The 72,089-nt window shown below is 34.6% G+C and overlaps 4 protein-coding genes across 4 annotated transcripts; 1 reads left to right on the top strand and 3 right to left on the bottom strand.

Moving 5' to 3' along the window:
* Nucleotides 1–3,612: 3,612 nt before the first annotated feature.
* Nucleotides 3,613–10,492, bottom strand: LOC117340085 (homeobox protein zampogna-like). The gene is made up of 2 exons (XM_033901874.1): nt 9,791–10,492; nt 3,613–4,028 (listed from the first exon to the last, which is right to left on the bottom strand). Exons 1-2 carry the CDS (start codon nt 10,191–10,193, stop codon nt 3,631–3,633), a joined length of 801 nt encoding a protein of 266 aa, XP_033757765.1. The 5' UTR covers nt 10,194–10,492; the 3' UTR covers nt 3,613–3,630.
* Nucleotides 10,493–25,165: 14,673 nt separating this feature from the next.
* Nucleotides 25,166–47,568, top strand: LOC117339711 (NHL repeat-containing protein 2-like). The gene is made up of 11 exons (XM_033901429.1): nt 25,166–25,237; nt 27,578–27,723; nt 28,320–28,915; nt 29,544–29,678; nt 31,046–31,178; nt 31,517–31,610; nt 31,926–32,157; nt 34,501–34,626; nt 39,305–39,508; nt 44,437–44,647; nt 45,744–47,568. Exons 2-11 carry the CDS (start codon nt 27,681–27,683, stop codon nt 46,007–46,009), a joined length of 2,040 nt encoding a protein of 679 aa, XP_033757320.1. The 5' UTR covers nt 25,166–25,237; nt 27,578–27,680; the 3' UTR covers nt 46,010–47,568.
* Nucleotides 47,569–59,951: 12,383 nt separating this feature from the next.
* On the bottom strand, nt 59,952–65,008 carry LOC117339875. The gene is made up of 5 exons (XM_033901587.1): nt 64,775–65,008; nt 64,104–64,378; nt 63,111–63,615; nt 61,954–62,133; nt 59,952–61,454 (listed from the first exon to the last, which is right to left on the bottom strand). The coding sequence occupies exons 1-5, from the start codon at nt 64,887–64,889 to the stop codon at nt 61,255–61,257; spliced, it is 1,275 nt and encodes a 424-aa protein (XP_033757478.1). The 5' UTR covers nt 64,890–65,008; the 3' UTR covers nt 59,952–61,254.
* Nucleotides 65,009–67,111: 2,103 nt separating this feature from the next.
* Nucleotides 67,112–71,739, bottom strand: LOC117339874. The gene is made up of 4 exons (XM_033901586.1): nt 71,356–71,739; nt 70,630–71,092; nt 68,828–69,007; nt 67,112–68,423 (listed from the first exon to the last, which is right to left on the bottom strand). Exons 1-4 carry the CDS (start codon nt 71,737–71,739, stop codon nt 68,224–68,226), a joined length of 1,227 nt encoding a protein of 408 aa, XP_033757477.1. The 3' UTR covers nt 67,112–68,223.
* Nucleotides 71,740–72,089: the final 350 nt, after the last annotated feature.

The following is a 72,089-nucleotide window of genomic DNA, read 5'->3' as shown; positions in this document are numbered from 1 at the left end:
ATTATCTAAATGAATCATACACGTCTTTATATTAAGAAGATTACAGGGGCAAGGTCCGGGAAAAAAATCGCTTTTGTTTTTACAATCTGTCATTTTATTCATCGTAGTCTCTCTAAAGCTTAGTCAATAGCTTTTGAGCAATGCTATGTTCTGTTTTAACAATATCCGTACATCTGAAACGAAAAGAAGATAGCAAAGTGCAATGGACAAAGTGATACAAAAACCGTACTGGCGAGATTTGTATCGCGTGTCGGCTAAATGTTTCGTGACCTATAGAAATGGCAACGTTGTATAGAAATATTGACATCCATTGATATCCCTAATCTCATTAAGAAGTCCACAAATGACTCGGACAATTGTTCACCTGGCGAAGAAACATACAGGTAGAGTAAATCGGAAATTCTACGACAATGGTGGGCTTGTGGCGCCATCTGCCACGTGCCGGAACAAAAGTGCGCGACAATAAAAGCGCGTGAAGGCAATGGAAAATAGGCGGAGGGATATGTTGATTTCGAAGTGGAGAACTATTATATTCTAGACGGATACGTGCCTCATATCCGGACCCATACAATGGAGCACTTGGGAAATTGCTTCCTTTCGGAGATAATTTTAAGTACCTATAAATTCATCGCAATTGATCCGCGCCTACCTATACACGTACATGAAACAAATGCAGGGTTCGAAGATAAACGTGCGTAGATGTTACAATCGACGGCTCTATTTTTCTGTTATTTTTTCACTATTTAATGCATAGTCCAATGTTTGACAATAATAAACTTTTTTTTTATTTTAAAACAATTGCGAAACAAGTTGCATCAACTTATATTAATTATACTTGTTGACCCGGATGGAAGCGTGCGAGGGGTCTTACTGTGGGGGGATACCTGAGTACGGCCTGGAGAAAACACGTGGTCAGGCAGGTGACCATATATCTTTTCACATCCGATCGGGGAATCGAACCGCAGGCCGCCTAGGTGAAAGGCAAATGCGTTACCACTGTGCCATCCGGCCACCCTATATCAAATTTGAAAGTTGATCAGGGCTTTTACATTTGAAACAAACAAACAAATAGATAAAGTCAATTGATATTGTATGCACTACAAACACGGTGGATTGTGTCTACTTTTAAATTAAATAGATCTTATTTGTGGAGCTATTTACCGAGTTACAATGTGCATGTATATTAATTTACTGACAAACCATCTCCCCAATTATGTGGAGAGTGGTAACAGCATACAGTTTAGTTTAAACTGTATTTCATTTGACAGTTTCCATGAAACGATATATATATACAATATATAATTATACAAAAAGGAATCAGAAACAAGTGTTAAGACACTTATATAAATCTGACACCTATATACATGTATATAGGTTAACGTTACATAACGACATAGACATGATAAAACACAACATCATATCATAATGACAATACAGTCTAATGTGAAAACATCTGTTGGAATTTATCAAATAATTGAATACATTGTAGTTAATAAAAAGGGAGAGAAACGTGAATATGGAATTTGCTGCTTCCATCTGGCTGTAGGTATATATTTAGATAAGAAATACGGTTTGATATATACATGAAAAAGAAACAAAGAAACGGACGAAAAGGGACCCGGAATGACGAATAAGTAAATAAGGTGTATATAGAAATTATCCGATAATTCACACATACCGCCTGTACACTCCTGTCTTCAACTATCAAATATTCATAAAACAAACATTTCTCTACTGGACTACCTAGCTCCTCTTAGAACAGGCGTCTTTATCATTGTTCATATACGCCTTAATTGTGTTTAATGCAAATACATAAGATATATATTTATTGAGAATTCAAAGCTTATTTACATAATCATACAATACAAATCTGTTCCGCCATCAAAGATTCTGACCTAAATTTCATCAATATCCCTTGTAAAATAAATACAATTTTCTATATGGAAGATTTACAGAATACAAGGTATATTCCTTAGCTAATGTTTACCCTTATATCAAATAAACTGGGTTTTTTTTCTATGGAAAATGTATGCTAAAGGATTTCTTTAAGTTAGGAACGTTGATGGAGCCGGGGTCAGGGTTGAACGATACATGTAAAGTGTATACCAGACATAATCTGTTCTGTGATGTACCCTACATGTATATATATACATCATGTATATATATGTTTGTAAGTAACTTGGCCATTATTGAAATGTACCTAGAGTGACACCTACCGATATAACCTCAAAATTATAACTACATGTGTACCTTGTAAATGATTAGTCACGTGACCTGTATCTTTGGTTTGGTTTATTTTGTTTAACGTCATTATGTAGTTTCCTGTTGGGAAACCAACGCCATGTTTGATATTCGATTTCCATTTCCGGTACGTCACTATATAAAACCATGTTTATTTTTCACATGTTGCTCTTTACGTTATGATGCATTCCTAAGTAGGACACGTGTTGATTTATATATTCTCGAATAACCACGAAATCCCTGTTACGTTGATAATTTACATTGACACCCTCAGTCACATCAGTCCTAGATACCGTCAGATCCCCTCTCCTGTCTCGACACCTGAAGATACAGAGGCCCTTATCAACATATCCCGCGACACTAAATCTCGACAAATCGCTATCAAATCGGCTGGATATTTGTTTAGGTTGTTACCACAAAGGACAATTTACTCGTAAGTGCACCACTTAATAACCTGCTAGGAGAATTGATCCTGGCAGCTGTGGAGTTCCGAAGGGATTCCGGCATGGCTGTCCAGGTGCAAACTCACCAGGTATCATACAAAGCTGAGTGCGGCTCATTTTTTAAGACTATATCACGTAAGCGCTATTGTATCAGTGCAATAAGTTATGACATATAATTGTAGCCGTTCAAATTGTTTTCATACATATTTAATGAAATCAACTGTTGACATGTTTCATGCCACGTTTTTATTTGAGTTTTGTCTTGTTTCACGACTCATGGAAAATTGAAGTCAATTTTAGGACCAAGATTAGACAACTGGATGTTATGATTCGTTATTGTACGTAATTAAACCTTATTCTTTTTGTGTATCAATACATGTAGCTACTGTACGTCTTTTCAGACCAAATTCATTGCCGAATAAAAACCTTTATAAATCCATTTAGTTGATGGGGTTCGTACAAATCTTGGTCTTATAAAAGGGTGCAACGATTTTCAAACATTTTCCAGGATACATCGTAGCACAAAATATATACATTTCAATATTTTTTTTCAACATGTATGTTTTCAAAAGAATAACAGAAATCATATCGGTTTTTTTCCCGTCTAAAAGGTGAAAATGTCTTATGGGAAGATAATTACTCATCATTCGGAAAGATTCTAGGATTTCCGCAACAATAATCGAATTCAACATGGCGCTATGATTGGTCTTCTAATTATATAGCGGTATAGCGAAATAATCCGAGCTATTTCCGATTGGAAACAAGTTGTAAGCTATGAATTGATAACAAATACTTAGAATAAGGAAATGGAAACAGTCGAAGGTTGATAGAGAAACTTTTAATTGTGTTTAACATTTCCCATCAGTACGATATGGGTGTATAAAATATATGTTAACTATTAAACATATAACAACGAGATAAATACACATAAATTAATAAATATTTATTAGAAATAACAGTACTGATAAAAACCAGATATTGGGACGGATGGTATGAGTATGGGCCGAGTAATCTCCCCTGGATTATAGATTCTTTTTCCGTCCTTGACTAGTAATGTCACTGCGGCTTTCTTTGCCGAACCGGCAAGACTCTGCTCCTGTTGTATTTGGCGACGTTTTGTCTTGTATCGTCTGTTCTGAAACCATATTTTTATTTGTGTTTCAGTCAGCTTTAGCGCATGCGCTAAATCAGCCCTTTCCGGTCCGGATAAATAGCGCTGGTGTTGGAATCGTCGCTCCAGTTCGAATACCTGTGCATGCGAAAAAGCAGCTCGGGAGCGTTTCTTCCTCGGTTTTTGTCCCTGGAGAATTCTGTCTGGTTTCTTCTCCATAAAAGGACACACTCCTGGATATAAATGTAAAGTTTGAAAATAAGACGTATCGATATATATATATGTATATGTAGCTACACATTTGCTTCGTCATGCTATGGAGGCATTATTTTCTCTCGTTATGCAATAAAAAAATAAGTACGTGTAGCAATTGAAATTGGCCAAACTTTTTAAAAACTCAAGTCATTGGCCAAAATATGTAGCCAGCCGGCAGTGCCGATATGTAAATTATACGCCCGAATCATATCAGTGTCAAAATGAAATGTTTTATGTGCTGAAGTAGAAAAGTCCTATTCTCTTAGAAGGATCTGTTTAAACATGTTTATTCAATATCTGTGTACAAGTTTCTGTTGACAAGAATAATTCCTCGAAAGGAAAAGATAAATAAGGGTTAAAAACACGTTTTTTACCTGAATAAAAAACCTGTCGTGAATTGACATCGTGACAGTATAACATCGTTATGAACAAAATAAATAAAAACAGAGACGTAGCTACCACAACAGGTGGGCGTTATTTAACTGCCAAGGCTTCAATTAACTATTACAAACAAACTGTAAATGCCTTTTGATTGGCGGACACGGTGAGCTTAGACCGAAACTACTTTTCCTCACGTGATTTATGGCGTTTTGATTGGCTCACACGTATACGTAAAGACCGCTCCACACGACCACGGTGATGAAAGTAGATTGCACTTGTTTTTATATTGATACAGTGTAGTGTTTTCAAAAAGTATATAGCAATTTAAAGCTTGTTAATTTCTTGTCATGGTTTGTTATTGATTACCAATATGTCTACACTGAAATTGTTATCTTAATTTGCATATCAATTAGCGGCGTTTCATTACAGGTAATATACTTGCACACAAAATGATATCATTAGCAAGACAAATGGGGTTTAATTCATCGTCGTAATAGCATTTTTGTTATGATAAAACATGTCACTCAAACACGGGGTTGTTGGCTTTGACATTTCTTTGGTTTTCTTTAGTTACTTATTTAAAAAAGAATACAAAAACACTCGTTAAAGCTCGTGTTTGTGTAACTTTTGAAAAGTAACTAAATCGAGCAAAGAAACGCCATTTACAACAACCACTCGCTGTGTAATCTCTATGTACATGTATATATGTTAATCATTTGACGGTAGACCTGTTTATTTAAAAGTGTTGACCAATATTATTTATATACCGTAGCGATCCCATCAAAATCGTTAGCTCAATACTATTTTCCATATAAAATACCTTTAAGATTAGGTCTCATTAATATTATCTATATACAGTAACTTTAAGATTAGGTCTCATTAATATCATCTATATACGGTAACTTTAAGGTTAGGTCTCATTAATATTATCTATATACAGTAACGTTAAGGTTACAGTTCACTTATATCATCTATACATTGCAACTTTAAGAGTAGGGTTCATTTATATTTCTATATATAATAACGTAAAAATTAGGACTCACTAATATCATCAATACACAGTAACGTTAAGATTAGGGCTCACTAATATTATCCACGTACAGTAACGTTAAGATTATCCATGTACAGTAACGTTAAGATTTGGGCTCACTAAGATTATCCATGTACAATAACGTTAAGATTAGGACTCACTAATATTATCCACGTACAGTAACGTTAAGATTATCCATGTACAGTAACGTTAAGATTTGGGCTCACTAAGATTATCCATGTACAATAACGTTAAGGTTAGGACTCACTAATATTATCCATGTACATTAACGTTAAGATTAGGACTCACTAATATTATCCACGTACAGTAACGTTAAGATTATCCATGTACATTAACGTTAAGATTAGGGTTCACTAATGTTATCCGTGTACAATAACGTTAAGGTTAGGACTCACTAATATTATCCATGTACATTAACGTTAAGATTAGGACTCACTAATATTATCCACGTACAGTAACGTTAAGATTATCCATGCACATTAACGTTAAGATTAGGGTTCACTAATGTTATCCATGTACAATAACGTTAAGATTTGGGCTCACTAATATTATCCATGTACAATAACGTTAAGATTAGGGCTCACTAATATTATCCATGTACAATAACGTTAAGATTAGGACTCACTAATATTATCCACGTACAGTAACGTTAAGATTATCCATGTACATTAACGTTAAGATTAGGGTTCACTAATATTATCCATGTACAATAACGTTAAGATTTGGGCTCACTAATATTATCCATGTACAGTAACGTTAAGATTATCCATGTACAATAACGTTAAGATTTGGGCTCACTAATATTATCCATGTACAGTAACGTTAAGATTAGGGCTCACTAATATTATCCATGTACAATAACGTTAAGATTTGGGCTCACTAATATTATCCATGTACAGTAACGTTAAGATTAGGGCTCACTAATATTATCCACATGCAGTAGTTTTAATATCAATTATCTATATATACTACCTTTAATATTACAGTTCACTAATACTATCTATACACAGTAACTTTAAGATTAGAGCTCACTTAAATCATCTATAAACAGTAATCATGTAATCATATGTTTGATATATGTACAGCTGACTGAAACACGCCATTTATATGCAGCTGTTTTGAAGTGAAACATACTCATGTACTAAGCTCATTATCTCAACCTTTTACCTGAATTGACGACAACTTAACCTTTTACATATAGTAATGTGTCCTTATCAAAGTCCTCGTTTGGACTACAGGTCTCAGTTCGTGACGAATAATGACACACGATAAAAGAAAAGCTTGTCACATTTGTGTGAGAATTATGTTTCGGCAAAGTGAAGTACATTTACAAGTATACAATTTAATTAATGGAATGGTCTGAATCAATCTATCGTCGTTTGCTCATCTTGCTGAAGAAGCACGTGTTTAGAAAAATGTAATTTTTATAGTGATATTAGATACAAATATTTGAAACCATATTACAGAAGGAACCCGAGTATGTTCAAGTTTGTTCAGTTATTAGCTACAGAAAATGTAAAAGAATTGTGTAAGTTAGGGAAATATATCAGTCTAGCCCTTGAAAGAAGAAAGTCAAATTTGATTTAAGACCAGATGTATTTTTTGTACTCTCACTCTATCTCATATGTGTATATTGGGTTTGTATGTGGCTGGGGAGGGGTAGGGGATACATGTGAGATTGTATGAATGGTGAGTATGGGCATAATCTGATTGAAGTTATGTGTAATTAAGTTTCCATCAAACACACAAATTACATCTAATTTCAAATAGATTGAATGGGCGAGAGGCGTATGGTGAAAGTTGTGTGCCAGGTAGATACTTGTGCTGTTATGTTTGCCTTTGTATATAATGTATCATGTCTTGTGTTATTGTGATAAGTTGTAAAACTTAAGCAAATAAAGAATCTGAATCTGAGAAATAGAGCATACACTTTATTAAAACTGTATATGTGTTTATATTGAATTATTAATTAGCAATGGGCAATTCATTGATTTTCATCGATGCCTGGGCAATTAACAATGTAACTATGTAAAGGTCGTTTGTTTCAGTTTTCATCCTAATCCAGTAAATGATGTTTTATTAAGCTGGCAAGCCCACTGCACTTTCACCTAACCCCTCCTCCCTGCACACCTTCCCCTTCTAGTTTAAAATATTAAGGATAATATATGATCATATCTTCTTTCTTTTTTCTCTTTTTCTCTCTCTTTCTCAGATTTCGTTTATTGCTGTCCATCTCAATAATGTAAATTCCAATTGAAGGAAGTGGACTAGTATAAGCTTTCAAGCCTGTTTCCATATCCTGTTTCTGTTTGTTGTTGTTATTTAATGCTGTAATATACTTTACCAAAAGAAACGAAATAAAGTTTACATCAAATTATGTTTTATTCACTTATTATATTCAGAAATCAATTCAATTCAATTCATTTTATTACTTTTGGCTTGACAGCCAATCAGTGGTGTACAAAACATATTACATAATATTACATATTGTACAGAATACAAAGGATAACATATGAAGATGAACATTAACATTATGATATACATATTACATAAGGTACATTATAATATTTACGATTAATCTATATATATATTTATCAATACATTTGCAACATAATTAAACACATATTACATCATTCTCTGTTTATTTGCGTGTATAATGAATTTACCTAATCTGTGTAGTTCCTTTATTTTATTTGAGTTCAGTAAATTTAAAACTTTAAAGACAGAAGGTTTATACCAGTAATATTTTTTGATAAATTTCTTCCTTATCTCTGAATATTTAGGACATATAAGTAAAAAGTGAAACTCATCCTCAACCTCGTTTTGAGTACAGTTTATACAAAGTCTATTTTTCCTGTCAATATTTCTACTTCTACCAACTTCTATAGCAAGATTTTGTGCAGACAAGCGTAACTTAGTTATTGCAATTCTATGTTGTTTATGTAATGACTTGGTTTAATAATATTTTAAAGTGACATTGTCTACAAGATACTTGTATAAGTCACACTTACGCTGTTTAATCAAAGGTAATAATCTGATGTCGGAAGGAGTATGCCTCACCCATATAAAACCCAACCCAAGTTCAAAAAGTTTCTGTTTTACAAATACTAACCAATTAGATTTTGGATCAACTTTTTCAGTTTCTAGTAAATCGATATATTAAAATGACGTCACATATTTTTAGATGATTTACTGACAATTGAGACAATGGATACATCGCCAAGATTATTTCAAGAGCGACACGAAAAAGTGGCACGGTTTTCTGTAGAATTTGGGGAATAAATTTTGATAATGTGATAAAAAAATCTTAGATTTGTTTCCGTTTGACAATAAATTGAAACCTGGTAACGAATTCATTTCGTGAATCAGATATGACATTTATTTATCAATAGGGATATCCTTTCATTTATCAACATACATATTTATTTTGAAGGGTTCGAATTATCCGCCTGTAGTTCTTTTCGCTGCTCTATATAGGGTTAATCAGACTCAGAAAGTGATCATTGCTTTTGGCAGGGATGTTAAAAAAATCAACAGTTTTATCAAATATATTTCATTTAATTAAATCTTTGTTACGTTGTCGACAGACTAGAAGTTTGAGATCATAATCACTAAATACTACTGTCTATTTCAGAATGTATTTCCCCATTTTCGACTCATAGCAACGACAAAGAGTAAGTGTCACTTATTCGTATATTCGAATACTGAACAGTGTAATTGTTTCTCGTACACAATGTACGCTTACTACAATGTTTTATTGTCTATAGATGCTTCGTTAAAAACGAAGATTCTTATTTTTGTAATTAAAGTGATTCTCAATAAAATGTAAGATGAGGGATGGGGTTGGGATGGTTGGGATGGTTGTGTGGGTGGGGATGGGGGAAGAGGGATTGGGATGGTTGTGTGGGTGGGGATGGGGGATGGGATGGTTGTGTCAGTAGGGATGGGGGATGGGATGGTTGTGTCAGTAGGGATGGGGGATGGGATGGTTGTGTCAGTAGGGATGGGGGATGGGATGGTTGTGTGGGTAGGGATGGGGGTGGAGGATTGGGGTTGGGATTGTTGTGTGGGTAGGGATGCGGGTTGGGATGGTTGGGATGGTTGTGTGAGTGGGGATGGGGGATGAGGGGTTGGGATGGTTGGGATGGTTGTGTGAGTGGGGATGGGGGATGAGGGGTTGGGATGGTTGGGATGGTTGTGTGAGTGGGGATGGGGGATGAGGGGTTGGGATGGTTGTGCGGATGGGGATGGGGGGTACTTTGACATGTACCGATGCTGATTAAAATTAATTGGTATTAATCACTGTACCTTTTGGGTTTCCTAATGTGTCCGTAAGATGCCCGTTGTCTGACATGAAGTTTTCTATTTTGTACGATGTATCCATCTTGTTCCCCCGAATCGATAAATTTAATATTTCCGCTGTCGGTGACGAAGAAATTGAACCACGTGACGTCACAGATTCCGAATCGGATCCTTCAATATCAATTTCATCTTCAGAACGTTCATCACAAAATTCGGACTCCTTTTCATTCCCCTTGGAAAACGTACCACCACGTGAACGGAAACTTGATAATTCTTGTCCATATTTATGACATAAATTTCCGGTTAATTCGTTGCCCTTTTCTTTATGAAGAATATTTTCAATAGAGAACGCCGGAGCAGTCTGTTTTCGTTCCATGTTTGGTAAAATTTTCAAACGCCTTTCATTCATTCAGTATCTCAGATGACAAAATGTTTCAAATTGCTTTTTCGAAATACGCAGAATCTCCACATATCAGTACCATTGTAAGTATACTTTAAGAAAAACTACAATGTATCTGGATTTCTAACTGAGATGCCAATAAAAAGTAAATTGACCACTTCAACAACACATTGTCTTTGATAGATTAATTAATCCACCAAACGTCTTGCTCCAAGACAAATGTCCATTTCATCTTTCTTATTATTTCACCGTTCGACCTAAATAAATTGCTGGACGAATGGTCCAGGATATTTTAAAATGATTGCGCACTTTCTGTCTTAGGATTCATATGCAGACTTATCAGTAAACGGTATGCAACACGTGCGAGTTGACCGCTATTAAGCCCCGCCCACTCTCCACGGGGATTGGTCTGAGAAGATTCCAACTAAGCACTCGAGTCGAGAAATTAGCGGAAACCGGGTTTCGTGTATCGGCGAGTAAGAGAAAAGTCGTTACCCAGTATGAAAATCGATTGACTTAGCTATCATTTATGAATGTTATATATTGTGCTACCTGTGTGCATTACATTTGTAGGTTTAACTGCCGTTGTTTCAACTTAAGACATTGTTATTTCTAGAGCAGTATACACTTACCTTTATCCTGGAGCGTACAGCTTTCTGTGTGCTCGGAAAATGACTTACTTTAGGATTTTTATTATGTTTTTACTGCACATGTTACCGATTTTTATTGTAAAGTCTTAAATCCCTACATGCTTTAGATGTGTTGTTAAGTGTGATTTCATACATTTGTTTGTCGTAATAATAGCTCTATTGGGCTAATGGTTGGTGATTATGCAATTATACAACACTAAATAAAGTTTCTTAAGTCTAACTCCTGAACCTTGAAGGTTCCTAAGGTATTAAACCAGCTTCTAATCGGAAGATGGTCCCATGTCTGTACTTATTTTATACATATATGAAGCTAAAGAAGCAAATTAATTAAAACAGTGCCTTCTTGATTCATTTACTGTAGAATACCTCACCACAGGGAATTGACACATATCTCCAACACACGGTCCATTTATATGTATTAAATTACAATACATCATATATATATGTGGACCGTGGGTTGAAAAATTATGCCAGTTCCCTGAGTACCCCACATAGTGCTGAATTAAGCATGTTAACCTGTCCAACATTTTGAATGCAATGTGGTGTCGGATTAGACAGGCAAACCTTTCTTATAATTCTACAAAAAGTATTTCGGATTAGACAGGTAAATCTTATATATAATTGTACACAAAAGTATTTCGGATTAGGCAGGTAAACCTTATATAAGTTGTACACAAAAGTATTTCGGGTTAGGCAGGTAAACCTTATATAATTGTACACAAAAGTATTTCGGATTAGGCAGGTAAACCTTATATATAATTGTACACAAAAGAATTTCGGATTAGACAGGTAAACCGTATATATAATTGTACACAAAAGTATTTCGGATTAGGCAGGTAACCTTTAATATGATTATACACAAAACCATTTCGGATAAGGCAGGTAAACCTTATATATAATTGTATTATTGTACACAATAACATTTCCGATTAGGCAGGTAAACCTTATATATAATTGTACACAAAAGTATTTCCGGTTAGGCAGGTAAACCTTATATAATTGTACACAAAAGTATTTCGAATTAGGCAGGTAAACCTTATATATAATTGTACACAAAAGTATTTCGGGTTAGGCAGGTAAACATTATATAATTGTACACAAAAGTATTTCGGATTAGGCAGGTAAACCTTATATAATTGTACACAAAAGCATTTCGAATAAGGCAGGTAACCCTTATATATAATTGTACGAAATAACATTTCCGATTAGGCAGGTAAACCTTATATAAAGTTGTACACAAAAGTATTTCGGATTAGGCAGGTAAAAGTGACTTATAATTGTACACAAACTTGTCGCATTATGCTGACCAATTTGTTGTGTCAAGCTCAGCCTGGACAAGTTAACTATTTTTCGACGTTTAACTCCAGTTCTAATATACAATTATCAAAAATAGATAATGAAAACTTTCGAATCTAAGATTATTAGATTTGATAGTCAAATCAGCGTCAAGATAAGTCCCATTATACAGAGTTTGTTCACTCTTTACCTATTTGCACTGTCTCGTCTGTGGTACGTAACGTGTGACACTGATATGACTGTGGGGACCGTGTCACCTGTATACTCCACAGGCGCTTGCATAGAAAATGATAATTAAAAAAAATATGATATCAGTGGTATGCTTACTGTGTAAAATTAAAGGCCGGAAACTCCGTCAATACGAATTGTTACATCCAAAACACAATAATCCGTGAAAACATCGCCGAATTCCTCCAGCAAAACACCATTTCTCAAACTGCTCCCTCAGCCTGTCCAGATTCTTCATTTACATACGGGGTTGAAAGGTCATGCGTTTATATAATCGACTGTCACCAGGTGCATTTTTTGGGGTCATCTCGGCATATTTTATTTTACAGGTGCATGTACAGGACGTCGTTTGCGATATCACGGACTAATAAGATAAAATGTTTTAATGCCATGCAGTGATGAGATGGTCCTTTCCTTTTCTTCAACTGCATCATTTCGGTAGTTGTTGAAACTGAAAGGTACGTATACCATGAACTAACATTATCGGTTGAAATTTTTCGAAGTTGTTAAAATTTGGATTGGGTAATAGCTGATAGTTGTTTGATATTTTGTTTTCAAAATGAACTTACCATCTATTTAGGGTTATGCATATCTTCAATTTAAAAAAAATGGACCACTACATGACTAGTTAACAAATATATAGACCACGCACAATACAGGGGAAAACTGATATAAAGGCAGAGGGACAAGCCGCAAATTCTTTACCCACGGTCTTATGTTTATATTATACATGATATATATCTAAGGGTCGTGGTTTGGAAGTGTGTGTCACGTCCCTGTGAAAGGTAGAGAAAGATAATTATAATACTTTTACACAATTTCTTGTAAACTTAAATACTTCAAGATCCCTCACCATTGGAATATTTTCTTCGATCTAAGGTTTGACACACTACAATTTATCAAACAGCTCGTTCGGTTTATAACTGCAAATTCTATCTCATATGTGATGTGAAAACTTTTACATGTTAGTATCTAAATGTCCATTTCGCGATCTCTACTTAATCGTGGCGATATTTGAAATACAATGACGCCAAGGTATCAACCTGTTCTACCGGAAGTGTCGGGATGCTGGTTCTGCCTGAAGAATCACTGCGCCCGTTCTATAGAGGAATGTTCGTTTTACCGCATTTATAGAGGTGTGTGTTTGCGCGTGCTTTACCGGAAGTATCGGAGCGCTCGTTTTACAGGGCGCCACGGGGTGCTTGTTCTCCAGGGTAGTTTCAGTATTCTACTGGAGCGACGTAGATTTCTTTATGAAGACATTATTTGCAAGAACTCCAGTTCACGGTAAGCGACGGAGTGCTCGTTCTACGGGAAGTTTCTGGATGTTTGTTCTAAGTAACTGTCGGAATACCCATTCCAGTAAACTACCGGAATTCTCCTTCTATGCGAAGTTTTGGGATGTGTCGGAATGCTAGTTCCACAGGAACGGAAACTGTCGGAAAGCTAGTTGCACAGGAACGGAAACTGTTGGAAAGCTAGTTCCACAGGAACGGAAACTGTCGGAAAGCTAGTTCCACAGGAACGGAAACTGTTGGAAAGCTACTCCCACGAGACGGGAAAACATGTATTTGGAAAACCAGTTCCACTGGAACGGAAAACGTTGGAATACTAGTTTCATGGGAACGAAAAGTTTCAGAATGCTAGTTCTACGGGAACTAGAAGTGTCGGAATGCTAGTTCAACGGGAACGAGAAATATCAGAATGCAAGTTCCACGAAAACGAGAAGTGACGAAATGCTAGAAATGTCGGAATGCTAATTCCACTGGAACTAGAAGTGTCGGAATGCTAGTTCCACGGGAACGAAAAGTGTCGGAACGCTTTATATATGGGACAAAGAAGTAATTCTAACAGTGTGGACATGAAAAATGTCAAATTTTATAGGCAACCCGCCCTTTATCAAGACATAACGAATACATAATACAATCACATAATACATAAACTGTTTATATATTATGTGATTGTATTTCTATTATTTTCCACATTTTTTGTTACTAAATTTGAATTGGTAACCACTTTATATAACATATAACAGATGCTGTAAGTAATTCCGTGTTATGTAAGTAATACTGACGAAAATGATATTAATCCGTTTTGTGAGACGTTAACCTGCCATCACAGCTTACTTCCATCATCATACAATGCTTACAGGAAAACATTAGCGTTTTTTTTACGATTATCGTCATTTAGTAATTTATTGATCATTTCTAAGGGCTTAATCAAGGTAATCTGATTCAATGGATGACGTCACAAATTTAGCCGAAGTGGTCACTCAAATATATGAGAGGATATCAAAGTGTGACCGACAATGTTAGGGGGCGTAAAATAGGAAGAACACCTGTACAATTCTCACCTTTATAGATATGGCTTGTAGAAGAACTCTTGATAGCGTTAACGATATAGAATAAAGTTTTTGTTTTAAACATTCTGCTGGCGATTAAATTCAGGAGAAACCCGTCATCTTACACCAGTGTAACACTCTCATTTAACGCTGACGACTTTCTATACTTATCTTTCTAACTGATATTTATTTTATTTTATTTCACACACAAAATAGACATTTAATGACACGCTTTACTCGCAGACGGTAAAATAATCAATAGTGTTGCCCGACCACCGGTGACCGTCGCAAAATAAACAGCAGCTATATACTCGTTCTCCGTCGATATTCTAAATCCTCTCAACATTTCAGGAGAAAATTATCAATGTTTTGTATTACAGTATCCTTACACCTTCAAGTTACATGTACATTATATATACGCATTTTAATATTGCTTTTGTCGACTTCGTTGGGTGATGAAGAGTCTTGGGAGGGGGGTTAATGATGTGGAAAATAAGTCATGTTGAATTAAGTTTAAACTTTATTTTATTATTAATTATTAATTTATTGAAATTGTACATACATATTTACAACATGGAGGATTCATAAACAAGTACTTGGTACTTATGTAAATCCGTCTCCGTGTGTTTATAGATAGCTAATGAAACAGGGCTGACAATTTCATATGTGCAGGGGAAAGAAGGAGAAGGGGTGAAAGGGTTTCGAAAGGGATGATGCTTGGAGAATTTCAATTCAGGAACTAACGCTGATTACATGATACCATACGATGTATGACTATAGAACCATCATGGCTGCAACATTGGCTGTTGTGGACAGTAGATAAAATTCTAAATTGATATCACAGATCATAGATAAAGGGTATTAGATGTTAAAAGCGCTTAGATTGGCTGATAAAGTTTTGGACACAATAAAAAACAATTCCATTGTACTGTACTGGCATGTCTAGACTACCATATAGTAAGGTATTAGCATTATAATTAGGAGGAAGGCTCCTAAAACATTCAATTCTTAGCTGTTGGTAGTTGGGACAGTAGAGGAGGAAATGCTCGGTAGTTTCAGCAGACTGATAACGAGAACACATAGGACTATCGACTAAGTTACGTGGGTACAAGTGACTATTTAAGGAGCTGCAATTAATCCTAAGTCGTGCATGATGGATCTGTCGTGTCTACTTCTGCAGTAATTATAGTGTGAGGGAACAATATTAGCGTCGGTATTCAGGGTTAGTAATTGAAAGTTTGTATTTTATGTCATCTGGAAGTGCGTTCCATAAATCAACTGAAGAGGGCAAGACAGAATCTTTATAGAGATTGATTCGACAGTTTACTTGACAAAAATCATTAGCTCTTCTGGTATTATGGGAATGTATAGTGTGGCGAGCAGGTAGAACATTGGCTAGGTAAGAAGGACACTGACAATGGACGATCTTATGAAATTGAATAGTTTTATTTTTTTCCTACGTATAAAAAGGGGTACTAACAGGTTTCTTCATATAGTCTATCGTAACTTGTGAGTCAGGTAGTACCGGTCACGATTCTAGCTGCTTCGAGTTGTATATTTTCAAGCATCTGACATTGACATAAAGTTATGTTGTCCCATGCAATATGCCATACTCTAGCAAAGGTCTGATAAAAGTAAAATACATGTACATTGTTTGAAGACACTTCCTGTCAATACCAAATTAAGATTCCTAAGCAGACCAAGTTTTTTAGAGGCTTTACTAATAATGTATTGTATATGGTGAGTCCAACTTCCATTAGCTCAGATAGAAAAACCGAGGTGTTTGTGGCACATGACTTCTGTTTATGAAATGTTGTTCATAAATAAAGAGGGGTGAGTCAACTTTTCAAGTTTCTTGCTTACTGTCATTGTTACAGTTTTGTTAGGGTTAAAATTTACAAGCCATGTTTTAGACCACTCGTGATTTTTTGTTAGATTATCATTCAGAAGGTTGGCCGTCAGATTCGGCGATTCCACCTCCACATATAGAGATGTATCGTCAGCGAATAGTCTTATTGTGCAATTGATGTCTTGTACAATGTCGTTAATGAATATTAAAAAAAGTAATGGACCTAAGATTGATCCCTGGGGAACTCCTGCTGTAATGTATACTAAGTAGGATTGCTTGCCATTTATAACAACACGCTGACAGCGATTGTGTAAGTAGTCTGTAAACCAAGCGAAAATATGTCCTGTGATACCGAACGGACTTATTTTAGAAAGAAGGCCTCGATGTAAAACACGGTCAGACGCCTTGCTGGTATCACAGAAGACCATTATGACTTTTTACCTTTATCTAGAGCAGACAGAACGTCATTAGATATGATGTTGAATTTGTCTGACAATGATAAGGACGATACATTGTACAAATGTATAAGTGTTTTTTATTAAGGATGATACGTTGTATATGTGTTTATAATCAAGAACGATACATTGTATAAGTGTTAATATTAAGGACGATACATTGTATATGTGTTTATGATTAAGGACGATGCATTGTATATGTGTTTATAATTAAGAACGTTACATTGTATATGTGTTTATAATCAAGAACGATACATTGTATAAGTGTTTATTATTAAGGACGATACATTGTATATGTGTTTATGATTAAGGATGATACATTGTATATGTGTTTATGATTAAGGATGATACATTGTATATGTGTTTATGATTAAGGACGATACATTGTATATGTGTTTATGATTAAGGACGATACATTGTATATGTGTTTATGATTAAGGACGATACATTGTATATGTGTTTATGATTAAGGACGATACGTTGTATATGTGTTTATGATTAAGGACGATACATTGTATATGTGTTTATGATTAAGGACGATACATTGTATATGTGTTTATGATTAAGGACGATACATTGTAAATGTGTTTATGATTAAGGACGATACATTGTATATGTGTTTATGATTAAGGATGATACGTTGTATATGTGTTTATGATTAAGGACGATACATTGTATATGTGTTTATGATTAAGGACGATACATTGTAAATGTGTTATAGGAATGTAATTTATGATTAAGGATGATACGTTGTATATGTGTTTATGATTAAGGATGATATTATACAAATTCAGCATTTAGATGTGGTCGATACATGATTATATCATTCAAAAAATATTAACCGAACATGTAATGTATGCGAGTTTCAGTCACTGTATACCGATGTTGTTCTTTGTGAGTTTGATAATTATTTGTAAGATTATGTATATGTACCTGTACGTGCCATTAGACAAAGGATCTGTGAGGTGAGGGACCAGTTAATAAGTTATATATACATTTATATATATATATATAAGCTGTACATATACTCGTTTCTCTATGGCAGTATTTATTTAATCCGTATATGTAATGTTTGTTAGCGAATATTAATGTTTTCGTATAATGCAAAATAGCGAAAATAACTTTTTTTCTTAAGGTGTATATCACAAAAGTGTATACACATGTACACGTATTTCATTGAAGTCATCCATAACTTTAAAATCTTGATCCAGTTTCCCAATGAAGCGTCCCCGGTCTGGTCCGCTAAGAGTCTATGAACACTAATCGTATATAGCTACCTTACCAGAAGGGCGAATATCGGATACGTGCCTTCAAACACTTATCTAGTATATCATGTTTATAGAATTTAAGAGTGCCCCAACCCATAAAACAATGTCCAATATCAATTAAGAAACGCTCGTTTTATCTCCGGAGCACAAACCGACAACATCATTCTCAGACATGCTGACCGTTGTAATTTTTCGTGACCATCCGCTTGCCAACCCGCCATGTGTTTAGAAAGAATGGCTCCGAGGCGCGAACACAAACTCAAGACACCCCAATATTTATCAACGGCATAAACTCATGTGCAACATACTCTTGTTCCGCTAATGAAAAACATGGCTCCCGTTGATTGCTATACATTCAATGTTTATAACCCTGAGGAGATAACCTTAGTTTTTTGTTAACAATTCGATATAGGATTGTCGGAGAGCATTAAATGATACCAGATCATTAGGGCGTATTTCATCCGTATATTGTTAAGACGGGGACGCCTCCATTGTCGAAATTATGTATTAAACACTGTTTTCGTGTTCGTCTGGCCTGGTCTAGTCTTATTAAGTGGGTGTCTTTCAACAGTGTCAGACCAGTCTATGAAACCATTAATTGTCTTATGGCAGGGGACGGAGGCCTGTTGGTGTAGATGTATCAACTTATGATTAGATTAATAGTAAAAGTAGAAAATATTGTTTTCTATACCGGTTTAAGAAAAAAAATTGTCAATATGAATCATTAGGGAATGGAAAGAAAAAGTTACGTACCTCGTCCGCTACAGATCTCGGGCCGTTTTTCTTTATCCCAAAACCCGTTTTGTTTACATTACCTTTCAGTTGTGTTTGCGTCTTAAAACGAGTTCAAGATACAGATAATATACTTCTCACTATAAACTATAGATTATATTATAACACAAAAATACATTGATTTGCTTGCATTTTTATCGCATTTCATTTAAAATCACTAAATTAAGATCGATAGATACACATGAAGAATTTTCTTTTTATAAGAAGTTGGCCACTCTTAATTTTGATCATATAAATGCTATCAGATTAACTTACATCAAATAATATTCAAACCAGTAGAGATACATTTACAGTTTAAAATCACATGTACATCTGAATTAAATACTTACATATTCCAGGTATTTAGATAATATGTGTAACCTAATCCTGCTTGAAATATATAACATAATAATAACGTCATTATAACTACTAATACTAATACTAATTGCGAAGGAATTTCTCGAAAAAAAAGAGAGAAGACATTTAACATTTGTATTAGATTTATCAATCACTGAAGCTCAACTGGTGTGGATTGAGTAATTTATATAGCATACGTGTATGTGCTCAAAACTGACAAAAAATACGTCTTGCGTCACAATTTAATCTTGGTAAGTATGGCTCAATAATAAATATTTCTTTCAAACAAACTTTGTTATTAATAGTTATGTTTTGATATCTCAATACATTACTGAATCCATATACCCCCCCCCCCCCCCCCCACCCACACCCACCCACACACACACACACACACACACACACACACAATCTGCCCTAAAAATAGATGAAGAATTTTGTTACATCTTGTATATCAAGTTACCTTCAAAATAATTTTATGCTAGAATGTATACAAACAAAGAAGAGGAAGTGCGTTCGGATTGAATAGATTAACACGATTTAATCCTTGATTAACTGTGTTGGAGATATATTTTGTTTTATTCATTTTAGAATTCTGTATTTCTATGAAAGCTTACCCCAATATACAAATGTCAAATTGAATAAGTCTTATTGCGTTGATTGGCAATGAATAACGTTTCTATAGTTTAATTTCATTGAAATGCCACAACAGGCGGTGCATTATTTATCGTATCATAACTGGAACTCGTTTGCTTGTTAAGGGCGAATCAGTGTCAAACAATTGTTATATCACACACTATGATGTTGATACTGGGAGTACGTAATCACTATGATGAGCGCGATCAAAATAAATGAGATAAACCTTTTTTTTTAAACTTAGCAACATTATTATTTTTAATTATTATTTTGATCATGAAAACGGACAGGATTTTTTTATTGTAAGTATCTGTTAACCGAAGAATGAATCAAAAGAAAAAAGAGGATGTAGAACTTGGGTCAACTTCTCCCCTCCTCTTGAGCACAGGGACCTGAGAATTTGTTAAGAGTCTGCGTGTAATTGAACCTTCATACACTAGGGAAGGCCCGAGCATAGACTTAACAAATTTTCAGATCTCTGTGTTCTTGAGCAATCAGCTGCTTGGGATTCACTTCAGGATCTAGGCATGGAGTACACTGCTCAAGACAACGTCAGCATTCGAAATGGTGATAATACACATGACGTGCACTCTCATGGCGTACAGGTGGTATTCCGTCAAATAGTTTATGCAACGTCCGTGATAGCTTGATAAGCTGCCTTATCTGCTTACAAAAATATCCATATGTTAAAAAGTTTAATCTTGTTTGAAGTATCGACAAAAGTCACACTGTCATATTTTAGACATCAGTCATCATGATTTTCTCAAGTCGATTTCCAGTCAGGCTACAAAACAAATCTGGAAAACAAAGAGCTCTCGCACATAAAATGACGTTTACTATGTATAAATTGACTAAGTAATCCACATGGATTTACTATGATAGGCAAATATACCTCCCTATAGCGAAACTTGTGGCTGAAATTCATCAAAACGTTTGACCTTTATGCAGATCTTTGTCTTTTTTTGACGTTCGACTTCGATTTCAAGCGTCAAATGACCTGGATGGCGGGTGATATAATATTCTTCTTAACCCCTGACTCTAGTGAATAACTGTCGGCTAAAATTGAGCCATCATTGCCAATATGGGGTTTAAGTCAGACTTTTCGATATGAATGACTCACAAACAGGAATGTAAAGGCGAAAAGTTATGTCATATATTGTATAATATCATGAAAACTTAAACACTGAGAAAACAAAATGAAGAAGAAAATCAATATGTTCAATTTAACTTTTTTAGTATTTGGTGAATGGGCTGCGCATTATGGAATTATTTCCTGATTGGTAAGGAGAATGCTTTATGCATCGTATATCGCAGTATAAATTATTGAGAAGACATGTTTGGTTTCTGATAATGTATTAATAATTTCATGTATGATTTTATATAATTATGAATGGTTTCATGTATAGCTACAGAGAATCATTAAAAGTTCCTTGTATGATTTTATATAATGTATGAAATGGTTTCACTTATGGTTTCATAATTTAGATAAGTGGTTTCATGCATGGTTATTAATAAAACCACAATATTTTCACAAGATTGTTCAATTAAAAAGACTATATTTAGAATTTATATAACATATATATCAATTATGGACCATTGATGAGGTCAGTATGGTGTTGTGTCAACCTGGTGGGAAAACATAACCCTCGGTTAATATTTTCCCACCAGGTTGATACAAACCAAATTCACCTCAACAAAAGTTCATAACTGATAGCTGTGTAGTGTTTAAAAAGTATAAAAATATTGATCCCCGGTTAATATGTTTCCATCCGGTTAATATAAACCATATTCATTTCACTAAAGGTCCATGATTGATAAATGTATTAATTCTGTATAAGTATATTACTGTCTCAGCATAATGGTCTTGACAAGGTTCAGCTGAACAGGTTCTTACTAGCAATGACTGAGGTATGAGGGCCTGGAGGAAAAAGTGTAATTTCGTCAATTTTGAAATATGAACATGCGAGAGTAGGAGTATGTTACTCCGGTTGGAAACAATGAGTACATCGCTTAATACATGTAGTTAAGAAGACACAAGTATGAACAATATCAAGAACGAATTGTGAAAGGAAACGCCATAATCATACATGCACACGAGAGACAGCACATTGTGAAACATACGTGTTACTGTGTAAGTCACCCCGTCCCCATCCCTCCGAACGATTAATGACATGCTGCAGACGATTTTGATTTAATCCAAATTGATATATGACTTGACAGTATGGAGGGAAACATTCCGGATTTTTACACCACATGTGGGCTTTTTGAGATTTTACAAGTCTTATACATGTTACATTTTAAATCCTTGTCTTTCATAAGGCATTTGTTAAAGCCCTATTAACTTATTCACGATATGATAGTGCACAACGTACAAATTATCTTATTCCCAAAGGCGTAGAAAATTACCTACAGGTACACGATGCTAAATATTAATTAAAACTGAATAAATGTTAGTGAACCATTTTTTTCTGTTGCAGACTCCGACAAATTAAGATGATTTTCAAAATCGCCATTACAATTGCACTATGCTAACAGAGCTTTTATCCGTTTTTCTCGGCGGATTTACAAGTGCCATTTCACAGGTGATCACCGCCTTACGAGAAGTGTCAGGCTTACTTCGATTGGCTTATGATATAAATATTTATCTACCCTATAACGGGTCCCAGTGAACTACATGACGTTGCCACCATGGTGCCACAGCTACATTTATATGTCACTACCGAAATATATGATTTATCAACCAACGCCACCAGGACACGGGGTGGTTGGGTGGGGGGTTGGGGGTGGGTTGAGGGGTGGGGGTTGAGGGTGGCATGATTGCAACCCTTAATTGCTGTATTTGCGGTTGTCTTCTCTATTTTCTGCTGTGAGGGACAATATCCTATACGTCTTTCTTATCACTCTCTATTTCTCTTTTCCTTCATTCTAATTTTGCCGTCGGCTCGCTTACATGTAGTTTCGTTGATGTCATGAAATGGGAGGCTACAACTGTATGCCGTTTTTTTGTTGTACAGAGTTATTTGTATTGTAACATGTCCGCTATGTTCGTTTGTTCCTTACATATTATAATGCTAGTATACGATTTACACACATATCTATAGAATAAATATAACACGAATTTCGTCGGTTTTAGATGTTTTCTTATTTATCCTTGTCATCATTTTAATCTATAAATGTCCCGATTCAATTTGAAATTGTACAAAACTTGTACGCTGAACTTAAGCTTTCATAAGCCCGATATAAATGCCACATATCGAGATTGTGTAGCGATTCTCCTATTTTAATTGCGTTGGTTATGGAATTGATATCATGCTTGTACAGGTACAGTTGTACCATCGGTACGTGTAATAATCCATATATTATATACATGTATATAAAAATTACACTCCACTAGTATATAAATATCTATATAGTAGTAGAGTGTAATTTATATACAATGTATCATATACACTATGTGTTGGTGATCCGAAGATATAGATTTGAATTTCCTGTCGTCTACTAGTTGTACCGAGAGAAATATATATAATATATGTACAATTCGTATCCGTGTATGTAAATACATTGCGATCCAGGTATTCATATCATCTTATAGACGACTTCCACAATGATCATGTCAGGGTATCGGGCCGACCATCACTGCTATGGCAAGGCGTTTTAACATTTAATCCCATTTCCTCTTAAGGGGATATTTTTTCACTTAAGTGAAAAAAGAATTTCACTTAAGTGAAAAAAACATAATGCAAATTATTTATTCACCTTAAGGTGAAAAGAATTTCACTTAAGTGAAATTATTTTTCACTTAAGTGAAATAAAACATAATGCAAATAAATGTTAATATCCCTTAAGACAAAAAGAATTTCACTTAAGTGAAAAAAAAATATGTGCAGACATAATGCAAAATACTTGTCCCTTAAGTGAAATTCTTTTCATCTTAAGGTAAATAAAACTGACCATATGTTCATAAGGCCACTCTGTCCTCCTATCCATCCCATGGTATAATGGAATGAACCCTCCCCTTGGACCTGTCTCCAAACCGGTTTTATACCACATTTGTATATCCACAACCATAACTTGAAGATACTTTTTTTTATCATCATGAAAGTAAAGTGAAACAGATATCAATATAGGTTATGTTTCATTTCCATTAAGTTTTATTTTCTCCAAGGTCAAAAAAAATTATTTCCATTATGTTTTATTTCACTTATAGTTTATTTCCATTATGTTCTATTTTCATTATGTTTTATTTCACTTATGATTTATACCTTCAGTGTAAACCTTTCGCTTATACATACTAATAACTATGAACAGATTTTTTTCCTAAAATACTGAAATATTGGAATTGAAACGTTCTCTATAAGCTGCGGTCATTTATGGCTAGGCGATTGGGTGCCGTAGATCGTGAGTTCGAGGCCCGGTCAGGGCACGGGTCAAAAAGTTGTCTTCCTTCGTCATTTGTGTTGCTAAATTATATATTATATTTATATATTATATAACTTATAGGTATAGTTAGAAATCAGGCAAGTATAATTAGAAATCAGGCACTATATATATAAATGTATAAGTAGAGTGGAATTTATATATATATTATATAACTTATAAGTATGATTAGAAATCAGGCACTATTTTTATAGCAGACTATATATAGCTAATAGAGTGGAATTTATATATATATAACTGATCTATTTTGAAAATAAAATCATTCTGAAGAGTCGCCATGACGCGACGAAAGCGCTAACGGAGAGTTTTTTTTTTTTTATTTTACTTTTATAATTCGTCCGTAAGGATAAAAACAATTTATTATCTAATATATATATATATATATTATATATAATATCAGGATTATTAAAATTCGGGCAACTGTGCTAACATCTCTGTCTGCTATGGGGAAAAGAGGTAACACTTAGTCAATTACTGTACTGTAGGTAATACAAAAATTATATCTCGTTCTAGTTGTCTTTCCTAATGACTCAACATAATCCTGTCCGATAGTAATTATACATTATACATTATACATTATACATTAAACATTAGTACAGTCTTATCCGGATAAAAGATATGCTCCGACTCGAAATTTGCATTTAGTAAAATCGTAGTCGTTCCTATGCTTGTAGCTGAAGTCTACTGTTGTGCTAAAATTTGAAGCTGGATATTAACATTGAAAGGCGGACGATTCAATCGTGATTCATTTCCTGAAGCAGGGAAGAGGTAAGTTTTGTAACTTCTAACACACTCGACACTATTGATATGTATATGCCGAGACTGCTGCAACACAGCGCGTTTGCCTGTGATGTTGATTTTCACATGACACGACTGATACTTACTCCAGCAATGTTAGATGATTACACAGCGAGAATACTGGCCCGTTTATCAGAGACTTTACCTAGCTGAAGTCTGGAAGTAGACTGATACAATGTGTGTATGATGACTGAGGTTAACAGTTTGACTCACCTAGATCTGACGTCTTTAAAGCGCAGGGGCATGTCTAGACTATAGAATTATATTAAAAAAATAGCTGTATGTATAGGTATTTTCTGGCTGTTTCTTATATTAAGACTAACGTTAGACATTTGCCCCTGAGGTAAAGGTAACAACCCCGGATCCATGCAGATTACCAAGTTACAAATGGGGTGACCGATTAGAGAGGGTACACGTATACACACCTGTGTTTGGCATTTGATTGTACCCCGTCTCCCATCTCTCACATGCAGCCCTTCCAAATTTCAAGATCAGTCTTTGAATCAAATCGTCAATCACATTTGATAATGTATGAACGTCTTCAACTTGTTATATACATATACAGTGTTCATATGTACAAGTTGAAAACATTACAAATAACGTTGTTGACTGTTGGATTCCATGACCAATCCATGTTGCGCCCATTTAAATGTCAAAGTTACTGAGCGGAACCAGACCCTATAACGGGCAGCACGAATTACCCCAAAAAACCCCAAAAGACCCAAAAAAGCAAAGAATAGAACTTTAAACAATGAATTAATAATATGAAATAATAAAGATATATAAATCATTTTACACTGTTCATTATTTTACACATCGAGAATGATTTGTTTTTATAAGCGTTATACCTCCCCTGATTTCCGTGTGTGGAATAAATAATACTGACTAGGCGTATTGTGAGAAATGTAATCAATTTATTTTCTTTCATATATTAATTCATATGTACATTCCTTAATAGTTAATATGCATATCGATAAATCACAATATATATTATCAATTAAGATGTATAACCTCTGATATATATACATATATATGCATTATAATTTATAATATTCAATACGTACGCCAGTAACATATATAGCGAAATACACATGATACAATGTACAATATACATGTATGATCATTTAGAATTGATAACATACATAATATACATATTTCTATACCATTGTCCTTTTACAAACAAGGATTTGAAATGTTTGTTTTTAAAGGAAACCTCTTAATGAAGATACGAACTTCATATTATAAAGGCATATTACTCTCTCAAAAGAAAGTTAAAAAATCACAAATTTAATATTCAAACACAGATTTAATTTTTTGACACATTTGTTAATAGTATTTTAAGTTACAGTGTTGAAGTATGGGGATTCCGCAAAGCTTTAGTTATCTCACAATATACAATTGCAAGATTATTACAAGTTCTTTTGTTTACACCCAGTAATCATTTGCAAAAAATTAAATGTACCTTTTCTATATCTCAAGCTTTGTGAAATCCCCATATTTCGGATGAAAACGTAATCGAGTACATATACGTAATGGTGTGCACAAGAAGATCTAAGGGGAATAACTCTCGGAAAAGATCAGAAAATGATATAACACAAAACTCTTTTTCGTATTCGTAAGTGAATGTCAGCTATTATGACTAAAATTAAATGTTTTTCGGTGTCTGGCGGCCTCTTTCGGTCTTAATAACCTTTTGGAAGTTTTTTGGTGGTCTTTTTTTTTTTTTTTTTTTTTATATATACAAAAATGAATTTTGGCACAAGTTTTCAAACTTATACTAAGCCCATTCTGTATTAATTTTGTCGTGTGTGTGAATTTATATATTGTCACTTCAGTGATGTGTCTTGAGTGTTATTCAGACTTAACCAGTGACATATGGACTTTGTAGGATCTACCATAGACATTACCCATCATTCCCTTCAATCTGTATTCCCCCTTAACCCTCTCTGATATCCCCCACCAGTCACTCCACACTGTCAACAGTTTAGATGTAGCATACAGAGTTTAAAAAAATCACTGAACATACATTCATGTTGAATAAAAACATGAATGTATATGCTGATTTAAGATTGTTACATATCATGCATAATAACAATTGCGAAAACCTTTTATATAATATTTGACTATATATACTTTATGCTCCTGATCATGAGTGCTTTATAAATATCTTACCTGAGTGCTCTGACAATTGTACATCTTTTGTTGTTGATGGCGATGAAATATTCCAATGTAATGATTTTTAGTCTGGATAGAGAATTCTTTATAGATGTATCAGTATAAACAAACTCAACTTATCATGTATATTTGAAGCCATGGACGAGGTGCAGGCAGCCGAGTTTGAACTACTGGAGGAATTACTGGAAGATGAAACAACAGAAAAGAAACAGGAAATTTGAAGAAATATATTGACAAAATGGAAACAGAGATAAAGTTTTCAATTCCTGACTTTGAAAAGGGTTTGTACATGTACTGTGTAGTCACTGATCATTCATAAGCTAGCTACTCCGAATCTACCACTCATTACCTGAAATCTGAATAAGTTAATAATCTAAGATTTAAAGAAAACTCACTGGAAACCTATTCTAGTGTTTTGTCATAAAATGGTCATAAAATTTACCCAAGAAAAAGTATTAAATCATCATTTAATTTTCTATCCTAAACCATGATATATGATCTACTGTTAATACAGGGTCCATGCCTATTATTGTGACGAACATACATTATATTACTGTGACTTAAAATGTTCCGGGATATTGAAAAATCAGTATTGATTAATATGTGACCAGAAGCTTTTATGTGAACGAAAACTTTCCACGGCGCAGAACACTATCACTGAAAAAGATGCCATAAAAACGCTCGCCAAATTCTCACGATAATAGGCATGGAGCCTGTATGTGTAATATTGAAATAAAGTTAACTATATTTATTAATTGAAGGTTAAAATCACAAATTTGGAGCATTGAAAAGCTTATACTTTCTTTACTGGTCTAGTGAAAATATTAATGTTATGAATTTAATTAGAATTTGTTTTCTGTTTTCTTTGTCCATTCAGATCTACAATGGTTGAATACAGCCTCACCACTTTCTCTAACAAAGGAACTAGAGGGGAAATTGATAGTGATGGATTTTTTCACATATTGTTGTGTAAATTGTCTCCATATTCTCCCAGACTTAGAAAAACTGGAGGATCTGTATAAAATTCAGGATGGAGTTGTGGTTCTTGGTGTACACTCCGCAAAGTTTGCCAATGAGAAAGTACTTTCTAATATTCTGAGTGCAATACTACGATACAATATCAACCATCCTGTAGTGAATGATAGTGAAGCGACACTGTGGAACAAACTTCGTATAGCATGTTGGCCTACACTGCTAGTTGTTTCACCTACAGGAAAATATCTACGGACTTTCGTCGGAGAAGGACATAAGGAGAGTTTGGAAGAGTTTCTTAAACTTGCTTTAGAATACTATAACGACAAAGGTATGATAAAGTCACACTCATTGGCAATTTCACTTGAGAAGGAAAAGCTAACAGAAACTCCATTAAAATTTCCAGGAAAGATTGCTGTCAACCGGAAGGGGAATTTGATAGCAATAGCAGACAGTGGACACCATCGTGTCATTATTTGTGGCAAAGACGGCATTGTTCAGGTGAGTGTAACTATACTGTACTACACATGTAGCCTCTGTAAACAATAAAATGGATTGATGATTTTAATGATTTTCTGTCACTACTCGGGATAATCCGGGTGATTGATTCCATGTTGTTCCCAGCAGTGACTATTAATTATGACACATATTGTTATGTAACCTGTCTAGTTTGACATTTTCTGGAAGTTATAAAGTAATTTACTATTAATCCTAAAGATTGAACTTATGCAACCTCAATGTCAATGTAATGTTGCTCAGTGAGGTAGCAATAAACTACACTGTAAATGGAGACCCTGCCTAAAATGACCATGGCTAGTTTGCTTGGTTGTATTTATTCTATAATAGTCATATTACATTAACATTGCATGATATAATATATAGTCATTTAGGCTTCATTCTTCATAATTTAACTTCAGTTTTGTTTCAAATATGGTTGGGAATTTCCATATTGCAGTTAAAGGACAATGGAAAACTTATCTGATATTTCCATGATAGCTATATTTGTTACAATCATTTTATGAGCTGACCTAATTCTTAAGTGTATAGTTAAAGTTTATTATGTGTAACTACACTGTATGAATTCCCCCAACATTACTGATATGTTTACATTATAATAATGGCTTTACAGTCTGTTGTGGGAGAAGGGAAGAAAGGACTACAAGATGGCTGTTTCAAGGACGCACAGTTCAACTCCCCTCAGGGAATGGTGTTTGTAGGAGAGGACCTGTATGTGGCTGACACTGAAAATCATGTGATAAGAAAGGTTTGCATTGTAGGAAATATTCCAGCGCGGTCAGTCTTGCCATCAATGTATCTAAAATCAATGTTAAATCAGCCCTTTAATTAAATATAATTTCCATATTTTTTCTTGTTGATACATGTGCTCATATAATTATGAAACTTTTTCTTCTAGACACAACTTTGTTACTTTGTTCCCAAACAACCATAATCCTGACATATATTAACAGATTCTCAGTGATAAATCTCCCGACACATGTACTCATAGAATTTTAAAGAGATTCACATTGGGACTCATTGTTTTAGCAATACAAATGACTCATTAAAGTACAGATTGATCATTTATGCTAGAGAACTAACATAGATGTCTAGATCAGGATAGAATTTTCTCTGGGATGGAAATATGTATCTTTTGGTCCTGTATATACTATAATACAATTTAATATACCACAGCATATATGATTACAATAGAAATCCTGTAACAGATATCATGGCTTATCAAATTGTTTATCTAATTAACTTTTGGATACACAGTTTTTGAGATTGACCAGAGTTCAAATTAAGTAACAACTAGAGTACAAATAGGTCTAGTGACTTGATGGCGAAAGTGTGTACGGGAAGGAGTAACGAAAAATACCCTTTCTGCATTGGAGCTTGAACTTGCGACAAGTTCAAGGCAAACATCCTTCCTCTAGGCTAAGAGAAATTCCTGCTAGTCTGTGACCTTATACTTTCCACTTTTACACTACTCCCTCCTTCACAAAGTATTTTCCCCGAAGACAACCAAAACCCAGGTTCTTAAACTCCAAGGAAGCCTCTCAATCTCAAATAGCTTTCACTTGGAATGGTCAATGGCACCAAATCTGTAAATAGGATGAAGAAATGAAAGATACACCGCCTTCTCTGGAGCTCAAAACCAGTGACCTTTCATTCTCAAGGCAGGCATCCTACCACTAAGGCTAGTCTGAGCTATTAAGGTGACCTTCTACTCTCCACTTTTGAAAAAAGAGGTTTTTAATGAAATGGGGACTAAAAGTTTAATGAGGCCAAACCTTCCATAACTTAAGGAAACCCTTACCGAAAATTATTCTATATTAAAGCATTGCGTATATATAATATCAGTTAGGACTTTCCTAAATTTTCATAATGATTTTCTGTGGGAACTTTCAAGGCAATGAATGTCCTTAAAATCAAGAAATTGATGAAATGAGGACCTGGTTGATTTTGGTTTTAAATGATGTTTCAATTAATAATTTTTGAGTTATCAAATGTTAGGATCATTAACGGTCATCATAGGGAAGAAGAAAACAAATAATTCCAGAATACAAAATGTAAATATATTTTGTGTGTTTATTTTTGTTATGAATTTGTTATTATATTGATGGTTTTTAGGTTGGTCTGAAGTCTGGTTCTGTGACCACAGTAGTTGGAACAGGTACCCAAGGACAGGATAAGGAGGGTGGAAACATTGGGATACAACAGGAGATTTCCTCCCCTTGGGACCTGGAGGTGGGCTGCTCAGTGGGTAAGTTTTGTTTAACATATGAACCATCGAGGGTTATTATAGTAAAATGCCTATCCAACAGACTCTAGGTCGGTCCAACAGAAAACACCAAAAAAATGATCTATAGATATGGCTGAAATATGCTTCAATAGAATTCTAGCTAGTTAGATCAGAAGAATTTGGAAAAAAAAATAATTGCAAAAAATTTTAAAAACATCATAGAATCATCTTTCTTTCTTTCTTTCTTTCTTTCTTTCTTTCTTTCTTTCTTTCTTGTGTGTTTTGTGTGTGTGTGTAACATTTCTGTTCTTTCAGGAGTTTGTTTTAAATTTGAATTTTTTGAGTGTTATATTTTGCAGGAAGTGATTCAGACGACATACTGTTTATTGCGATGGCAGGGACACATCAGATCTGGGTTTATTTCATTCAGGATGGAAAGTGGTACAAGGGGAAGTAAGTCTTAAAAGTTTGAAGATATTTCTCAGCTAGTTCCAAACTAAATCTTCTAAAGGTAATATTTGTATGTTGCAGTGCAAATGACTTGTCCTCATGAATGAAAGGGAGATAATTCAAACACAGGAAATAAGTTTATTTAAAAAAAAAATCTAAATTCTTAACTCTAAATTTTGTGTATGTTTCATTAGAGTAAAGATTACTCATCAAGGGAGACAACTCACACAAAATCACAGATACAAACATATGTGTATTGTTACAAGTATGCATGCATTTTTTTCACTCTCAAAAATATGCTCAACTGGTCTATTGAAGGCAATACCAAGCAGGAACATGTGTAAGATTCGCTGGAAGTGGGAGTGAAGAAAATCGTAACAACAGCTACCCTGCTAGGGCTGCATTTGCCCAACCGTCGGGTCTCTCATTGTCAACGCACCCTGAACTAAATACAATGTTTGTGGCCGATAGTGAGAGTTCAACTGTCAGGAGCCTGGCACTTAAGGATGGGGCTGTCAAGGGTGTGGTTGGGGGAGAAAAAGATCCTATGGTGAGTATTAAGAGGTTTATGAATATTTATTTATATACCTGTATAACATGTCTGTTGGAGTTATTTCCCCTGTTACATTTTCTACGTGGGTTCTATCAGTCAAGCATTTCCATCTAATTTGATTACATGTGAATTTTAAATGGTGGCGAATACATACTTGATGTCTTGTTGCTGTGATTGGACCAAAGTAAATCCGTGGTTGGGCCATAGTTGACTACACATGCGCATCGTAACCTTTATGTTTCTCTGCACATGCGCATTACATGTAACCAAAGTGAGTTTGCTCCAACTACAGTTAGACCCCTGTCACTAAAGTTTCTGATTGAACTCACTCTTTGCTAGGGAATATGTACACAAATGTATTACACATTTGCTAGACTTATTCCCCCTGTCACTTTTAGTTGGGGAATATATACACAAATGTATGAATATCTATGTATCTGTATTACACATTTGTTAAGAGTTATTTCCCCTGTCACTTTTAGTTTGGGAATAAATACACAAATGTATGAATATCTATGTATCTGTATTACACATTTGCTAGACTTATTTCCCCTGTCACTTTTAGTTGGGGAATATATACACAAATGTATGAATATCAATGTACCTGTATTACATGCTTGGAGGGGGCCGCAGTGGCCGAGTGTTTAAGGTGTCCCGACACTTTATCACTAGCCCTCCACCTCTGGGTTGCGAGTTCGAAACCTACGTGGGGCAGTTGCCAGGTACTGACTGTAGGCCGGTGGTTTTTCTCCGGGCACTCTGGCTTTCCTCCACCTCCAAAACCTGGCACGTCCTTAAATGACCCTGGCTGTTAATAGGATGTTAAACAAAAACAAACCAAATTACATGCTTGGAGTTATTTCCCCTGTCACTTTTAGTTAGGGAATATATACACAAGTGCATGACTACTTTTATTACATGGCTGTTGGAGTTACTTCCCCTCTCACACTTTACTGACAAATATGATTGTGATATTATAAATGTAAAATGAAACAAGTATAAAATGCAAATCTCTTACACAGGGTGACAGTTAGCATTCTGTCATTTTAAAGGTAAGAAAGGATCACAGTAGGTAACCTGCATGAGTAAAACTTAACTAAAAGCCAGCTAGATATGGGTGAATGCTTCACTTGTCCAAAACATAAATGTACTTAAAGAAATGTTTATGTATTGTATACCTTGGATAGTTTTTCAACTCGGGGCCGCGGTGGCCGAGTGGTTAGGGTGTACCGACACTTTAACACTAGCCCTCCACCTCTAGGTTGCGAGTTCGAAACCTACGTGGGGAAGTTGCCAGGTACTGACCGTAGGCCGGTGGTTTTTCTCCAGGTACTCCGGCTTTCCTCCACCTCCAAAACCTGGCACGTCCTTAAATGACCATGGATGTTAATAGGACGTTAAACAAAAACAAACAAAGTTTTTCAACTCTGAACTTAAAACCTAAATATATATCACATGTTAAAAAATAGTAACAAAGCAAACAAACCAAAAACACACACAGAGAGTATTGTATGTCCAAATGTTAAAGAAAACTGTATATTTTAGAATGTTGTCTTTTTTAACCAGTTTTTAGCTCACCGGTTACGAGTAACTGTGAGCTAATGCTGTACCCCGGCGTCAGCGTTGGCGTCCCAGCCCACTTTAAAGTTTTTGGTATCAGTTTTTGGAAAGTCCAAAAGTATACACCTCACACCCTTCTAATTTGGTTTATACATTCATTAGAGGTCTAGGAGTATAATGTTATGGCAAAATCATGCAGAAAAAAAATTGTGATTTTTTCGCATTTTACCATTTTTGTGGACTTATATATTAACTTTTTTGGCACAAAAACTCACTTTAAAGTTTTGAGGGTAAGTCCAAAAGTATGCACCTCACACCCTTCTAATTTGGTTTATGCATTCATTAGAGGTCCAGGATTGATGTTATGGCAAAATCATGCAGAAAAAAATTGCGATTTTTTAGGCATATTACCATATAGTGGACTTAATTGTTTTGGCACAAAAACCCTCTTTAAAGATTTTTGGGGTAAGTTTTGGAAAGCTTGCAAGTCCACACCCTTCTTATTTGGTTTATACATCCATTAGAGGTCTAGGAGCGATATTATGTGATGTACAATTTCAAAATGACATGCTTATACATACATTAAAAATAAATGCATATAGTGTGATTGCTGCCGCCGGTGAGCTTTCGCAATCGTTGATTGCACTTGTTAATTAATGCAAAACTATATTCCTGTTTGATACATATATCTGTTATTTTTCAGTTTTTGTGTTATTGATATTGGAGCTTGGGTCATGGTGATTTATGAGACTATACATGTATATATTTCTTTCTTAACAGAACCTGTTTGCATATGGTGATGTGGATGGCACAGGGATCGAGGCAAAGCTTCAGCACCCCCTAGGGGTTGCTTTAGTGACAGACAACAAAGGGCCATTACTGGTGGCTGACTCTTACAATCATAAGGTAAGATCTCACCCATGTTAAGAAAAAATATCTTATTTCAGGCAGAAAGTTGATGACCTTAATTAAGATTGCAGTCAGGCTTAAAATTTAGTAGTTTCATACGGAAATTGCTGTGATATACTAAAGTGGTCATTAAATTTTACAATCTTTTGTATTGTTGTGTGTATACAGCTCTATATTATTGTTAACATTCTTTTTTGAAATTTAGTACATATATCAGTTTCTTTTGACACAATTACCATAATACTGATATCTGTTTTGGGATTGGACATTTTACAGGCTTCTGAAAATTCAAAATGTAGATATTAAATTTTCTTTTTCACTGACATAGATTGACTACATTAGGAATTCCTTGGCGTACTCCAGTGGGAATATTGATATTAATCAAAGTACTGAAAGTGTATCATGGCAATGGATTCAAATGGCCATGGTAGTGAAATGGAGGCCCCTGATTGGTCAAAATTTAGTTGATGTGTGATTTTAGCCAGGGACATAGGGTTTTTGAGGGATGCTGAACACATTGACAACAGTTTCAAAAGGCTTGGTTGCCATGGTAATGAAATGAAAGTGTTTGGTTTTGAAAAAAATGTAGATACTGTGTCAGCTTTTGATTTTGGTATCAATGTGATTTCATGACACTACAAACATGCTTGTAACTTCTATTTCTGAATTTAAAAAACATATCTGCCATTTGCTAGCTTTTGATTGATGGAAGTTTTATGACTGAATTAAGAACAATATTGCGAATTCTGTAAGCTTCATTTGCGTCTGTGTGGATCATTTGTGAGATGTATACAGGGTGCTTTCATACTATCAAGTGGAGGGTTTTATTTTTGGTAGTTTTTTGAAAAAAAAAACACTACTGAAATTTTAGTGAATTTAAGAGGTACAGTGTACTTAAAACTTGATACAGTTGGTATATACTGACCAGGTGGGACAGGCAAGCCATATTTATATGTGTTATTCTCATTTAAGTCCTAGATTGATTTGACTTTGGGTCCATACATTTTTTTTGTGATATAGTTGCTCTCTGGTTAAGTTTCCTGTATTTTACCAGTGACCAGCCTGTTACATGTACACACTAGCCTATACATGTACATATATGGTAAATGTACAATGTACACTGTTTGTGCCCTGATCAGGGGCTGCGGTGGCCGAGTGGTTAAGGTGTCCCGACACTTTAACACTAGCCCTCCACCTCTGGGTTGCGAGTTCGAAACCTACATGGGGCAGTTGCAAGATACTGACCGTAGGCCAGTGTTTTTTCTCCGGGTACTCCGGCTTTCCTTCACCTCCAAAACCTGGCACATCCTTAAATGACCCTGGCTGTTAATAGGACGTTAAACAAAAACAAACAAACAAACAAAGTGCCCTGATCACAAGTAATATGGTCATTGTTAAGCAGCTTGCTGGAGTGACATTTCAGGCTGAGATAAATAGTATTTGACCTACATTTTGGAGTGACATGTACCTGGAAACTTTACAATACTTTAGTCATGACATTGTGATATTTATGTCTTTCTTTGAAATGAAGGTCACAAAGTCAGATGTCAAGTATATATTTAAATATTTTGCTGGTAAATTTCAGAGCAAAGTTGAAAAGAATCAAATGTGAAAGTGCCTGATCAAATATCAAAATCATGACATTGTGATATAAATGTTCTTCTTTGGAATGAAGTCACTGAGTCAGAGGTCAAGGTTGAATTTTATATATTCAAATATTTTGCTGATAAATTTTGGAGTTGAAGAGAATCAAATGTGAAAGTGCCTGATCATTAAATTGTGATATTAATGTCCTTCTTTGGAATAAAGGTCATCAAGTCAGAGGTCAAGGTCAAAATTTATTTATCTAAATATTTTGCTGGTAAATTTCGGAGCAAATTTGAAAAGAATTAAATGTGAAAGTGCCTTATCAAATATCAAGGTCATAGGTCAAAGTAAACTTTCTATCTCTTAACTGGAAAATATTTATACGTATCAAGATTTAATGAAACAAGGATGATTTTAATCAAAAGAAGAATGTCATTGCCATATACCAGCCCAAAGTTATGAGTCAAATAACAATGTTAAGTTGTTTACCTGGTGCAATGTATATTGATCTCTTCGTCACTTAGTATTCTGTGATAAACAACAATTGCTTCATTAATGTTCCAGTTAACTTGAGGTTTTTCATAGGAAAACATGCAATATTGGAATTAAGGGGAAGAAATCATAGTTAAAAAATTCTCCTTAAATTATGTAATGCATTCATATAGACATTTTAAAAAAGGTCAAGGAATTCCATTTAGTTAAGTAATATTGATTAAACATGTTGTCCATTATGAAAAGCTTTTTAAGATTAAGGCCATCGGCTTTCTTGGTGGTATAGTCTCCACCACCTGATTATAGGAATGTTATAGCTTTTGTGACTGTTAGGCAAAATTTATTAAATTACGCATGTTTTTCTTCAACATAACTCTCAGCAAGATATATTTTCAAATTTTATTTCCAGAGCCATTACAAACTTGTCTCTGAAAGCAATTAAAATTGATTAATATTGATCACCAGGTAAACAGTTTCTTTTGATATGCTGCATTACATGAATTTTTGTCAGAAATGTCAGATGTTTTACTTGTTAATCCTGTTTTGTACCTGTGCCTAAAGTACATAGATATTGTGTTTTTAAAGTGCAGAACTATTTATCTCGATTGATAACACCAAATTCCTTATCTCTAGGTTCGATGTACTATATATTGACATGTATTATAATTACCATATTTATACAGCATTAAGCCCATGAAAAGCAACACCCATATTATTGCACTTTTAACGAAAATGGTAACTATAATGTTTTTATTATCTTGCATAAGCCTATCCTCTACTTTTTTGTTCAAATTGGCGTGTTCCTCTCTCCTTAGACATGATCACCTATTTGTTGGTAGGAATAGCCAGATACAGTCAAACATGAGCTGCAGACCCCTCGTTTCAGTAAGGGGTTTTAAATTCTACTCGGGGCGATGTTTGTTATGTCTCCTGTTCCCATGATGATACAATGGTTTTCTCTTTTGCTTGATAGTTGATTTTCATAACTTGTGATTCAAATTGCATGTACTTGCTTGTACATGTTTGTCACACATACATCTTATAAATATTGGTGAATGAAAATGATTTACTACTAGAACACGTCATTGTGAAGCTAAACATTTTTTTCTAAACAAGATACTGTGTGACCATACTGTTTACGTCATCAATGACGATCAGATTTCATGTTCTTATAACACTTAAAAGACTTGGAGGAACATTTTAAAAAATACGATTGGCAGGTTGATTTTGCTTCCATTTGCGATATTTATGTAAATATTTAAATTTCTTATCTATCTGCCTGCCTTACGTCATGAAAACTTCAGAGAGATATTTAGTGACTTAATGAAGATTGACAGATTTATTTCCTCAGTTGGCGTATTTTTAGATATTCATAAGTTTACTTTTAAATGTTGCTCACACTTAGAATTACCTACGTCATAAAATTTTGCAATTGAGAGGTGTGTCTTGACACAGATCTTTAGGTTGATATCAAATGTATGCAAAGAAAACATAAATTGTTTATTTAATTTGATTGTTTATGGTACAATAGTATACTTGTAATTAAAATAGAAAGTACAAATTTTAACTAGATTCAGTTTGAGGAGATTAAAGTAGTGATATTTGTGATCTCCTGGGAATTGTCTTCATGATATACAATTGTAAGACAATTACACCAGTAAATTAGACTGTTACAATCAAATCCAAAACTTCACATGTTATTGAATATCAATACATCAAAGTTAAATTAAGCAAAACCTTATTTTCTAAAAGTACACCATACTGATGTGGAAATATATATATTGCTGGATTATCTCGTTAGTTTTTAAGAACAAGCCACTGTCTCAATAAAATATTATATGTACAGATGTTTAAACACTTTTCTGAATTAAACAAAAATCATGTAATTGTTCATAAATGTCACTCATAGAGTTATGTAAGGACCTGTGTTGTGAAATATGGTGCCCAATATAGTAATCAGGTTATCTGTCTGTCTGGGTTTTTTTTTTTCTTTCTGCACTGTATCTTGAGGCCAGGTCATGGTCACTGCTAATGGAAATAGAAAACCAGTAAATGCACAATATCTAAAACAGTTTTCAGTTCTAAAGGACCAATTATAATAAGATTATTCAGCTTTCTAGGCCACAAGGTCAAAGATCAAGGCCATTGTCCCTATAGATAGATAACATTGCTTGGGATAACTGATCACTACCAAGAGATCCAAGGTCACAGGTTACTATAAATAGAAAATCCTTTAATGCAAAATACCTCAAGTTTTATAGGGCCTAATATACCCTAACATTAACCAGTGATTTCTTGAAGAAAATGATTGCTTTGGTTAATTAGCTGTACATGTTGATGCACTGAGATAAAAGTTCAAGGTCAGTGTTATTAGAATTGTTGCTTACTACGAACATACTGTGCATTTACATTGTATCACATGTATTTATATAAAATATGCAATACAATGTATATAAATCTCTGATGTAAGGCCCTACAGACTTCTGAGATTCCACATGATGATACATGTACAAGGTGTGAAAATGTCATTTTAAAATAGAATACACATGTACGCAGACAGTGTAATAATTCATTAGCTTGTTGTTTATGTTTTTAGATAAAATCAGTTGATTTAGTCAGCAAGATGTGTGAAACATGGGCAGCGCCATCTCGTTCAGAGAAGGGAGATAACTGTATATCCATCGACCTCAATGAACCAGGAGGTTTGTGTGTGGACCAGACCCATCAACTACTGTACATAGCAGACACAAACAACCATATCATCAGAATGGTTGACATAGAAACCAAAGCGGTATCTCGGGTAAGATTTTTATAACCTTGCTATTTTATAGTCAGGCATGTATATAGTGTTGTTACCCTTGGCTATCATTTTGTCATCCTGTCATTCATGATTTAGTTTTCACTCATTTACTCTGAAATGGATACAAAACAGTAACATGGAAATTATAGTTGAATATTGATAATATTTAGATCTATTGCCGATGATCAATTAATATTTTCTAGAGTTATGATTACTTAATTTTTTTTTTTGTGAAAACAGTAGAACCATAATTGGACAGCTTTGTCTGACTCCAGCGGAACAAAAAAAATGCTTAAAAAAGGTATACCAAAATGGTAGAATCTCTTGTTGACAATTTCAATGTAAATGTCAATACATCTTGGTTGTAACTTAAAGTGACTTCACCACAAATGAAATTGGAACCAAAACAACTGGTATTTACTTAGGTGACCATCCAACTGGTCAACCAATACTGTACCTGTCTTGTTCTGAAAAGTCATGACTACACCTTTTAACAATGCCAAAAAAGATCTCCTTGGATACTGATGGGGGCGGGCATTCATGCTCCGCTAATATATCAAGTTTGATTTCTTGCATATAGTTATTAATAAGAAAGTAAAGTGTTTTTTTTAGGGAAAGATCATTCAAATCTGTTTGTTTATTTCGTGGATGCTTTGACATTCGAGCGAAGCCAAAAATAATGACTGTCTGGCTATTGGTCAGTTCACAGAGCTTGGAGATCATTGGCCTCAAAACCAGTAAAACCATGTATTCCCTCAAAACCACTTGAACAAGTAAAATCAGGGACTCTCAAAACCACTAACCAGCAAAATCATGGATTCTCTCAAAACCATTTTTTTCATTTCTGCATGTGCACATCTCAAATCCTCAATGCTTGGGAAAAGCTATCTAAATATTTCTCAAAATTTCATCCAAAAATGATTTTCAGAAAATTGATACGTTACCTATGAGTAGCTAATTGTGACGCTACCGAAGTTTTCCCATTAGTTATAATTCTGTATTGAAGATTGTGTAAAGGTTTGTTTACATAACTGTATCTGTTTCCATAACATGTTACCATGTAACCTTGTAATTTACCTGTAGGTCGGTGAAGGTGTATGAATACTTTGTACATTTGAGTTGACCCCTGTATTTGATAGTATATGTCTCACTCTGCTCTAATCTCTGAATAATATGGAACATTTTAAGGTTTTGAATAAATGTTGAATTGTGAATGAAGTTTCTAGGTAACAAAATAATTATTTTCTAACTTTAGCCAACACAATGTTGAAGTTTGCAAGTACATGTATGTTGTGTTTAAATTCTGTCAGTAGTTCCCGTATTCTAGTGACAAAAAGCACTCCATCAAGTGCTTCAAGTGAGGTGTTCATACTCACCATTTCGTCTGCTATATAAATGGAATCTTCCCTATCTTTCACCCCTCTGGTTGAAGATTTCTCTGTAACTTCCTCAAGGTAGGAGAGGATTGATGTTTGGAGGATTGATGTTTGGTTTGTTTGGTTTGTTTTTGTTTAACGTCCTATTAACAGCCAGGGTCATTTAAGGATGTGCCAGGTTTTGGAGGTGGAGGAAAGCCGGAGTACCCGGAGAAAAACCACCGGCCTACAGTCAGTACCTGGCAACTGCCTCACGTAGGTTTCGAACTCGCAACCCAGTGGTGGAAGGCTAGTGATAAAGTGTCGGTACACCTTAACCACTCGGCCACCACAGCCCCCCTGATGTTCTCCCATCAGTTTATTTTTAGCTCGTTTCTTCGGAGAAGACGGAGAGCTTATCTTGTCACTTCGGCGTCGGCGTTGGTTTTTCAAATGTTTAGTGTTTGGTGCAAGTGTTGAAAGGTTTAGTAATTTATGTTAATATGGTCCCTATGGGGGTTAAACTATCCCCTGCCAGAGTTAAACTTAAAGATCTTTTGGGGAAAAAACAGATTTTTAAAATTTTTGGACTTAGAATATTTCTGCGTGGGTTAAGTTTTTGGTGCAAGTGTTGAAAGGTATGAATTCATCACTTTATAATTGTACTAGGGTGCTGATATTTGGCGATAGAGTCCCTCTGGAGTAAGACTATCCCTTCCTGGAGTAAAACAAAAAAAAATAAGATTTTTTCTTTTTAAATTGCTTCTTTTTTGTTTGTTTTTTTGTTTGTTTTTTAAATATTTGGACTTTAACCATTTTTCGTTAAGTTTATGTTGCGAGTGTTGAAAGGCATAGTAATACATGGTATTAGAGTCCCTGTGGGGGTGAAGCTATCCCTTGCCGGAATTAAACTGAATTATTTTTTGGGGGTAAAAAACAGATTTTTAAAATTTTTATTAACACATCACTTTATAATTGTACTAGGGTGCTGATATTTGGTAAAATAGTCCCTCTGGAGTTACACTATCCCTTCTTGGAGTGAAACTGAAAAAAAAAACAATGTGAAAATGCTCACATTAGACAATTTATACAGTTCCATATTTTTCAAGGGAGACAACTCTCATAAAGATAACATTTTATCAAAAAATCAAGAAATAGGTCAAAAAGCAATTATTTAATATATTTATTCAACCTACAACAGCATAATAAGCTTGTCTCCCTAATGTTTGTCAATAAATAATTTACATATATATATAAATTTTATGATTTTGAAAATTGCATGAATACACAATCTGATCAAGTAAACAATATAAATATTATTATACAATTTGCGAAACCATACTAATTAATATATTTTAATTATTTATTGACAAACATTTGCAAGACGAGCTATGCTGTTCTCCAACAGCTCTTGTAATTACTAAGGGTTCAGTTCAAATATTAAAAAAACAATTTTAAAATGCAAGACATTGTTGACATGACATGATTGTATTGTTGCAGTGATGCTATTGTATTGTTGTCAGCTCATGTTATCTCTTATACTCTAGTTATAGGAGCTGACAGAGAAATCACACCCTCGGGGGTGACAAAGATATCACACCCTCGGGTGTGACAGAGAAATCACACCCTAGGGAGTGACAGAGATATCACATCCTAGGGGTGACAGAGATATCACACCCTAGGGGTGACAGAGAAATCACACCCTAGGGGTGACAGAGATATCACACCCTAGGGGGTGACAGAGAAATCACACCCTAGGGGGTGACAGAGATATCACATCCTATGGGGTGACAGAGATATCACACCCTAGGGGTGATAGAGATATAACATCCTAGGGATTGACAGAGATATCACATCCTAGGGGTTGACAGAGATATCACACACTACGGGTAGACAGAGATATCACACTGTAGGGGGTGACAGAGATATCACACCCTAGGGGGTGACAGAGATATCACACACTACGGGTAGACAGAGATATCACACTGTAGGGGGTGACAGAGATATCGCACCCTAGGGGTTGACAGAGATATCACACACTACGGGTAGACAGAGATATCACACTGTAGGGGGTGAGAGAGAAATCACACCCTAGGGGTTGACAGAAATCACAACCTCGGGGTGACAGAGATATCACACCCTTGGGTTGACAGATATCACACCCAAGGGAATGACAGAGATATCACACCCTAGGGGGTGACAGAGATATCACACCCTAGTGGTTGACAGAGATATCACACCCTAGGGGATGACAGAGATATCACACCCTAGGTGTGACAGAGATATCACACCCTAGGTTTGACAGAGATATCACACCTTAGGGGTTGACAGAGATATCATACCTTAGGGGTTAACAGAGATATCACACCCTAGGGGGCGACAGAGATATCACACCCTTGGGGATGGCTGAAAAACCACACCCTAGGGGATGACAGAGATATCACACCCTAGGGGGTGACAGAGATATCACACCCTAGTGGTTGACAGAGATATCACACCCTAGGTGGTGACAGATATATCACACCCTAGGGGATGACTGAAAAATCATACCCTAGGGGGTGATAGAGATATCACTCCCTAGGGGGTGACAGAGATATCACACCCTAGGGGGTGACAGATATCACACCCTAGTGGTTGACAAAGATATAGCACCCTAGGGGTTGACAGAGATATAACACCCTAGGTGGTGACAGAGATATCACACCCTAGGAGATGACTGAAAAATCACACCCTCGGGGGTGACAGAGATATCACACCCTTGGGGGTGACAGAGATATCACACCCTAGGGGGTGACAGAGATATCACACCCTAGGAGATTACTGAAAAATCACACCCTAGGGGGTGACAGAGATATCACACCCTAGGGGGTGACAGAGAAATCTTGAACAGTTCAAATGGGAAACAAACCTGTAAATGATGGGAGACATATGGTAAAACATGATTTCTACATTAAGCCAAATATCTTGAAATCTTGTATAAAAGTGACTGAATCTGATAGAGGATATAAAAATCATTAAAAAGTGCCAGACTGAAGTGCATTTGCATATCTGATTATTATATTAATTAAAATAATTACACGTATAAATAAAAAAAATAGTCCTGGACAAATGTCAACTGGTAAATCATAAAATGTACACACATGAAATTGACGCGCTGTGTGCACTAGCTTCTGCCTGATGATAATGAAATAACAGGATGATAGTTTGTAGGTAGGATAATTGACTAGCTCACTGTTCCACTGTCACATTGATATTGAGAATGTATATTGGTTGTCTGGATAGACATACATGTATGTACAGATGTATACTGACAGAGATATCACAACCTAGGGGTTGACAGAGATATCACACCCTAGGGGATGGCTGAAAAACCACACCCTGGATATACATATTTATTTATACGTGTAATTCAGTATTCTCTTCCATCTCTTGACAAACAACAGCCAATGGTTCGTTTTCAATTTCCATGGAAACCTTTCGTTTCTTTATCATATTTACCAGTAGATCATTATTGAATACCAAAACAGTTTTCAGCATTTACATGGTATTATGATTTGTATATGTTTCTTGCAGCTTCCTATTATTTTTCCAAACCCTGATGAGACAGATGGTTCCCAGAGGAAGAAAGTGAATGACTTTGTGAAGCCCAACACAGTTATCCTAGATTTACCGCCATTAAACATCACACCAGTTACAGCGGTAGAAGTGAGACTACACATTCCATTACCCGAGGGACATCACTTTACAGAGGAAGCTCCCAGTACCTGGATGATGATTTGTAAAGGTAGGCCATTGTCAGTAACCCATGGTCCTTCAACTCCTGCACAGAGGATGTAGCCATTGTCAGTAACCCACGGTCCTTACACTCGTGCACAGAGGATAAAACGATTGTCAGTAACCCAAGGTCCTTCAACTCCTGCACAGAGGATGTAGCCATTGTCAGTAACCCACGGTCCTTAAACTCCTGCACAGAGGATAAAGCCATTGTCAGTTACCAATGATACCTACACTCACGCACAGAGGATATAGCCATTATCTGTAACCCACGGTCTTTAAACTCACACACAGAGGATGTAGCCATTGTCAGTAATGCACGATCAGTACACTCATGCACATAGAATATAGCCGTTATCTGTAACCCACGGTCTTTAAACTCACACACAGGGGATGTAGCCATTGTCAGTAACGCACGATCCATACACTCGCGCAGGGAGGATATAGCCATTGTCCGTAACCCATGTTCCTTACACTCACGCACAGATGATATAGCCAGCATCATTAACCCACAGTCCTGCCACTTTCCCCCACAGAAAAGGTCAGGCCTGTGGGTTTGGGATAATGGGGTAAAGCACACAAAAAAATTGTATAAAACACTGTTGTTTTACACTGATATCAAGACATGCAATTAAGTTTTTTGGGAAAGGTGAACCTGTTCTTTAATCTCTTCTACATGTATCATACATTTATTGTCCTATAGTAAGATGAAACGCTTCCATTGTTTTATAAAGGTGTGTATGTGTATTATTCCAGAACGTAACAATTACAGTTAACAATGTCAGGATAACAATGTCAGGATTACTGAGCATCTTGTCTCCAAGAACTCTTATTTGGTTTAATCCTTTGCTTTTAGATGTTCCGAATTAATGGATTGAATAGGTATATCTAAGGAATTCATGCATGCAAGATGTTTTTTCAGTTTCATGTAATGGAACATTTATTTCATATCTTTAATGAAAAAATATTAAAATGTTCTCTCAAGTCTCTGTAATCGTTTGCATGCAACTTTTGTTCAGTATAGAAAATTAGGATGAATGTGAAATTTCTTGTTCTTGCATGAGGTGTATTTGAAAACACGTTTTTTTTTCTTTCTTAAATTTCAGATGAATCCAACAACGTTTTGAACACAGAATGTGATACAAATGGTAGTATTGAAACTTTTGAAGAGCAGTCCCTGTTGTCCTTCACCTTGCCAAGTGACCTTGACCTTTTGAAATCTCTCCAGGTGTACATCAAGTGTCGAGTGTTCTACTGTGATGATACAAATGTCTGTCGCCTAAAAGAAAACGTGTACAAACAGTTGATTGTATTCCAGGACACTGAGAACACTACATCTAGTACAACTGTTCTGTTAAAGTTTGAATTTTAAATATGTCATGTATATGTCAAGCTTCAAGCATCCTTTTGCCTTTGTTTCCATTGAAATTTGTAGGAGCCGAAAACAGTTGGGTCACTTTTGGATAGTAAAAGATAAATTGTGAGAGGTTTATGGATAGTTCCTGTAAATAATGAAGTAATCTAGTCTTTCTGCCAACTATTCTCTACCTCCTTTTTGGTTAATCAGATATTTGACAAAGAGTAAAGTGATAGAATGTAGACAATGGAACCATTGGGCCAGAGTGGGGTTCTAACGACTGTATTATGTATTGTATACTTCAGCCCTCTGGCAAGAATATGTTTTCAACCTGTTCAAAATGTATCCTTCCTATTTTTGACATGATTATGATAGAGAGTGAAGTTTTAAATACATTTATTTATTACAACTGTCATCTTATTGAGAAAAAAAATCGTAAAATTGAAATGGTGAAATTTCTCTGTATAACAGTATAAAGAATGTAAAGTATTTGTTTGACCTCGCCTGAGATCTGACACAGTAATAGTGCTTCATCCTATACCACTGTAAAACGTAACTATTTACAATCATTTACAATCCCACATGGTTTAAATAATGATGGATGAATTTGTCTCAGTGAGCAGATAATCATTTTATAGGTAAAAAACTTAATGGCATATATGATTAACAGCAATGCAGCTTTTAAGAGGTGTTCAACATTTATGAATTTGATTTAAAGTTTTGATTTTCACCATGTTTCTGTCAATGTTGGTGCTATATAATCAAAGCAGAACCTAAGAATTTATGTTTGATGTATTGGTAGACAGCTGGGCAAATGTTGAGGATACTCTTCTCAAGATGCTGACCAATGGAGATACACTTTGTGCCTTGGTATTTGTTAGGTCCAGTTCAGTGAGATACACATGTACATGTATGTACAAAATGTTGGGTCTATCTTTGAGTACCTGATTAGCTTAAAGACGAGTGAATACAATTCTTCTCATATAACATACCTGTTATATAAAAGTTAAGAACTTCTTTGGTTCAAGAGAATATTTAATGATAAAAGAGTGGTGTCTTACTTTTAAGTTACCAGATTCACTAATACCACATGAGAAACCTTTAGAGAATTGATGATTTCAATTTGGGTGTTGTCTGATTTGCCTGAAAAAGCAGGCAACATATAAGTATCACTATATCTTGGCGTCTGCCTCCACACAGAGGTTTCCATGCCATAACTTGAGTTCCCTTGTGCCGATCAAACTGAAATTTAGTGCAGATCTTCCTTACCACATTTGCTTGCTTGGGATGGTTTTCAGGTCAGAAGGTCAAAGGTCAATGTCACTGTTACTTAAAATAGAAAATTTGTTTCCTTGTGATAACTCAAGTTCATTTGGGTCAACCAAATTTAATTTTAATGCAGTTTTTCTTGATCACAAGTACTTGCATAGGATTGCTTTTTAACTGGTCCAAAGATCAAAGGTCAAAGGTCACTGTTACTATACATAGAAAATTTGTTTCTATGAATAACTCTCTTAAAGCCACATACTCCCGAAGAAACATATATCAATGTTAACATTTTTAGCTTTTTACAGTTTTCGGACTTGATACATACCTAACAGATTATCATGAATCAGAAACTGAAAGAAAATGAGTATTTATGAAAGTATAGGGGAATTCCAAAAAATAATAACTGTGGCTGCCGTACCAAGTTTCTCTGAAAATTAGTCCAACAATGCAACGACGGGTTTTACAGTCCATACAAAATGGCGGAACGCCGAAAGTATGGACCTGCCAAAACGCAGACAAATTCTGCCAATAAAGACGCAAAAGTAAGTAGAATCGTCAAAACCCGAGTATTTCCTTAGGAAAGGAAATGATTCGTTGGAACTTAGTGAGAGAAGAAAAGGGAAAAGACTCAAATTCCGATTTTGCTGGATGTCTATTGGATTGCTGGTTAGCTTTTGAACATTGTCAACTTCACAGATCTAAAATTTTATCGATGTTTTGTTGTAAGCATATTGCTACATTTTAAAATTAAGTATTTAAATGTAAACCATGTTTGTTTTGTTCAGTTATTACGCGAATATTCTGTTAATATGTTTAAATGAAAGCATTATTATGCAAAGTTCACGTATGCTTGATATGTAAACAACAGCCATGTGTGTAGTTTATGTGCAGTGCACGTTGTTATAGCCTCGTTCTCGGCTCCGTGACAAATCTTGCGATAAATATAGATGGGGCGAGTTATTTTTACACATCAATGTCTCAAGGACTCCCCTGGTCACGTGTACAGGCCAGTGGTCATTTTAATATTAGGAGAGCGTGAATGAGCATCTTGGATTGGCATTAATACATGTGTGCAACCAGAAGTTTAGGTTGTTTGGGAGTATGTGGCTTTAATACCCAACTTGCTGTGAAGCGTAACACATCCACTTATGTGGAATTTTTGTTTATTAATTGTTTAAATATCTGAACAAGTGGCTTGTATGGGTCAGGATCTATTCCAACACAGTGTATGTGGTTTCTCATTGTTTTCCCGCTCTTTTTTCAATGTTTTATAGCTTGTCATTTTAAGGCTTCATTTTATTTTTACTATTTATATTGATTTTAAACACTGATTTTATTTTAAAAAAAAACTTTTCGTAGGCATAGTTTAGTTTGTTTTGTTAATTACTTAGAATGAGTTCATCTACGTTAATTGACTTAAGCAAGTGAAATGAATATCCTTATTATAACATGAGTTATCAAATCAGAGACATATTTATAATAATATAAGTCTCTGATCACATCAAACATGATTTATTTGTTGTTTTTTTCCTTACATTTATTTTATACTGAATGTATTAGACTATTTTGTTTTATTCTTAAGCATAATTTTAACAAAATAAGTACCGGTAAGGGAATCACAGCTTGTATTGGGATGTTTTGATTATTTACTAGAAAGTTTAATTCCTTTTATTGATCCATGTAGAAAATATGATAGTGTTACATTTCAAAGGTGCTTACATGTGTTTATGTATATTTGTCGTTATACATTGTATAAGGATAATTTTGGAATGAACTAATTAATCTGTGTAATTCCTGTGTAACATGTTGCTTTCCTGTGAGAAGAGTATTAATTACCTAACAATTTTGGTAAATATATAGTTTTATATAAATGGAGATATATATTAAAATGTAAGATATGAATAATATTTTGTTATTTTTCTTTTAAGCATATTTCAGAATTAAACATTTTCGTTCTCTTTGTTAGACTTCAATATTGGAGTGGTATAAAGTGGTATATATGTAATTATGTTTAGAATTATGACATTTACCTCTCAAATGTTGAAGCTTATTTTCCCTTCATTAAACTTCATCAGTGGAGTGGTATAAGATAGTGAATATAATTATATATACAATCATATACATGTACCACTCCAATAATACTTAAATCATATACCACTCCAATAATACTTACAACCATATACCACTCCAATAATACTTACAACCATATACCACTCCAATAATACTTACAATCATATGCCACTCCAATAATACTTAAATCATATACCACTCCAATGATACTTACAATCATATGCCACTCCAATAATACTTACAATCATATACCACTCCAATAATACTTACAATCATATACCACTCCAATTATACTTACAATCATATGCCACTCCAATAATACTTACAACCATATACCACTCCAATAATACTTACAATCATATACCACTCCAATAATACTTACAATCATATGCCACTCCAATAATACTTACAATCATATACCACTCCAATAATACTTACAATCATGTACCACTCCAATAATACTTACAATCATATACCACTCCAATAATACTTAAATCATATGCCACTCCAATAATACTTACTATCATATACCACTCCAATAATACTTACAATCATATACCACTCAAATAATACTTAAATCATATACCACTCCAATGATACTTACAATCATATGCCACTCCAATAATACTTACAATCATATACCACTCCAATAATACTTACAATCATATACCACTCCAATAATACTTACAACCATATACCACTCCAAAAATACTTACAACCATATACCACTCCAATAATACTTACAATCATATACCACTCCAATTATACTTACAATCATATACCACTCAAATGTTGGAAGTCTAATAAAGGGAGCAACTGAAACAAACAAGTTAATAATTCGATTATTGATAATTATTATAGGTAGATGAACATTATTTATATTATCGTATATATTGTAAATAAAAAATGGATATGATTACACTTATTTTAAGATTTATGCTGATTTTGCATTCTTACCCATATGAACACAAAGCAGAAATGATTGAATTAATTATTTAACTTTTTGGAGCCATCTCATCAAAATATTTAGCACGTGCGTAGGATTAAAGGTCATGATTGATTGTTATTTCCAGGTGTTCCCTTGTACAGTACACGCATATCAAATATAAATTCTTCTATGAATGAAATTTAAAAAAAAGATGAATTCATGAAACAATTCGTAAGTTGTGTTTAAGCTAGATGAAAATATAAGGCATAACTTGATCATGTTACGTTTTTAGTCATTGCTCAATAACGTACACAGGCAAAATGTCATAGGTAAATTTGACCTGAAATTGACATGAATTGGCATGAAGACATTTTGTATGTGAATGTAATCAATTATCAAAATAAGTGAACTCTTCAATAACGTCTATGTTTAACTCGATACATCGATACCGCGTTCTTTTATAAGCCTATGTATCCTCAAATCTGTAAACATGTACCTGGTCGTAATATTTAAGGATTAAACTGTCTTTTTTTGGTGTCTATGGTCGATATAGATGCCAGAGCTTTGCAAACAAACGTCATATCAAATCTTTTTACTTAGTTTATATCGTGGCTTTGCCACCAAAATGCAAATATATATATATAATGATACATGTAATACTCCAATGCAAGGGCATTCCACCATTATGGTAAGCAGGAATTAAATAGGGAACTATTAACTTATCAGAATCTGCAATAAACAGTTTTATTTAGACATTCACCTTGTAAGTATGATTAGGGTATTTTATGTACATGTATAATACTATTAATAATTATGGTTTTTATAGCCAGCCATCAATTGTGTCAAATCATACAAATGCACCTACATATACATGTATAGACTGGTAATTTTTGTCTTTTCTCTTTTTCTCTTTACGGTTGATCTTCGAAACGAGATCATTTCGGACAAGGTGATAGAATAGTTCTAAAAGGGAGGTTTAACAAAGGAAATAAAAAATCAGAAAAATCTTTTTTTATTGTATAGAATATGCCACATTAGTAGTCTGATTTTGGGTTTGCTATCCCCAGCATGGAGATATAAAGAAGCTGTGTTAGATCCGCATTAAGATAGTAGGAATAGAAACACGTTAATCCCAAAATACTCAAACGGAAAATCATTTTATATTTTTATACATACCATTGAGCTGAACGATTATATTGTAAATGAAGTATCAACTAATTATCATTAACATATATTTAGTTTTCATGGACTGAAGAATAACAAATCCGTAAATTTTCACTGTGTTAGAAAAAAAAACAAAAACAAAAAAGAAAAAAAACATTATTAATGTAGACAAGCTACAACCAGCGCATTCATAATTTAGCGGAATGATTCAATCGCGAAAATCACCAAAAATAAGATCATCGCCAAAATATGGACGTTTGAACTATATACATTGTACGTATACATGTATGAACAAAGGTACACTCTTTCAACTCGATGCATGCACTTTACTACATATATATTCTTACATCGCACGTCATCATGAATTTCTCACCACAATCTATTATGTTAACATTAAATCATAACATTCAACTACATTTGTTTGGCAACGAGACTGGCATATTTATTATCTATATAATGAAGTACTTTTGGAACGATATTTTAATTGATTTTTTTAGTCCTTAGGACACCAGACTTATTGACGCTTTTAAGAATTGATAAAATTTAAAATGCAGGGCATTAGTGTTTTAGTTATTCTCGATTGAAAGCAAAGCTAAAACATGTCAATTGATTTCCAACTTAATGTTAATTAAGTTAACTGCTTTAAATTCTTAGGTTATAAATGTGTCTATGATTTTGACTACAGTACATGTATATTTCCATTTATTTACTGTTTATGTTAAGGAATGAGATATTGATGACGACCTGTGGACTTTGTTGATATAATTATGAATGGGTTTTGAAGTAGGCCTAGAATTGTGTCAATCAAAGTGTAAGATTCATTCAGAATTGCACTAGATCGGTGTTTAATTTATAAGCTTGATAGTATACAGACCACACTTTACTGAACACTGTGTTAGCTTAACACTATCTTAATACATGTCGTCTGAATTCACTTTTAATTTAACTGTCCTTTTCACTAAAAAATGCCACACGGGATTTTGTTATTTCAATGCATATTTGACTATAATGGTCTCCAGAGTGTTGATTTTGAACAGCTTGCTTGAAAAATTAACTTTATGTTGAGTGCACTATGCCAATGTCAGCTGGCGACTGGATATGAATAAAAGGTTATTGATAAAGAAATTTACCTCTCCAACTGATATACACGAGAGACCCCTAGCGAAGCGCACCTGGTGATGTTTACTATTGCCCATTGCACCTAGATGGCACGGCCAGCACGATTAAAGTACAATCAGTTATTTTTCTGTACTAGATTTCACGCTGAATAAGTGTGATCCTTGCACTATACAGGTGTGTAACCTTCTACAGACTCCAAGGTCATAAAAAACTGATTTGATCAGGTCAGATCCACTTTGTAAATGTTCTTATTTTCACGATTTTAAAGCTTTGCAAGTATAAGCCTAATAATCAAGATATTTTCTTTTCATCTTATGGAAACAATAATAATATTAAGTTTGGACATAGAATTTTGTCTGATTATTTTGCATCATTCGTTGTTCAGTTGAAAGAGTAACCGTTTAGTCGACGGTGAATAATTAATGGATTTCAGTAGATACGGATTGGTTAATTCAAATGCACGTGATGACGCTCCTTAATTAACCCGAATTTTATGCGGATGTATTATATGGAAACCAAGGTTAGGATTGGACGCTGTCGTCATATTCGCATAGTTATATTAATGATACTTATAATTTTAAATCAATGCAAAAGCCGATTGTGAAACGTGCCCATCAAGAATGCCAGATATGTTGAACATTTTGGGGACAAAGATCTGGATTGATACCTTACTTCCTTCCTCACAACTCATAACATCTATATGTTTATTTTCCAGTTTAAGAATACATGTATGTAGTTTCGTGTTTTTGAAATATCGCAAAGTCCTGAATTTATCATTATAAAATGGGTTTGTAGAATGCATCTCATTTTGCATTTTTGTGTATGAGGTACAAAGTGTATTATTCACAAACGTGAGTCTTCTTATAAACTTTTTTTATCCTTATTAGCTGTCTTGTCGCCCTCATTTTCCAAAGACGTCTTTGCAGGAATTCATTTTAGCAAAATGAACAATATATTGTGGTTTTCTGTCTGGTTTAGGTTTGTGACAATATTTTACAACAGAATATTAAAAGAAGTTCCATATTGATCAAGAACGTGCAGCAAACAAATCAAACAAGCAAACAAACCATATTGCATGATATCGTTGTCGTGATTTTAAGGAAATATTAACGCGCTATCATGTAATAGTCATGATGTAAAATCTCTTATCTTAAGGCCTTGGATGAGACATTGGGATATCGGACGCTCATAGATGCATCCAAGATCAACACTGAGGTAATGGGAGACTGTGGAGCCAAATTTAAATATTGTCCGACACCAAACACCACAGTGTACATGTGTTACACTGGTCGTTTGTCTGACACTAAACACCTCAGTGTACATATGTTACACTGGTCGTGTGTCTGACACTAAACAACTTAGTGTACATATGTTACAATTGTCGTTTGTCTGACAATAAACAACTTAGTGTACATATGTTACACTGGTCGTTTGTCTGACACTAAACACCTCAGTGTACATATGTTACACTGGTCGTTTGTCTGACACTAAACACCTCAGTGTACATATGTTACACTTGTCGTGTGTCTGACACTAAACACCTCAGTGTACATATGTTACACTGGTCGTTTGTCTGACACTAAACACCACAGTGTACATATGTTACACTGGTCGTTTGTCTGACACTAAACAACTTAGTGTACATATGTTACACTGGTCGTTTGTCTGACACTAAACACATCAGTGTACACATGTTACACTGGTCGTTTGTCTGACACTAAACACCTCAGTGTACATATGTTACACTGGTCGTTTGTCTGACACTAAACACATCAGTGTACACATGTTACACTGGTCGTTTGTCTGACACTAAACACATCAGTGTACACATGTTACACTGGTCGTTTGTCTGACGCTAAACACCTCAGTGTACATATGTTACACTGGTCGTTTGTCTGACACTAAACACATCAGTGTACACATGTTACACTGGTCGTTTGTCTGACACTAAACACGTCGGTGTACATACATGTATGTTACACCGGTCGTTTGTCTGACAATAAACACCTCAGTGTACATATGTTACACTGGTCGTTTGTCTGACACTAAGCACCTCAGTGTACATATGTTACACTGGTCGTTTGTCTGACACTAAACATCTCAGTGTACATATGTTACAATTGTCGTTTGTCTGACAATAAACACCACAGTGTACATATGTTACACTGGTCGTTTGTCTAACACTAAACACCTCAGTGTACATATGTTACACTGGCCGTTTGTCTGACAATAAACACCTCAGTGTACATATGTTACACTGGTCGTTTGTCTGACACTAAACACCTCAGTGTACATATGTTACACTGGTCGTTTGTCTGACACTAAACACCTCAGTATACATATGTTACACTGGTCGTTTGTCTGACACTAAACACCTCAGTGTACATATGTTACTGGTCGTTTGTCTGACACTAAACACCTCAGTGTACATATGGTACACTTGTCATTTGTCTGACACTAAACACCTCAGTGTACATATGATACACTGGTCGTTTGTCTGACACTAAACACCTCAGTGTACATATGTTACACTGGTCGTTTGTCGGACACTAAACACCTCAGTGTACACATGTTACACTGGTCGTTTGTCTGACACTAAACACCACAGTGTACATATGTGACACTGGTCGTTTGTCTGACAATAAACACCTCAGTGTACACATGTTACACTGGTCGTTTGTCTGACACTAAACACCTCATTGTACATATGATACACTTGTCGTGTGTCTGACACAAAACACCTCAGTATACATATGTTACACTGGTCGTGTGTCTGACACTAAACACCTCAGTATACATATGTTATACTGGTCGTTTGTCTGACAATAAACACCACAGTGTACATATGTTACACTGGTCGTGTGTCTGACAATAAACACCACAGTGTACATATGTTACAATTGTCGTTTGTCTGACAATAAACACCACAGTGTACATATGTTACACTGGTCGTTTGTCTAACACTAAACACCTCAGTGTACATATGTTACACTGGCCGTTTGTCTGACAATAAACACCTCAGTGTACATATGTTACACTGGTCGTTTGTCTAACACTAAACACCTCAGTGTGCATAAATTACACTGGTTGTTTGTCTGACACTAAACACCTCAGTGTACATATGTTACACTGGTCGTTTGTCTGACACTAAACACCTCAGTGTACATATGATACACTGGTCGTTTGTCTGACACTAAACACCTCAGTATACATATGTTACACTGGTCGTTTGTCTGACACTAAACACCTCAGTGTACATATGTTACTGGTCGTTTGTCTGACACTAAACACCTCAGTGTACATATGGTACACTTGTCATTTGTCTGACACTAAACACCTCAGTGTACATATGATACACTGGTCGTTTGTCTGACACTAAACACCTCAGTGTACATATGTTACACTGGTCGTTTGTCGGACACTAAACACCTCAGTGTACACATGTTACACTGGTCGTTTGTCTGACACTAAACACCACAGTGTACATATGTGACACTGGTCGTTTGTCTGACAATAAACACCTCAGTGTACATATGTTACACTGGTCGTTTGTCTGACACTAAACACCTCATTGTACATATGATACACTTGTCGTGTGTCTGACACAAAACACCTCAGTATACATATGTTACACTGGTCGTGTGTCTGACACTAAACACCTCAGTATACATATGTTATACTGGTCGTTTGTCTGACAATAAACACCACAGTGTACATATGTTACACTGGTCGTGTGTCTGACAATAAACACCACAGTGTACATATGTTACACTGGTCATTTGTCTGACACTAAACACCTCAGTGTACATATGATACACTTGTCGTGTGTCTGACACAAAACACCTCAGTATACATATGTTACACTGGTCGTTTGTCTGACACTAAACACGTCGGTGTACATACATGTATGTTACACTGGTCGTTTGTCTGACACTAAACACCTCAGTGTACACATGTTACACTGGTCGTTTGTCTGACAATAAACACCTCGGTGTACATATGTTACACTGGTCATTTGTCTGACACTAAACACCTCAGTGTACATAAATTACACTGGTCGTTTGTCTGACACAAAACACCTCAGTGTACATATGTTACACTGGTCGTTGTCTGACAATAAACACCGTTACACTGGTCGTTTGTCTGACACTAAACACCTCAGTGTACATATGTTACACTGGTCGTTTGTCTGACACTAAACACTTCAGTATACATATGTTACACTGGTCGTTTGTCTGACAATAAACACCACAGTGTACATATGTTACACTGGTCGTTTGTCTGACACTAAACACCTCAGTGTACATATGTGTCACTGGTCGTTTGTCTGACAATAAACACTTCAGTGTACATATGTGTCACTGGTCGTTTGTCTGACAATAAACACCTCAGTGTACATATGTTACACTGGTCGTTTGTCTGACAATAAACACCTCAGTGTACATATGTTACACTGGTCGTTTGTCTGACACTAAACACCTCGGTCTACATATTTAACACTGGTCGTTTGTCTGATGAAGGTGACATAGTGAAGTCATCAAAACGTCACGCTTTAATCAAATACTTGTTGCGATGTTCTTGCTACTTATGACTTAATTTTGATATTCTGTCTGTATTTTTTGTTGTCATGATTACTTGGATATGGTATCATGAATGCTTCTGAACCAGTTCCTTGAATGATAATATACTATTTGAGAAGCACCATTCACAATTGAGCTGTAAGACAGGAGTGTACTGTGTCTGTTGACCAATACTCGAACTAAAGCGTTTGTATACGTCTACGTGTCTATTGCGGATAATTTCTCATACCAATTACATCATGAGTACGATGTTTACAGAGACAAATATGTCCGTTATCTGTCTGACGACGGGCATGCATTCCTTTTTATCAAGGAGAGTCGTATGCTGTAGAAATGGTCGATCTCGATCTAAAATCACAAAGGTGTATCAGTTTTTTTCACAGTTGTTGATTAACAATTAAAAGTCTGAAATAAAATTTCAAATTGGTTCACATTTTGTCTCACATATAATGTGAACTTGGAAACTTGTAGAATAAAACTATTTGTGTTCGCGACCTACAAATGTAGGTTATTTCCAAATTTTGAACAAGAAACAATTGTATATGCATGCTGATTCCTTTAATCAACTGTAATAATCCGATTTTATTAAGCTCAACAATAAACAAATAATAAAATAAAACACCGACAATAATTTTGTTGGTTTAGCAAACCTCTTGTACAAGAAACAATACAACTACATTCCACAAATTCCAAGATAATGTATACTGTTTGTATTTACCATTGTATGACACAAACTAACTTAAAATCCAATGAAGCTGTCACGACATTAGTGTTTTTGACTCCTCTTATGACAAGATTTACCGTTCAGGGGTTACAATTTTGAAGTTCTTTGTGACGTGATTACAACTGGCTTATCCTGGAAACATCATGTTTATGTGTGTGAAGATATCGTTATCTTCCATTGTATACATATTATAAAACAGTGATGTTTTGATTTGCTTTTGAGGTTTAATTCAAACTCAAAGGAAACACGACTTTCACCTATGGCATTACTCCATCATTGCTGTGACCTTGAACGGGAAGTGCAAGGTTATAAACATTATTTATATAAACAAGATTAGTCTCCCATGTAATGACACGTGTGAACGCTGTGGTATTTTGTCTGATTGTATACAAGTGGGCTGTTTACTTGTGTACGTGATTTGATCCCACGCGACTACACTAAGCAGTGTGACTAGTCTAATGTCATACCGCAAACAGCCCATTATCACTGTGTTCTCGCAATGGCCTTTACTAGATGTATCGACTAGTGACAATCTCGGCGATCAAGAGATAATACAGGACTCCTTTTAATTCTATTTTGGGTTCTGTAGATGTAATTTATCTCCCTGACTGCTATGATAATTTAACATTGACTATGTAAAGGAATTTATACAATGGACATGATAATCTTTCATGTTTGTGTGTGTGTTGTGTGATTGCTTGGTGGTAGCCTTACCCAGAGTCTTCGAGATGTCCTTTACCATACACTCTTGTGAACCGTGCCAACCATTCAGAATATCCAAGGATTATTTTAAGTTATTTATTTTCCATAACATACGAAAAAGGTTAAATGATAGGGTTGATAATCTAGACTTCTTTTTTGTAACGTCTGCTCCCCCTCCCTCGACTTCTCTTCTGGATTTCCACAATTTAAGCATTGGCTAGTCGTGGAAGAATAAAACATCCGCATTGTACAGTACTATGCTCGTTACTGGGACTGTATATCTACGATAATATTTAAAACTCGCTTAAAAATATGTTTTCCATACAACCTTTTACAAAAGTGTCTATCATCATGGCATTAATAACATTTAAAGGTAACATAAAACGAATTTCTGTTTTGTAAAAGAAGAAAAAAAATCTTGATTTCTTTCTTAAATTTTTCAATTCAAGACAAAATAGGCAAATAATCCGAGTACGAAAGTTATCTAATATTTTGTAAAAAAATGATTTATGTTTACAGCATATCCATCGAAAGTAAACACAGAAAATATATATTAAGATTGTATACACATATACGACAATAAACACAATAATCATCTACATGATTCTTCCATATTCACTATCTCTATTCCTCGAGATTCATTTACTTCATTAATATGTGTAGCTATCCTCAGTAGAAAAATAGATAAATAAAAAAAAAATTGAAAAAAAAAATTGAAAAAATTAATTGAAAAAACAGAAGAAAAAATGTTTCTTGCGTGTCCTGTCCTTTGAGATTGCCGAGTGGTAAGCCCTCCTGGTGGACTTTAAGTCCTGCTGGTTAGCCAATGCGTATCCTACTATGCCATGTTTAAATTCTCAGAAATAGTGGCGACAGGACACTTCCTTTGTTATTTCGTAAACCATCAATATACAATATTCAAGTAATAAGGAATCTCTTTGTATAGTTGAACATTTTAGTCAGGCCTATCTTGACTTTTTTTACTTCTATTTTTATAATCCTTTCTCGCTAGTAACCTCTACGGTAAAATTCAAATGAGCTCATGTGACTACTACTAATTTTATATTGTACGCTAATTTTTGATAGAATTCATTCATCATTTTAATTTATCCTGATTGGAATTCCAGTCTTAAAACAACAATAAAATATTTCAAGATGGCAATCAGTGAATATGAGTCACTTTTTATTTTTATGTCTGTATGAAAATGTGTAAACCAGTAAACTAGGACAGCATAATGGACCTTAGTTAACTGAATAAAGATATAATTATATATAGTTCGAATCGAAGTATTTAGGCTTGAACCTTTTTCTTGTGAAAAAAACCCAAAACAAAACAAAAACCCGGCGCTTGTGAAGTTATGTATGAATATAAGGATGTGCATGAATAAATAAACCATGTTATCATATTGATAATTTATTCAGGAAAACACAACAATGTAAATAATTGTACTAGTTTACAAACAAATTTCATCGCAATTATTTAACCTTATTTATTTAGCTACTATTTATTTTGTAAACGTTGCAGAGACTTTGTCTAGTAAACCATCTATTAATTAAGCATTATTTATCTGTTTGGCGCATGCTATAAAAGACAGCTAACAGATGAAAAAAAGCAGGAATGTATGGTTAAGTCTACCTCAAATCAATCGTACAAGATTGAGAACTGTAAGTGTTAGAAATTAGATCCAAATCGCATACAGAAATTCTGACAATATATAGATATGAGATTCGAGATACAACAATGACAAAAAAAAAAAAAAAAAAAAAAATAATAGTACTGCATATCACTTTATTTAATTGGAAATTTACTTTAAGGTAGATTGAAGAGACTTTATTTTTACGGATGTTTGCTCGCTTGATAATGACTATAAATAATGAAAACCGGGAGCAATTTAATAAACCTAGTCCACAAAGATATTGTACACACTAAAATAAAAAAAAAATACAGTATATTCATATAATATTTAATGTGATCACTCATTAAATACGATGACATTTAATATTAAACCTTGGAGGAAATATGAATGGTAGCAGATGATAAAAACGCTTTACGCAATTCATTTATCATTTCTGATTAGATTCGTTCATTTGAGCGTGCCGTTTCGGTGGCTACTCTGCCACCTTCATCCGACATATGACCAGTAAGCAGTAATGTACACATTGGGCGCTATTTCAAGTTATATGTTTTTTTTATCGATTATCAAAGTAAAACAACCAACAAGAAGAAACATTTAGCATATACCATGGCTTCGTCACAATTGTTGCCAGCTACAATTAGGTACAGTGACGCGCCTGGTGTAGTGGCACTGTCATGAAACAGAATAAAATCTTTAGTGACTTTTCAGCTATTGTCAAAACGAAATCACAGCTGTTTATACAATTTTGTTAAAAGAAAGCAATGCTGTGACTTTTAGCATTCAACACGAAATAAGTACATGAACATGCCAATAGAAATAATGTTTCTCAGTTGAACGTGAGGATATAAATCCTCAAACGTTTGATTAGGTCGAAAGTGTGATGAAAGGCGTGCGATTGGCTGCCAGTGCCAAATTATCTTCAGATCTTATCACCAAGGAATTTAACAATTCACACATCATATATAATTGTTTACTTCGGTGAACCACATTGTCATGACTCCAGTCAACAAATTTCACGTGTTACAAATTCAGAAAAGCACAATTAGTTTAAACTGTGACCAATATTTCTAGCCGATAGGTCCGATATATTTTGCGAAAAGAGACCGTTTATTTATGAAACATTCGCACCCTGACCGGATTTTCTGGGTATACACCTCCCATGCGTCTATTAAAACTTGTTGGCCATTTTGTATCATCATACGGCATCCTCCAGGCCGTCTCCTTAACATGTTGACGTATACAAAGCTTTGTTTACAGGCACCATGAGCTGGAAAATAAATATGTAAATCTACTATAATTGTTAATTAATTAATTTATAATGGTGAATTAACACGTATAATACAGATGTTAAACGATCATTTCTTTAAAAGCTTGAATACCACAGATGCACTTTGATTTTGTTTAAATCGAATTTCTGAAACACAAACGCTCACTTGAGTAAATCTTTAACAGTTCGATGTATTTAAATGTTTGATCGCATTATGATTAGATAGTTAAAGTGCTAAAAACACAATTATTTAAACAATGATATGGTCACAATAGGAAATAATTATTACTGTAATATTATTCGAAACTTACGAAAAAACGATATCGAATAACAAATGAGCGTGCCTATGCATAATGACGTCATGACTTTTAAGAGCTAAATAAATGTAAAACTGAAATGAGCATTTAAAAGAAAGAAAAAACACCTCTGGATATGAAGAATCAAACAAATACATTAAATGAATTGAAGACACACCGATGTATTAAAGAACATGACTTACGTGTGCCACGAACTGTCAGACACGTTCGGTCAGTTTGTCCGCAGACAATTTCGTTTAGGTACGGTGGGAACTTGTCAGACGATAGTGTAGTGGTGGCCGCACACTCATCACACATATGTAGAAAACCGTCAGTCGTAGCATTGCCTTTGTAACGACAATATTGTATTTGGGTCGATGAACCTGTAATAATGTAATGTAATAATGTTAACATAATTAATGTAGGTAATTTATACCTGATAATTAATCAAAAGAGACGCGTAAACCTTTCAAAGATTCTTCAGCACCGAAATTTATATAAAAGTTATAAAATGGCACCACTGGTATAGACATATATAATACAACAATAATCAACCTGAAGTTACACACGAAAAGTAATGGCGGAGTACAATAGAACATCTGGGTGCAATTTGTGCTTTATTTACCTTAAATTTAAAAGATTAAAAGGGACGATAAATCTCTTGACGTGTAGTAAAAGTGTTTTGGTATTGCATGAAGTCTACAACAGATTTTTCTTGTTTCATTTGAACATAACTACCCTTTATCAGAGCTGTAGCACCTTTACGTGCAAAAACATTAAAGTAACTTTTGTCTTGGACAATATTTTGTTTACTTTGGTTGAGAACTAAAAGAACATAAATATATCGTATTTTAGAGACGTAAAAGGGAATGGTGAATTTCAGGTAGGTTTGTCTTCACGTTTGCTCTTCAAAAGTGACTTTATCGCCAGATTTATTTGATCTATTTCGAGTTTTTAGTCGCCTCCCATCATCAACATATAATCAGCTTATGATTTGTATGGAAAGTGTTAATACCGTTTGTGTTCTTTGTACAATCTTTTTGACTGTCGTGTGTACATGTTCAAATGTGTTTGAATAAGTATACTTCCAGAGGGTAAATAAGCAATGATAAATATGTGACACAATATAGCTGAATTATTTCAACATTAAACCAGCCCAATTTTATACATTTTGTAAATAATCCTGATTGTTACTAGAATAAGAGACATAATACATTTTTGACGTTTGTTTATAAATATGTATCATACATGTATGTTGGCCTTTTATACATATTTTATACATATGAAAGTATTTATAAAGTATTAATAGAATAATATAAACAAATCCCTAAAAATCTGAAAAGCAATAAGAATAACGTACCGTCTGCGCTCCGTATCACCCTGTGTGGTCCAAAGCTAGAACCAGGATTTATCTGTTGTAATATGCTCGGATGAGTACTGATATTTAAACTGTTCATAAGATCCATCAAACGTTCGGATCTGATTGTATTTCCATGCAGCAATTCCTCTATCTTTTTCTGCATCAACTCTAATTTCGACTTCAGTATTTGATCATTTATTGCACTTTGTAGTTGACGACCGTGTGTACTTATTAAGGATTCCTGTTGAAGTCTTCCAAGAAAATCCGGTGTTGTTGAAGAATTACTTGTGTCGTCGACTGGGTTGGATGTTGGTTGCCTTGGAAACACAGACGATTTTGGCAATGTTCCATTTGATATTTGGAACACCGATGTTGTGGGGAATGTTCCATTTGATACTTGTTCTCTTAACGATGACCATTTATTTAAGTCTCCAATCAAGGTCTGTTTGGTGATTTCGTTGTCTGTGACAGGATCAAAATCGAATGTTCTGTCGTCCTGGACATCCTGAAAAACATTTTTTTTCTTTTGTTACAATATGCGAAACAAAACAACAGAGAATATCAACATTAAAAAGAAAATATATTAAAAACTCAAAATACAGTATGAGGGCATAATATGAACACTAGATACGAAGACACTTGAAAGGAAGTACCATTAATGTTAAGATTGATTCGCTGTGTATTTCGCTCAGTGATGATTATTCAGATTATATCAAGATAAGTAATGTGATTCTCTTTGTATTATTCATTTACAACTAGTTATAAAGGTATAACAGATCAATACTACTAGTTTCTGTTGCTGTTTTTTGAATGACGTCATTGATTCATGTGAACATCATGACGTCACAAGAATTAACTGTTCTTATTAAATTGACTGAAGAGAACAAGAACAACTCAAGAAAACAAGAGCAAATCAAGCCTTAATCCTCTTTTATGTATTTAATTTTCGATGTAGCTACAATCACGAAAAGTATAATATATATATATATATACCTCTGTGTATTGTGTAAGCAATATCCTATTTGGAAACTCGTCCGCTGCTGCTCGCGCTGCCGCCATGAGATTAGGGTTGAATGTGCCGCCATTGGCGTGCAGAAGTTCCAACATCTGTTCATTTGTAAGCGTCATTTTTCTTGGGACTCCAAGTGAAGTTGACGGGCATAGCATAGGCATGGAATGTGATAACATGAAATCAAAATCCGGCGGGGGAGCGGCTGGTGTGGCGTAAGGAGGATTGGCTCGTTTGGCACGAATGCGTCTCCAAGGATCTAAAGATATAATGCACCAATGTTAAACGTAGAAATGAACATTCTGAAGCGTAAAAATCGATACGATACTGTCTTTTCGTTCTCCAAACTGTAAGGATAAGCAAAATTGTAAACATTGGAACGTCCAAGATGGTTATTTGAGAAGTGAAGAGAGGCTATTTCCTCGCCAAAGGCTAATACTTTTTTATGTTTCATGTTTTGTTATTTGTATAAGGTGTTCCCTTTGAACAATTTCGGTGAGACATATTATAATAGGACTCTGGCAAGAAGGTAAATGCTTTGTTATATAGACAAGTATATTTTAACTAACTGTGATACATATGGTTATAATGTTTTATGTGACAAATTTCCTTACATACACTGCTCAATATCTAATTTGCAGTATGGTATGCTTACCATTAAGAGCCTTCGCCTCACATAATGAATAAGACAAAAAGCCAAGTAATCCAACCAGTGCGAGTAGCATCCTTCTGTAAGTCAATCCAGAATATAAACGGTCATTTAGTGTCATATTAACGATGTGAGTTCAATGCAGGGCATCATAGCAAAGGTAATTTCCTTACAGGACATCGAGTAAAGTTCTATCTCTCCTGAGGATTTAGGCTAGGTTTACATACCACCTCCCCCACTGAGAGCAGAACGGTCGAATGAAAGATATCTGGAGTTAAGTAAGGTCCCATGTGGTAGGGCGAAGGGTAGTTTATACCAGGCCGATAACATTTATGTTAAGGCTATTGATTTTGAATCTTTCAAACCTAGCCCCTAAGTTTTAATCCTACCTAGTTTGGTTAGAATCTAAAAAAAAAGATGAAACTATCTATATAAATCAATGGTAATTAATATATATTTTCTAAACTAGAAAATAATTCTCATTTCACAACCGAAGTTGTGCAATCGACGATAGATTCAGTCTATATCTTATCAAAGCTGTGTAGTTACCAATAAAAGTTTCATTCGAAGCAGACTAAACTTGTGGTAAACACTTTGACCAGGCGGTCAGGGTTGTGGTATGAAGCTAGATCATTACGGATCACGCCACGCCACCATCCACACAAATATGTGTATTTGTGTGACATACAAAAGTGTCTACGTGTACAAACTAACTATCAAGTCGTTAAAGGGCACTCATGTCTGTTCTCATCGCATAACAAGCAATTATTTTTTTTATGAAATAAACTATATCACACTTACATTGAAATTTTAATCTGACTACAAAGATATATACATGTAGTGTATTTATATGTATGCATTACGTATTTTCAAATAATCATCCTTTAAGCGTTATGATAAAAACAAAAATGTAAAAACGATAAATAAACAATATTCGGAATATAAAGAACTGCTTGAATAATGGGGTAAAGGTAACTCATTTTTTTTTATATTTTAACATTTGGTCAGACCTATCTTAGCTGTTATGACTGCATCTTCATTATTTCTAAACTTTTGGCTCTTAATTAGCATCTCTGAAATGTCCTAGAAGAAGGAAACTGCTGTATAGTCAGTTTATTTTTACCATCCATTGTAATTATTAAAGTCTGCGGTAAAACTCTAAACCTAGATTGACTTCTAATAAGTTCATGTTACGAGATAGTATAACAGATGAGAATTCATCCATGACCACATATTCATTGACTGCAATTCTATTCCCTACAGCAAAAATATTTCAAGATGACCATCAATAAATTATGTAGCACTTGAAATTTATATGATTGCATGAAAGTGCTATGTAAATTAGGACAGACATAATGAGCTTTAGTTAACTAAAGCTCATTATGTCTGTCCTAATTTATGAATGTTCTATTTATGGCATTTTGGTTTGAATTTGTTTGAAAAACACAAGGTTAAGAAACAGCGCTTGTGAAGGTGTGCATCAATAAACAACCATGTTATAATTTTTATAATTTATTCAGGGAAACACAACAATGTAAATAAATGTATTAGTTTACAAACAAATTTCATCGCAACTACATAACCTCAGTTATTCAGCTATCATTAATTTTGTAAACATTGCAGGTGACTGTGTCTTGTAAACCATATACTAATTCAGCATTATTTTTCTGTCTGACATATGCTATAAACCTCAGCTAACAGATGACAAAAGCAGGAATTTATGTTAAACCCTACCTAAAATGTACAAGATATCTGCAAACTGTATTTGTTATAAGTAGATCCACATCGCATAAAGAATTTCTGAAAATATATAAGATATGAGATTCGAGATACATCACTGACAAATACATTTCTATATATCATTTTATTTGAGATGAGACTTATTCACGAATTCGGATATTTTTATGCATGTTTATTCTACTTATAACGTCTATGCATATTGAAAACCGGGAACACTTTAAAGGGGCATTCCTTCGTTCGGACATCAGAAACGCGCAAAATTTCTATTGATAAAATCTTTGCCTGAATTAGTATTACATGAGTTTCTGTGACTACCAGTAATGAAAGTAACGCCGAAATGTACAGAAAAATGACTTTTGTACAAAAATAAAGTCTGCCTTTGTGGTAATTAGTTATACTTCAGGTCGAATTGAGAATTTTTATGATCTTATATTTGAAGCACTTTAGTTTCCATTGAGAGTAAAACTGCTGTATTGATTTAAAGATGATAACGTTTACTACTTGGGAAAAATACATATTTCCCATTAAGTTTCATTTTGGTGACATACACTTAATTCAAACGAAGGAATACCCTTTAATAAATATAAAATCATAGTCCGCAAAGATAATGTATACATTTAAATAAAATGATTAACAGTATATACATACATGAATGTACTATAGTAAATGTGATCACACATTGAATACGTAAAATATTCAAATCAATGACATTTAATATTAAACCTTGATGGAAATGAAATAAAAATGAATGATAGCAGATGATGAAAAAGCTGTACACAATTTACTTAACATTGAATAAGCTATGGTATATATCACAACCAGTGTTAATTTGGACGTGGAGTTTTTGTGACAGTCAACCTCGTCAGACATATGACCAGTGACCAGGAATGTACACTTAAGTCTTAGGCGAACGATATAGTCTTGAATCACCAAACATATGTTTTGTTGACGTGAAGTACACTCGCTGTATTTCATAATGCCATATTTCAGCTGGTAGATATCAAACTATTACTAAAAGAAGAATTAAAGTTTATGGAAATGTGTTACTAGTAGTTCGATTAATCATGCTTCGAACTGGGAATGATTTAATTAAGAAATAATCTATCATAAAAAATTCGTTATTTGAAGTTATATGATTTTTATCGCATATAAAAAAAAAAACTTACAAAAATATTAGGCTTATATCATGGTAAGGCCACATTTTTTGTTGCTAACTATATTTGGTAGAGTGACGTACCTGATGTAATGGCACTGTCATAAAAAAATTAAAATAAAATCTGTGATGACTTGAAATGGACATGTTTATTTGAATGGCTGAATAAAATGAATAATTTTTAGCTTTAGAGCTTTTGTCACAAAAAGTCAAAGAATAACAGCTGTTCGTATAATCTGCTAAAACAAAGCAATGCAGTTGTTTCAAGCATTCAACACGAAATAGGTACATGAACATGTAAATATAAATAATGTTACCCAGTTGGACGTGAGGACTTAAACACTCAAGCGTTTGGTCAGGTAAAAAGTGTGATGAAAAGCATACGTTCGGCTGCCAGTGCCAAGATATCGTCAGTCATTATCATCAAAGAATTAAGCAATTCACACATCATATATCATTGTTTACTCCCATGGAAAACTTTGATTGTCTTGACATCAACCAACAAATATCACGTGTTACAAATTCAGAACTACACAGATGGTTTAAACTGTGACCAATATTCCTAGCCGATAGGTCCGATGTATTTTGCGAAAAGAGACTGTTTATTTATGAAACATTCGCACCCTGACCGGATTTTCTGGGTATACAACTCCCATGCGTTTATTAAAACTTGTTGGCCATTTTGTATTATCATGCGGCATCCTCCAGGCCGTCTCCTTAACATGTTGACGTATACAAAGCTTTGTTTACAGGCACCATGAGCTGGAAAAAACAGATATCTAAACTTAATATAATTATTGATTAATAATTTATGTAGAATTCACATGAATCATACAAAAACAAAATTAACTACTATATGAACCTGTTATAAAGTCTTGAATAACACAAACGTTCGCTGGTTTTGTTGAAATCGATTTTCTGACACACATACTTTTAAATATTGCTTCATAATTAAATGGTTAAACTATTTGAAAAAAATGATTTAATTAATGATATAATCCTTTTTAGACAGAAAATATTGTAACATTATTTGAAACTTTCGGACAGAAAAGAAACGACATCGAGTAACGAGTAAATGAGCGTACATTTGCACAATGGGCATACAGAACTAGGTAAAAATATTTAAATGAATTTATGATAACGGTATATTTAAGAACATGACTTACGTGTGCCACGAACGGTCATACATGTTCGGTCAGTTGGTCCGCAGACAATTTCGTTTAGGTACGGTGGGAACTTGTCAGACGATAGTGTAGTGGTGGCCGCACACTCATCACACATATGTAGAAAACCGTCAGTCGTAGCATTGCCTTTGTAACGACAATATTGTATATGGGTCGAGGAACCTGTAACATAAATATAAATTTACATTCAGAGTGTTGATTCTTTGTATGAACATACCAAGTGAAAACAACAACTATTTGACCATGAAAACACTATGAATACAGTATGAAAACATCGTTCCACGTGCTGATTTTCTGCACATTAGATAGAACAGTTAAATATCAATACGCATGAAAATTAGTCCCCGTTCCATTTCCGTAAATTGTGTTTTCTTTGCTATCTATTCATATAAAATAATTCTGATTTAACATGAATTATTGTATTCGATGTTATTTGACGTTTTGTTATGAATAAAAAGAAAAAAAAAGAACGACTGGAATGTGCGGAACAGAGGGACACGGTAAACGATGGTGCATAGGCGGGGTCACCAGCTGTTCCATTAGTTTGGCATCTTTTCGTACATAGTTATCAAAAGATGAAAAAAATGGCTGTACTTTGTTTTTTTTTAGCATCCTAATGGAAATACCATGTATATGAATTTAATGGATTTTTTTTTCATTATTTATGGCTAACGCGCACCACGGGATTTGTAGATAGCTGCTGCTATTCATAGCCGCCGTGAAAATGAAAATAAATCAATTCAATCCCTATATTGACATAGTAAATGAAGACCATTTATACCTGATGTTTAATCAAAATAGACGCATGGACATTTTAAAAATTCTACTGCACCGAAAACTTGTATCGCATAAATGATACCAATGGTATAGAAATATATCTAACTGAAATGTAACAATAATCGACTGAAAGTGGTTGAAGTGTAGTAATAGCGTAAATAATTTAACTTCTTAAACTTCATAAAATATAAAACAGCCTATTCTTGTTTCAATTGACTATACTGTAACTACCCTTTATCAAAGATGTAGTACTTTAAATGCAAAAATATTAAAGTAACTTTTGTCTAGGAAACTAATATTAGTTGAGAACAAAAATAACATTAATGCATTGTGTATCAGAGACACAAAAGGGAATAATGAACTCTAGGAAAATTTGTCTTCACGTTTGGTCTTGAAAACCGACTACATCGCCAGAATTTGAATTAGATTTTGGCATTTATCTTTATCTATTTCAAGTTTTAGATCGGCACCTATCATCAAAACTTTAACACTATGGAGTCTTTGAAGGACAAACAACTGTATGGTTAGTTTAATTTATTTGGCTCTACTGTATCTAGCCCTCAATCTGTCTAGAAGAAGCTAATATCGTTTGTGTCTTATTTGTAATTCTTTTTAACTAAAACAAGTGTTTTAATGTGTTTGAATCAGCATTTGCCAAATATTTGAGTTCAGGGTTTACTCTGAGAGAGAATATAAGCAACACAGATATATCTCCCACAATATAATAAAATTATTTTAACGTAACATCAGCTTTAATTCCTTACATTTTGTAAATATTCCAGATTATTCCTGGAATAAGTGACATACTATTTTTTCATGTTTTTTCACAAATCTGTAAATCATATATTTGCATTTCATATGTGAAGGTTAAGTATCAACAGGTTTTAATACAATTACCTTTAAAATGTACAGAATTCTTTTTATTGCATTGCAAAGTTGATTGGAATGATAAAAACAAATCCCTGAAATTTCTGAAATCTGAATGAAATGCAATTGAAATAACGTACCGTCTGCGCTCCGTATCACCCTGTGTGGTCCAAAACTAGAACCAGGAATTATCTGTTGTAATATGCTCGGATGAGTGCTGATATTTAAACTGTTCATGAGATCCATCAAGCCTTCGGATCTGATTGTATTTCCATTCAGCAATTCCTCTATCTTTTTCTGCATTATTTCCAGTTTCGACTTCAATGTGTGATCAATTAATGCACTTTGTGGTTGACTACCGTGTGTACTTAATAAGGATTCCGGTTGAAGTCTTTCAAGTAAATCCGGTGTTGTTGAAGAACTTATGGCGTCCACTGGTTTTGACGTTGGTTGCCCTGGGAACACAGAGGTTTTAGGCAATGTTCCATAGGATATTAGTCCTTTTAACGACGACCATTTATTTAAGTCTTCAATCAAGGTCTGTTTGGTAATTTCGTTGTCTGCGACAGGATCAAAATCAAATGTTCTTTCTTCATGGAGATCCTAAAAAAACAGGACAGCTTTTGTTACCGTTCTTTTTTATTATTTAATTACAACGAATTATTAAGGTATAAAAAACGAGTACTAGTTTTTGTTGACGTCCGTGTGAAGTACGTCATTGTTTTATGTGAACATCATGACGTCAAAAAAATTGACTGACGAGAACAAGAAAAGTAAAAACATTAAATCCAGTCTTAACCATCTTTTCAATATTAAATTTCAATGAAGCTACAATCATAAAAAGTATAATATATATATATATATACCTCTGTGTATTGTGTAAGCAATATCCTATTTGGGAACTCGTCCGCAGCTGCTCGCGCTGCCGCCATGAGATTGGGGTTGAATGTACCGCCATTCGCGTGCAGAAGTTCCAACAGCTGTTCATTTGTAAGAGTCATTTTTCTTTGGACTCCAGGTGATGTTGACGGACATAGCATAGGCTTGGAATGTGATAACATGAAATCAAAATCTGGCGTAGAAGATGTGGCGTAGGGAGGATTCGCTCGTTTGGCACGAATGCGTCTCCAAGGATCTAAAGATACATGATGCATCAATTTAAAATGTAGAAATGAATACGATACTGTGTTTGGGGTCTCCAAACTATAAAGATATAGTACTAGTCTGAGAGTGAGGTCAGACAAGTGCATTTCAGGAGTGGTGACGCTTTAAATTATGTAATATATATCATTACAACGTCTTATGTAAAATATTTCCCTATATTAATCAAAATTTGGTTTCCAGTATAATATGCTTACCATTAAGAGCCTTCGCCTCATATAATGAGGAAGAAAAAAATCCAAGGAATCCAACCAGTGCGAGTAGCATCCTTCTGTAAGTCAATCCGGAATATAAACGGTCATTTAGTGTCATATTAACGATGTCAGTTCAATGCATGGCATCATAGCAAAGATCATTTGTCATATTTTCTTCACAGGACATCAAGTGAAGTTGTACAATTATTATAAGTTCCTGTGGATTTAGGCTAGGTTTACATACC

Source organism: Pecten maximus, chromosome 12 (assembly GCF_902652985.1).
Source record: "Pecten maximus chromosome 12, xPecMax1.1, whole genome shotgun sequence".
Lineage (NCBI taxonomy): Eukaryota > Metazoa > Mollusca > Bivalvia > Pectinida > Pectinidae > Pecten > Pecten maximus.
This window is presented reverse-complemented; position numbering and strand designations above follow the sequence as displayed.

What these genes read in the sequence shown, in the direction of transcription:
- LOC117340085 (XM_033901874.1), bottom strand. Translation starts at nt 10,193, where the DNA reads ATGAATGAAAGGCGTTTGAAAATTTTACCAAACATGGAACGAAAACAG. An exon ending in CACATTAGGAAACCCAAAAG is followed by an intron (nt 4,029 to 9,790) that starts GTACAGTGATTA and finishes ATTTATATCCAG; the next exon opens with GAGTGTGTCCTTTTATGGAG.
- LOC117339711 (XM_033901429.1), top strand. Translation starts at nt 27,681, where the DNA reads ATGGAAACAGAGATAAAGTTTTCAATTCCTGACTTTGAAAAGG. An exon ending in GCAAAGACGGCATTGTTCAG is followed by an intron (nt 28,916 to 29,543) that starts GTGAGTGTAACT and finishes ATGGCTTTACAG; the next exon opens with TCTGTTGTGGGAGAAGGGAA. An exon ending in GGAGGTGGGCTGCTCAGTGG is followed by an intron (nt 31,179 to 31,516) that starts GTAAGTTTTGTT and finishes TATATTTTGCAG; the next exon opens with GAAGTGATTCAGACGACATA.
- LOC117339875 (XM_033901587.1), bottom strand. Translation starts at nt 64,889, where the DNA reads ATGACACTAAATGACCGTTTATATTCTGGATTGACTTACAGAAGGATG. An exon ending in GGTGATACGGAGCGCAGACG is followed by an intron (nt 62,134 to 63,110) that starts GTACGTTATTCT and finishes ACATTATTACAG; the next exon opens with GTTCATCGACCCAAATACAA. An exon ending in TCTGACAGTTCGTGGCACAC is followed by an intron (nt 61,455 to 61,953) that starts GTAAGTCATGTT and finishes TTTATTTTCCAG; the next exon opens with CTCATGGTGCCTGTAAACAA.
- LOC117339874 (XM_033901586.1), bottom strand. Translation starts at nt 71,739, where the DNA reads ATGCACTTGTCTGACCTCACTCTCAGACTAGTACTATATCTTTATAGT. An exon ending in TGCTTACACAATACACAGAG is followed by an intron (nt 71,093 to 71,355) that starts GTATATATATAT and finishes CTGTTTTTTTAG; the next exon opens with GATCTCCATGAAGAAAGAAC. An exon ending in GGTGATACGGAGCGCAGACG is followed by an intron (nt 69,008 to 70,629) that starts GTACGTTATTTC and finishes TTTATGTTACAG; the next exon opens with GTTCCTCGACCCATATACAA.